This window comes from Ictalurus furcatus, chromosome 7 (genome assembly GCF_023375685.1).
Source record: "Ictalurus furcatus strain D&B chromosome 7, Billie_1.0, whole genome shotgun sequence".
In the NCBI taxonomy this organism is placed as follows: Eukaryota; Metazoa; Chordata; class Actinopteri; order Siluriformes; family Ictaluridae; genus Ictalurus; species Ictalurus furcatus.
Window position 1 is genome coordinate 12,152,815 of NC_071261.1, and position 67,960 is coordinate 12,220,774.

The 67,960-nt window shown below is 40.1% G+C and overlaps 9 protein-coding genes across 19 annotated transcripts in view; 6 read left to right on the plus strand and 3 right to left on the minus strand.

The window, feature by feature from the left end:
- The window catches only part of ipo13a (importin 13a), an 11,528-nt gene extending 3,066 nt beyond the window's left edge, over positions 1-8,462 (plus strand). The window contains exons 6-21 of one of the 5 annotated variants that reach the window (XM_053628472.1): positions 486-655; positions 3,010-3,136; positions 3,272-3,419; positions 3,573-3,754; positions 4,084-4,110; positions 4,224-4,358; positions 4,719-4,856; positions 4,956-5,036; positions 5,160-5,297; positions 5,396-5,492; positions 6,226-6,278; positions 6,434-6,500; positions 6,624-6,682; positions 6,818-6,907; positions 7,269-7,453; positions 7,912-8,462. In XM_053628472.1, coding sequence (XP_053484447.1) covers positions 486-655; positions 3,010-3,136; positions 3,272-3,419; positions 3,573-3,754; positions 4,084-4,110; positions 4,224-4,358; positions 4,719-4,856; positions 4,956-5,036; positions 5,160-5,297; positions 5,396-5,492; positions 6,226-6,278; positions 6,434-6,500; positions 6,624-6,682; positions 6,818-6,907; positions 7,269-7,453; positions 7,912-8,008 — 1,794 coding nt within the window. In that variant the 3' untranslated portion in view covers positions 8,009-8,462. Of the gene's footprint in view, positions 1-485; positions 656-3,009; positions 3,137-3,271; positions 3,420-3,572; positions 3,755-4,083; positions 4,111-4,223; positions 4,359-4,718; positions 4,857-4,955; positions 5,037-5,159; positions 5,298-5,395; positions 5,493-6,225; positions 6,279-6,433; positions 6,908-7,268; positions 7,454-7,911 lie in introns of all 5 variants that reach the window. The other 4 variants (XM_053628471.1, XM_053628470.1, XM_053628468.1 and 1 more) reach the window with 4 other exon arrangements.
- Positions 8,446-13,875, minus strand: fzr1b (fizzy/cell division cycle 20 related 1b). The gene is made up of 15 exons (XM_053628473.1): positions 13,665-13,875; positions 12,393-12,523; positions 12,051-12,152; positions 11,910-11,973; positions 11,610-11,737; positions 11,433-11,515; positions 11,236-11,341; positions 10,511-10,588; positions 10,360-10,425; positions 10,047-10,149; positions 9,741-9,922; positions 9,436-9,669; positions 9,246-9,350; positions 9,052-9,144; positions 8,446-8,836 (listed from the first exon to the last, which is right to left on the minus strand). Exons 2-15 carry the CDS (start codon positions 12,465-12,467, stop codon positions 8,795-8,797), a joined length of 1,461 nt encoding a protein of 486 aa, XP_053484448.1. The 5' UTR covers positions 12,468-12,523; positions 13,665-13,875; the 3' UTR covers positions 8,446-8,794.
- Positions 13,876-18,066: 4,191 nt separating this feature from the next.
- prdx1 (peroxiredoxin 1) lies at positions 18,067-20,791 on the plus strand. The gene is made up of 6 exons (XM_053628486.1): positions 18,067-18,157; positions 19,027-19,143; positions 19,220-19,373; positions 19,508-19,630; positions 19,927-20,057; positions 20,480-20,791. The coding sequence occupies exons 2-6, from the start codon at positions 19,038-19,040 to the stop codon at positions 20,563-20,565; spliced, it is 600 nt and encodes a 199-aa protein (XP_053484461.1). The 5' UTR covers positions 18,067-18,157; positions 19,027-19,037; the 3' UTR covers positions 20,566-20,791.
- Positions 20,792-21,397: 606 nt separating this feature from the next.
- On the plus strand, positions 21,398-25,751 carry zte38 (zebrafish testis-expressed 38). 2 transcript variants are annotated; one of them, XM_053628480.1, is made up of 12 exons: positions 21,398-21,522; positions 22,457-22,601; positions 23,020-23,083; positions 23,473-23,509; positions 23,593-23,613; positions 23,697-23,723; positions 23,848-23,915; positions 24,485-24,633; positions 24,775-24,983; positions 25,129-25,171; positions 25,259-25,302; positions 25,384-25,751. In XM_053628480.1, exons 2-12 carry the CDS (start codon positions 22,520-22,522, stop codon positions 25,426-25,428), a joined length of 789 nt encoding a protein of 262 aa, XP_053484455.1. In that variant the 5' UTR covers positions 21,398-21,522; positions 22,457-22,519; the 3' UTR covers positions 25,429-25,751. The 2 variants fall into 2 exon arrangements, with proteins under 2 accessions (XP_053484455.1, XP_053484453.1); XM_053628478.1 differs by lacking the exon at positions 21,398-21,522 and adding an exon at positions 21,535-21,702.
- A 79-nt stretch (positions 25,752-25,830) lies between these two features.
- On the minus strand, positions 25,831-32,456 carry aldh9a1b (aldehyde dehydrogenase 9 family, member A1b). Of its 2 annotated transcripts, none has more exons than XM_053628476.1 (12): positions 32,028-32,456; positions 31,755-31,892; positions 30,539-30,684; positions 30,014-30,143; positions 29,709-29,843; positions 29,318-29,514; positions 28,896-29,036; positions 28,406-28,594; positions 27,853-27,940; positions 27,483-27,624; positions 27,063-27,175; positions 25,831-26,753 (listed from the first exon to the last, which is right to left on the minus strand). In XM_053628476.1, the coding sequence occupies exons 2-12, from the start codon at positions 31,888-31,890 to the stop codon at positions 26,659-26,661; spliced, it is 1,512 nt and encodes a 503-aa protein (XP_053484451.1). In that variant the 5' UTR covers positions 31,891-31,892; positions 32,028-32,456; the 3' UTR covers positions 25,831-26,658. The 2 variants fall into 2 exon arrangements, with proteins under 2 accessions (XP_053484451.1, XP_053484450.1); XM_053628475.1 differs by having other exon boundaries at positions 31,716-31,892.
- A 537-nt stretch (positions 32,457-32,993) lies between these two features.
- On the plus strand, positions 32,994-36,850 carry uck2b (uridine-cytidine kinase 2b). The gene is made up of 7 exons (XM_053628477.1): positions 32,994-33,483; positions 34,706-34,865; positions 34,993-35,089; positions 35,334-35,476; positions 35,632-35,729; positions 35,867-35,915; positions 36,136-36,850. Exons 1-7 carry the CDS (start codon positions 33,253-33,255, stop codon positions 36,267-36,269), a joined length of 912 nt encoding a protein of 303 aa, XP_053484452.1. The 5' UTR covers positions 32,994-33,252; the 3' UTR covers positions 36,270-36,850.
- Positions 36,851-37,422: 572 nt separating this feature from the next.
- On the plus strand, positions 37,423-39,590 carry czib (CXXC motif containing zinc binding protein). Of its 5 annotated transcripts, none has more exons than XM_053628481.1 (8): positions 37,423-37,536; positions 37,638-37,721; positions 38,088-38,144; positions 38,273-38,354; positions 38,769-38,800; positions 38,944-39,068; positions 39,143-39,208; positions 39,286-39,590. In XM_053628481.1, the coding sequence occupies exons 1-8, from the start codon at positions 37,531-37,533 to the stop codon at positions 39,527-39,529; spliced, it is 696 nt and encodes a 231-aa protein (XP_053484456.1). In that variant the 5' UTR covers positions 37,423-37,530; the 3' UTR covers positions 39,530-39,590. The 5 variants fall into 5 exon arrangements, with proteins under 5 accessions (XP_053484456.1, XP_053484460.1, XP_053484458.1 ...); XM_053628485.1 differs by having other exon boundaries at positions 37,426-37,536; positions 38,991-39,068; XM_053628483.1 differs by lacking the exon at positions 37,423-37,536 and having other exon boundaries at positions 37,548-37,721; positions 38,278-38,354.
- A 1,127-nt stretch (positions 39,591-40,717) lies between these two features.
- On the plus strand, positions 40,718-49,028 carry scp2a (sterol carrier protein 2a). Its single transcript, XM_053628474.1, has 16 exons — positions 40,718-40,851; positions 41,969-42,023; positions 42,103-42,174; positions 42,289-42,420; positions 42,670-42,734; positions 42,921-43,047; positions 43,140-43,203; positions 43,360-43,446; positions 43,531-43,681; positions 44,247-44,394; positions 44,693-44,800; positions 46,476-46,629; positions 47,150-47,246; positions 47,328-47,457; positions 47,878-47,957; positions 48,332-49,028. Exons 1-16 carry the CDS (start codon positions 40,801-40,803, stop codon positions 48,425-48,427), a joined length of 1,617 nt encoding a protein of 538 aa, XP_053484449.1. The 5' UTR covers positions 40,718-40,800; the 3' UTR covers positions 48,428-49,028.
- Positions 49,029-50,033: 1,005 nt separating this feature from the next.
- Positions 50,034-59,819, minus strand: slc1a7a (solute carrier family 1 member 7a). The gene is given in 11 exon segments (XM_053628487.1): positions 50,034-50,655; positions 50,933-51,032; positions 51,199-51,333; positions 51,478-51,672; positions 52,225-52,458; positions 52,604-52,703; positions 53,646-53,880; positions 53,883-54,027; positions 55,675-55,890; positions 57,962-58,041; positions 59,509-59,819. Coding segments are annotated over 11 exon segments (1,848 nt in total). The 5' UTR covers positions 59,644-59,819; the 3' UTR covers positions 50,034-50,382.
- Positions 59,820-67,960: the final 8,141 nt, after the last annotated feature.

A 67,960-nucleotide genomic window follows, 5' to 3' on the forward strand; every position in this document is an offset into this window, starting at 1 on the left:
AAATCCGTGTTTAAAAATATAATCGTGCTGAGGTATTCATTTCTTTCATTAGAAAAACAATTTACAAAAAAATAATTTTTTTTAAACGGACGACTCAGAGCGAAATATTCCGAAAAGCAACCAAGTGTCCAGTGTAGGTGGGAACTCCTTTAAGGAGTTGCTTTTTACTGTTTAAAAAGCATCTCAGGGAGATTCCTCAAGAAATCAGTCGAGAAAACGCCAAGAATACATTTCTGGAAATTCTAGGCAAAAAGAGTGTCTATTTTGAAGATGCTGAAATACTAAATTATTTAGATTTTTTTTTTTATCACAGCATAATTCCCATAGTAACATTTGTTTTATTCCAGAGTTTTGATGACTTTATTATTATTCTAAACTGTGGGGGGAAAATAAATAAAGAAAGAAATTAGTGTGTTTAAACTTTTGATCGGTAGTGTCTATATCTCTGTAGTAGTTTATAGCGATCGCCGCAACTTTTCTTACAGGACGACATCATGTCACTGGAAACTGAGAAGCAGACATTTTACCTGCAGCTCTACAGACCTGTGTACTTCCAGCTGGTCGATGTTCTACTGCACAAAGCGCGCTTTCCCAACCAGCACGACTACGCCGCCTCATGGTCTTCTGACGACAAGGAGCAATTCAGAACCTACAGGTAACCAAAACGATCAAACAAACCGGAGGAAGTTTTCTTAAACGATTTAATCTTCTTTTTTTTTCTAGTTTCATTTTTATTGAACATTTCTGCTGTACATTTCTGCTGTACATTTCTGCCGAACTAAACATTTCTGCTGAACATTTCTGCTGAACATTTCTGCTGAACTAAACATTTCTGCTGAACATTTCTGCTGAACATTTCTGCTGGACATTTCTGTTGAACATTTCTGCTGAACTAAACATTTCTGCTGAACATTTCTGCTAAACATTTCTGTTGAACATTTCTGCTGAACTAAACATTTCTGCTGAACATTTCTGCTGAACATTTCTGCTGGACATTTCTGCTGAACTAAACATTTCTGCTGAACATTTCTGCTAAACATTTCTGTTGAACATTTCTGCTGAACTAAACATTTCTGCTGGACATTTCTGCTGAACTAAACATTTCTGCTGGACACGTCTACCAAACATGTCTGCTGAACATCACCTTTTCTCTTCTCTCCTCCCCTCCCTTTCCCAAATATTCCATTGAGAAGGAAAAAAAACAAATTGAGCAACACACAGCAGTAAACATTCACAGGTTTTTTTTCTTTTTATACTAACAAAGGAAAACAAAATACCCGCCCCCCGCCCCCCCGGCTACCCAATAACTATCGCTGGTTATATAGATATTGTAAGACCCAACAACAGGCACAAAAATTTAAGTGGGAAGTGTCTGTAACTCCATAAAGTATACGATAAAGGGATGCCATTTATAAAAAAAAACTTGTCCGTACAACCCTTCATCGTATACCTTATTTTCTCGAGTTTTAGAAAAAACATCACGTCCTTTAGCCACTGGGAGATAGATGGGTATTTAGCAGACTTCCAATGCAACAGTAGGGAATGTCTTGCTATAAGGGATGTGAAAGCAATAACATCCTTTTGTATCGAGCTCAATGGAACTGAGTCATCAGGAATCCCAAATACAGCAATCAATGGGCAAGGTTTTAAATCTACCCTGAGAATTGTGGACATGATGGTAAAAAAAACAGACCAAAAACCATGGAGATCAGGGCAGAAGAAAAACATATGGCCAAGATGGCAGGGAGAGCCATGGCATTTATCACACTTGTCCTCTACGTCCGGATACATCACAGAAAGTCTCGACTTGGACAGATGGACTCTGTTTAAAACTTTGAACTGTATAAGTCCAAGATGAGCACAAGAAGTGGTAGACTATACCCTCCCTATAGCATGTTCCCAACACTCCTCACTTATCTGTACTCCTAACTCCGTTTCCCACGCATTCCTAATTTTGTTACTCGACTCACTACCTAGTGCCAGAATAAAATCATAAATCCTAGAAATCGTTCCTCTCTGATGTGGATTGTTTGAAAACAAGCTTTCCCAAGCCTGTTCAGGAGGCGCAGAGGGGAAATCAGGAAAACATCTAGAAACGAAATTCCGAATTTGAAAATACCGAAAAAAATGTGTCACAGGGAGGTCATAAGTGGATGCCAGATTGGCAAAGCTATCAAACACACCATCGGCATACAAATCTCTAACTTGTTTAATACCCTTGTCATACCATACTGAAAATGTGGAGTCCAAACACGATGGAGGAAATAGATGGTTGTTGACTAAAGGACCCAAAGAGGATGCACCTACAAATTTAAAGCGCCGTCTAAATTGATACCAAGTCATAAGTGTGTTGAGGACAACTAGATTATCAGTGTATAGGGAGAGTTTTGTAGGTAAAGAGGAGTAAAGCAAAGCAGGTAAAGAGGATTCCCTACAAGAAGATAGTTCCAATTTAGACCAAGAAGATCCAGGAGATTTAACCCAGTAGCAAAGTTTATGAATGTGCACAGCCCAGTAATAGAATTGAAAATTGGGTAATGCAAGTCCTCCACTAAGTCTACATTTCTGCAATAAAGATTTACTAACCCTTGGTGGCTTCCCTCCCCAAATAAATGTACTAATTATCTTATCCAATGAATCGAAGAATGATTTTGGCAGAGAAAGAGGCAGTTGCTGGAACAAGAAAAGAAACTTCGGTAATATATTCATTTTGACGACATTGATCCTGCCAATTAGAGAAAGGGGTAAGTTACCCCAACTCTGAATGTTAGATTTAACCTTTGAGATAAGGGGAGTGAAGTTAGCTGATAAAAGATTAGATAAAGAACGTGTCACGTTGATACCTAGGTATTTAAAACCTGACTGACTAAAACGATCTAATCTAATATGTAGAGTTGTGTCACCAACATCTACAGTTAAACATGTTTGAACAACTAGCGTTGTTTAGAAAAGGTGTAAACGCTTAAAGGTGTGTTGGAGTAGCAGCTAACGGTGTTTGCCGTGTTGCAGAGTCGATATCTCGGACACTCTGATGTGCTTGTATGAGTTGCTGGGCCCTGAGCTGTTGCGAAAACTGTATGACAAACTCGGTGTGCTGCTGACCGACGCGACACGCTCGCACTCCTCCTCGTGGCAGGTCAGCATCTCGATGATAAACGTTTAATATCTGTAGAAATTGATACCATGATTTATATATTGTCGTATATATCATATATCTAGTGATCACTTCCTTGTTCTATCCGTCTTTACCAACTTTATTCTCTATACGGAGGATATAGAGGCGCTGCTGTTTGGTTTCCAGTCCATAGCCGACACGGTGGACGTCGGTTACTCGGACGTGATTCCAGGTCTGATCGGCCTCATTCCGCTCATCTCGGTGACCAGCGTTCAGCTCGCAGAGACCGTCATGCTCACGCTAGGTACAGTACAGCAGACACGCGAACCAGGATGTGTGAAAATATCCACGTTAGGCATGTGTCGAAAAATGTCTTATCGTATCATATCCTTACAGTTTCGTATGTATTTTGTACACACAGTACAGTATACGCAGAGCTTTCGTCTGTGTTTGTTAGGCTCTCTGGCCGAATGGTTGGCCGATCACCCAGTCATGGTGCCGTCCGTCCTGTGCATCGTCCTGCCTGCCCTGTCAGACGCTGACCTCTCCGTACCAGCTGTCTCAGCGCTGAAGAGAATCTGCCGCGAATGCAAGCATCACCTTTACCCACATGCCAACGACATCCTGGCATCCTCACAGGTACACGAAAAAAAAAAATCCTTCACTGTCTTTCTTCCCTACTAGTAGAACCCCGTTTAAGCTTTAAGACATTGAGAACTATATATCCGTTGAGAGCCACCGCTTTTATTTTTTAAATTGTTTTCTAATAACATAAAGATTAAAGAAGATGCGAACAAGAATGAAAGGAATCTCAAAAAAAGAGTAATGAAGCAAAATGAATAATGAATGAAAGACACTGAACCGCTTGGTACCAGGTGACGTATGATGAAAACTTAGAATGATCTTATCTTTTTTTTGGAATTACAGCTCTGAAAACGTGTTTGTCTTTTTCTTCTTTTTTTTTCCAGGATGCACTCGTTAAGAAAATCCACAAGGTCAGAATTCCTCTCACCCACACAAGATCACACCCAGTGCTCTTTACATCCATGTTAGGGATTGATCATTGAGCATTATTTAAAAAAAATAATAATAATTTCCCCCCTTACAGAGCCCTCAAAGCATGTGGCTCATGCAGGCTCTGGGATTTTTACTCTCAGCCATGCCGGACGAGGAGATCCCGGAAAAACTGCTCTCGCTGCTCTCGCCTCATATCCGGGAACTGGAGAGGCTGGCTGATCAGGTGGTACGGACCAAACCGACAAAAATCACGTAAAACTCAGCGGAGAATGCAGCTTGGTCCTGTAACAGTAATATTATTACTTACGAAAGGCATCTGATTCTAGATAACGTGTTCTAATGAGAAAATCTGCTGCATGTTAGCTGCCTGAATCATTTCGTTTCATTTATGGGAAAATAATCAACTTTTGAGGTAGGAGGAGTAACTCTGCTTATTTTTCTATAACAGCTCGGCTTTATTCCTTACAAATCACTGTCGTACGGCACGTTGTTTTAAATGTCTCGACATTAACTCGAGTGATTATCTTAGGGGTCACTCGTAATTAACACTTGTTGTGTTTTCTTGTCTTGTGCTATAATCTCGCAGCCCAGCCCTGCCACTAAATGCTTCACACTTCATGTTCTGGGCCTGATCTCCAGCCTGTTCTCCACTCTTGACTTGAGCGCGCACGGCGAAGGACCAGACGGGGTTAAAGGTTGCAGATTTGCTGCTCACAGCAATCCGGTAAAAGAAGCCTGGGAATGTTATAAAGCATAATTATAAAGTTTATTGATATCTGATTAGCGGTTAGGAAATGAATCATTCTGGATTTTTTTTTTTCAGGTAGTAGTCGTGCTACAGCAAGTGTTTCCTCTCATCCAGACACTCCTGAGCAAGTGGCTGAAAGACACCGAAGTGGTGGAGGTGAGTCGAGTGTGAACGACCGTACCTGCCTATAGTTTTTTGTAAAAGAAAAAAGTACCCCGAAACTGTAAGCATAATCTGTATTCGTTCTTCCATCTCTTTCTCGTTTCGCTTCTTCCACAGGCCTCGTGTGCCGTTTTCGAGAAATCGCTGAAGACCCTCGGCGGCGATTTCGCTCCTCTCGTACCTCAGCTTTGTGAGCTGATTAGTCAGATGTTCAGCGCCTTTCCGCAAGCCTCTGCTTTGGATCTCGTACGACAGGTGGAACAGTGTGGGGAGGAACGCGCATTTCAACAGCTCTGGCTGTGCTTTGCTCGAACACGTCACACTAACCACACTTTCTCTTCGCTGTTTTGTAGTTGCTTCAGATATTTGACTGCGACAAGGAACACGTCTCGTCGATTGCTGCGGTTCTGGAACTTGTCACGAACGTCACCGTGTCTGTTTTTCAGCATGGTAAGGGATCCTCTTCATCGTGCGTCGTGCGCCAACGTTAACGAAAAGTGCTGTTCCTCCTTTTATTTCGATCGGGGTTTTTTTGCCATCTTCGGGGCTGATTCTAATACAACCCAATTCCAAAAAAGTTGGAACACTGTATAAAATGTAAATAAATGTCAATAAAAACAATGCAATAAACCCATATGTTATTCACAATAAAACATAGAAAAATATTTTTAAATTGCTGAAAGGTATATGCAGGTTTAAAGCAACATATGTTTCCATCCAGATTCCATCCCATCTTTAATTCTGAAAGACTCTACCTCTCTAAGATATTCTTAAAAAAAAATTTTTTATACCCAATCATCTTACTGACCTGTTGCCAATGAACCTAATTAGTTGCAAAATGTTCCTCCAGCTGTTTCTTTTTAGTTAACACTTACTTTTCCAGCCTTTTGTTGCCCCGTCCCAACTTTTTTGAGACGTGTTGTGGCCATCGAATTCAAAATTACCTTCTTTTTTTTTCTTAAAACGGTACATTTCCTCAATTTAAACATTTGATATGTTTTCTATGTTCTATTGTGAATAACATATGGGTTTATCAGATCTGCAAATCATCGCATTCTGTTTTTATTGACATTTTACACAGCATCCCAACTTTTTTGGAATTGGGGTTGTATATAATCATCTCACGCGAAGTATGCCGAGCGTCAATACTCGCTACTACAGTCATCACTGTGTGATGTTGCAGGTGCAAGAGACCATCCTGACGTGGTCGAGTCGTTTATGAAGCTTCATGCACAGGTCGGTGATTTTTTTTTTCTCTCTTTACTCTGGTCTTTGCTTCACGTTTGCATTAAAAAAAAATTTTAAAAAACCCAGAACCTTTGCCACTGACATATGATGTACAACGATGTTTGATGTAGTTCTTTTTCAAATGTTTCCTGCTGGTTTTACAGGTTTTGAAAAGGAAAGCAGATCTGTATTGCTCCGAGGGTCTTGATATCAGAGCGGTCTTCTACTGTGGTGAGAGCCTCAAGTGGCGCATTTATACCCAAACACCCGCTGTTTCAGATAAACGAAATCCCTCACAGCTCACAGGTGAGTTGTTTGTTTTGTTTATTTCCTTTCCCCTGCTTCCTCCTGCAGGGATTTTAGCTCTCAGATTTCCCGAGACGCCCACTCTGAAGTCCACTTGCGTGCTGTTTGTAAGTTGTGCTGCTTTTTTTTTCCTCGATTGCACCGAAACACCGATCTGTTCCCGGGAGAAGCCCGTTGCCTCAATCTGGTACCTGTTATCATCTTCTATGTTATTTTTTTTAATCATATCAAATTGCGTTCAGACAGAGCTGATGTCTCGCTGCGAGGACGTCCCTGACGTCCGAGGTGTGCTGCAGGAGGAAGGCCTGCTGCTTCTTCAGACCCTGCTGGAGGTCAGGCACGTCGCTCGCTTTAATATATAAAGAATAAAACACTTGGGTGAGTGCCGTTCCAGGAAAATAATCAGTGATAACCTGGAGTTACTGTTACCACCAATAAACCGAGTCGAGTTATTTTTCGAGCACACCCTGAAGTGTTTTATTCCTCATGTACAGCAGCGAATTACTGAGGAGTACAATTATTTATTTATTTATTAACAAATGTGTAAAACATGTTCACCTTTTAAGTGTTTATAGCTATATTTAGTTATGTTTTAGTGTTGCAGAACATCTGAAAACAGGTTCATTCCTGTTCTCACTTACATTATAGTAGTAGTGTGAGTGTTCGTGTGTGTGTGTGTGTGTGCGCGCGTAGGCTATTGGTATCCAGGCTCCCCGGGGCCTGCAGGAGCACCTGGCCGAGGTTCTGTTCTCCATCAGTCTCCACTGTCCCAGCTTGCTGGCGACTCGGTTGAGAGACGCCCTGCAGCCTGACGTCTTCACCTTCTTCCCCTTACTCACTCCGGAGCGCAAAGAGTGTTTCTGCCAGCAGATCCTCAGGTGAAATAGGCAACAGCTCACATACTCTGGCCTCGTCTTATATCTGGGATTTGAACTAATGACCTTTCAGTCACTATTACAGAACCTTAACAACTCAACTAAAGGATGAAGAAGCTTTAGCAATGACACTGGCCCTTGTCGGTGATAGAAGAAGGTTTCGAGTTCACATCCCGCTTAACAGCTAAGATTCATGGTCAGGTTGGATTGAAAGTCTTTTCAGACGTACAAAAGTTTGTGCACCCCAGTACAAGGTAGAAATAGTGTCTCTCAGGGGGTGGGGATAGCTGCTACTGTCGAGTCCTTGGTGTGAGATACTCAATCCCCAAAAAAACCTTTGGATTAAAAAAAAAGTGCCATGCAAATGAGGATGACAAAGAAATGAAATTTATAGCAACAAGAAATATGGCATTTAGGGACTGGTATCAAAGCTCACAGCTGTTTTTCCTCCTCCTCCTCAGGGAACAAGTGAGTAAGCGAAAGATGAGGGACATCGTGAAGGAGTTTTCCCTGTCGTGTCGGGGTCTACAGGGAACGGAGGACACTGCGGATTACTGAACATCCAAGTATTTACGGACACTTCACGATCAAACCTGAAGAGATCACGGTTGTGGAAAAAAACCCAACGCACAGAGGTCTCTGTGTTTGCCTTTTTTCCAGACTTTTAAAATCACAAGGTCGTGGTTTTCGGACTATTTTCATATTATACTGTATAGGGTTTTTTTTTTTAAATGTGTGTTCAATCTAAGCAAGAACTGTGCACTACTTTATCATCAGCTGCCTTCACAAAGCCATCGACATGGTCCCAGGTTCTTCTCCCTGGTGTCGCTGATTACAGAGTTTGCACTCAGGTGTTACACTTTGTTACTATTTTATATCGGAATTCTCCATTCCGATGGGTCAGAAGGTGTTGCTTCAGTGTTTATATTTAAAGTGCTCGTTCTAATTCATCTCGACGCTGAATAATGGGGGGAAAAAAACCAAAACAAACAAAGTTTTCATAAACCACTAACAGAGATCCTGCAGTAGTGTGTTTATTTCTGTACGGTTCTATCTGTAGCATAATGGGCCGGCGGCCATTACGACAGCCGTGTAGATAAACCGTTTTCTCTCTGCTTTACATTACACCATGTCCTTTTGCACTTTCACTTTCACGTGATACAAGTAATAAGAAAGTCATCGGGACGATAACAAAACAAGACTCATTCGTCCGTGGGTGGTGGTGTGGGGGGTTTGGGGGGGGGGTGGTTTAACGAAGATAAGACACTGGGAGGAGTGTGGAGAGGAGGAAGAGACATTGGGTTTCCGTGTGAAAAGTTGCAGGTCCTCCTCCAGCCTCGGACGCTACCGTATCCTGGTGAACAGATTCAGCACCGACTTGGATTCCTAAAACAGCAGGACAAGAACGTCAGTCATTTGAGTTTTACCCATAATGCAGTGCAGCGTGAGAAACGTCAGGAAATCAGTTGTGCGAACGTGGAAAACGTAGGTGCGTGTAAATTGTAAAGGCATTCTGAAACTATTTTTAAGCAGAGGGATCTAGATTTTGTATTGATGGCAATATATAGTTTTTCTACTTTGTGTGGATGTGTGTGTCTAACCTTGGTGCAGCGTGTTTTGCTGAAGACGTTCCAGAACCTGAGCGTCTCGTCTCCTGCACCTGTCACTATAGCCTCGCCGTCTGGAGACACAGCCTGGTGAAGACACACACACACACACACACACACACACACACAGTTAGAATTCTGTAAAGGAATTTAATTCAATCACGTGATCAAACACAGTTCCCGCTCACCAAGTAGAGCACACGGTACGAGTGTCCGGTCAGTTTGGCCACCTGCGTGAGTGACGGATATTTCCACACCAGGATCTGGTTTTGCGAGTAGCCGTGCGTGCTGACCTGAAAGACACCGGCAGGGTGTGTGTAAGTCCTCTCGCTATGTCCTAAACCACTCGCTACTCTCTACGTGTGCGTGTTCTCTCACCAGCTCATTGGCATGTTTGGACCAGGCCAGGTTGCAGACCTGTGAGCCGGTGTCTGTGCTCTGTAGCGCCTGTCCAGTGAGTGTGTTCCAGAAGCGCAGGCAGCGGTCGGCTGTGCCTCCTCCGGACGCCAGCAGGCCGTGCTGATGGGGCGACCAGGCAATGGCCTTCACCGCTGCTAAATGCTCACTGTACTGCTGCACGGGCACCAGGCTCGAGCTGTTCCACACCAGCAGCTACACAAAGCAATCTGTTAGAACGTCATCAGCATGACTTATCCTCCTCCTCGTTTGCACCGCGTCCTCACCTTGTTGTCGTTGCCTCCAGAGGCGAGATGCTGGTGGTCAGGGGACCACTTGAGGCCGCAGACTTCCTGTCTGTGGCCCTGCAGTCTCCTCTCGGCAGCAGGCGGCGCGCGGACATCCCTCTGCAGGATCACCCTGTCCCTGCTGCCCGACGACAGCTGCTCGCCGTTCCACGCTAACGCTCCTGAGACGCAAACCTGTTATTACGTTACGTTCCAAATTGATAGATAAAATTTGCACGGATACTTTTTTTTTTTTTTTAAGCCTAACCCTAACTCATCCGATCAAAGGGAAGCATTAATACGAACCGACACGAGCCGAATGTCCTTCCAGGCTGGTTAACTTCCTCCCTCCGGCTGCGTCCCATATCTGCACAAAGCCTTTGTGGGTTCCTACAGCAACCAAGCTTCCCTATGATGCAACATAAGCAGTAACGGTTGTAAAATATGACACAGCTACATCATATTTTAGGATGTTTGGATTATAACATGCCAAATGCTACTTCTTTCCAAGTTATATTCTTTTAAAGGATTCATTAAGTAGTAATGTTTAATGTCAAAACTTTTGGAGTCATAAGGAGATTCCCCCTAATAAAAAAAAAATAAAGAACTCTGAACTCACCCTCTCGTTCCAGCAGACTGAAGTCACAGAGTCTCCATCTACTGACAAATCACATAACCTTGTCACCTGTGAACAAAAACTACACATAATAACCACTACGCTGATGAATCAGCAGACCAAAAATGATTTGCTACAACATTCCTTTACGCACCTGACTGGTACAAGCACTCCACAAGTACACGCAAGCACCAAGACCGACACTGAGCAGGTTTCCAGCTGACCAGTCTACCTGTTAACACCACAGAAGGCGTTAGAGTTATAGGTGGAAACGCTGTTGGGGAACATTCAGTATTGCAGATGTCACATAAAACGGCTGTGAGGGTGTGGCCTCTGAAACTGTCAGTCTTAGTGACTGAGGTGTGGTCTCTATACCTGTCAGGCCCAGTAAAGGAGGCGTGGCCATTAAATCTGTCAGTCCCAGTAAAGGAGGCATGACCTTTATGTTTATAAGTCTAATTGAAGGAGGTGTGGCTTCTAAACCTGTCAGTCTCTATTCAGTAAAGGAGGGGTTGTCTTTATGTTTGCTGGTCTCAGTGAAGGCTGTGTGGCTTCTAAATCTGTCTGTCTCAGTGAAGTAGGCGTGGCCTCTAAACCTGTCTGTCTCAGTGAAGTAGGCGTGGCCTCTAAACCTGTCAGTCTCAGTGGAGTAGGTGTCGCCTCTAAACCTGTCAGTCTCAGTGGAGTAGGCGTGGCCTCTATACCTGTCACAATGATCCTCCGTTTTTTTCTCTTAAAACTGTTTGTGTAATTCTGAATCACACTGCAAGTATATTGCAGTGTACTGCCTGTTTTTAAGTTACTGTATTATTCTACTTCCTTAAAAATAAGAATTGTAACAGAATATAATCGTTAATAATATAAAATACATGTGTGTACCAGGTTAAGGTAGAAGTCATCCTGCAGCTCCGGTGCATCCAGAACTTTGAAGGGGATTTTGGAGATCTTTCGTGCTGGCTTTCGTGGTGACCGCAACAGCTTGTGACTAAAGAGACACACACACACTCAACACTGGGCCCCATATGGACACGTAAAGCAAATATGTGAGAGGAAATGAGGAACATGCCTCTGGCTACCTTTTGTTGCTGAGGGGTGAGAGGGAATACGGAGAGATTTCATTGCCACTGTCAAAAGGCACTCTCTTTGTGTGAGTTGTGTACTAGAAGAGACGCAAAAAAAAAAGGAAATCATGCTACCTTTGCCTACAGCATGAGCAGAGTGATAAATGCATGTTTGCTCTGGGAGAGACTCACCCTGAAGAGGCTGTGTATGTCCTGGGAGAGGATGGCGTGCCGTCGGTCGTCTGTGTGAGGGTCAGGTACGGTCTCGATGCCCGCTCCCAGGAGCTCGTTCCGCAGCAGAGCAGCATAAGCCACTGCGTCTGTACAGATATACGGATTAGAGACCGCGATACCTGCATATAATGCACATCTATACTCGTTTTAACAAATGCTTAATTGCGCTACAGGTTTTACCGAGCAACATATCACATTCGAAGCACAGTAAAGGTCCAAAGGAGGACGTATACTCAAACACAAAAAGACAAACTTTACCCTTTCCAGAGTCTGCACTGGCGTCCTTCGAGCGCTGATTCTGGTTAGGAGACCAACAGTTTTCCTGCAAAATCAATAAATAACTAAGCGAGGTGACATTTTGAGGGGAAAATGAAGGCTCAAATAATGAACGTGACTTGCATTGGCGTAATGGAAGTTGATGCTCCAGTTGCTTCCTGCGCGTGTGGGGATGAATCTGTCGCCTGAATTAACACTGACTGGACTGCATGCGGCAAAGCCGGACTGCAAGGGGAAAGAAATATGTGTGTGTGTGTGTACATTTTATATATATATATATATATATATATATATATATATATATATATATATATATATATATATATACACACACACACACACATATATACATATACACACACATCATATATATACACACACATACATATAAAAAAAAAAAAACATCTGCAGAGACATGATTTCCTTCATAGTATGAAGCTGACTCAAGAAAATTATACTCCTTACCTTGGACATGTGACCATCGGGCAGGTTCTGATGGTTGATCTGCCTGAGTAGGCGTCTCTCATAGTCCTGGTCCATTTCCGCTTTGTCTCTGCCTCAGTCTCCACATGCAGCCCCTCCCACGTCATCCATCCCTGGACAAAAAAAAAACAACAAAAATCTTATCACAATATTTCAAAAATAGACGTTTCCACACCATGCATCACAATTGCAATTTTGTGTATTCTTCTGAACCTATGTGAACTGTATGTCTTCATCCAACACCACAGGTGTTCATTTAACCCCGCAGGCATTTATTCAACACTGTAGGTGTTCGTCCGACTCTAAAGATGCCCAGTGGCTCTAAACGTGTTCGTCTGTCTCTAAAGGCTTTTCATCCGATACTGCTGCCATTAATCAGAGTCTAAAAGGTTCTTGTAGAACTCGAGAAATGTGTTCGTCTTAACCTGCAGGTGTTGATCTGCCCCTAAAGTTGTTCAGCTGCCTCTGACGGTGTTCATCCAATTCCAAAAGATGTCATCTGACTCTAAATGAGTTCGTCCAACAAGGCAGATGTTCATTCACTCTAAAAGCTGCACATCTAGCACTGCAGGTGTTTATTCAACTCTAAAGATGTTTATCTGGCACTGCAGGTGTTTATCTGAATCTAAAGGTGTTCATCTGGCACTGCAGGTGTTTATCTGAATCTAAAGGTGTTCATCTGGCACTACAGGTGTTTGATATGACTCCAGTCTCTAAAGGTGTTTGTCCAACTACAAAGGTGTCGATCTGACCCTGCAGGTGTTCGCCTTTCTCAAAAGTAGTTAATCTGTCTCCAGTGGTATTCATCCAGCTCTAAAAGCTGCTCAATCTCTTCTAAGGGGGTTCAGTCGTCTCTAAACTGTAGATGTTCAACCCTGTTTGTTTACATTCCACAGCGCAGGTGTTTATCCAACACTACGGATGCTCATGTACCAAACAGAGAAAACACATACCAAAGTCTTAAGCACTTTAGTATTAAATCGTTGTTCTGTAAAAACCAGTGCTACATTCTAGCTGCACATGGAGTGCACACAGTTGCCATGGGAGCTCCCTGACAATCATAAACACAACTAGCATTAGCAACTAACAAACAGTTTGCTTGGGAGAAAAAAACACCTGAATGCAGCAATATTGCTCTCCATAACACCTCCAATTAACTGTTTGATCAGTGTTAGGTGTAAAATAAAAGCTGACATTATCGTGACTCGATCAGCTAGCATCCTACTCCAGCTAGCTAGGTGTAGACAACCTTACCTGTTTTGCTGCTCATGAAACGCAGTTATGGGGCAGTTTCAGTATCCGACCTCTCATTTTTCAAGATGTATGTGCTGACCAAAGTTCAGGAAACACGGGTTTTCTGTCTTATTGAGCTGTGGATAGATCCGCAGTTAGTTTCCTGAGAAGACCGAGTGAAGCTGAATGTTTACGTTTCTGTCAAGATGGCGGAACAATCAGCTGCGACGCTTTATTTTTTTACACACCTGTATTACAAAAGACATGCCTCCCGCGCCCGGTAAAAACGGCAGTTTTATCGGAATGCGGGTGGGGAAAGAAGCTGGGTGCTCTACGAGAATTTAACAGAACGTGCCTGTAGGGGGCGCTCTAATACTAATATTAATAACAATTATTCTTTAAAAAAAATATTTAAAACAAATACTTTTTATCCTACATTTTTAGTAATTCATTCTGATATATTTAACTGTGTTTATTTTATGTATTTAAATGTTCATGGTTTTCGTAGTAAAATTTCCAATGTAGGCCTCCATCATCATCATCATTCCTGTTTCTACTGATTCAAACAATAATTCATAACAAAATATATAAATACAGTAGAAAATATGCACAGCAGTAGATATCTCACATATCACACAAATTATTTCACTTTTTTTATTTATTTCAGGAATAACATCAATAAGAAAAGATGAAATAAGGTTACTTTAGTTCTTAAATAAATCAAACAAACTGAATCTACAATAATCGACAGTAGTAATCGTAGCATATTCTTTTCATGGTCGAAAAAATTATCTGCTTTCTTTAACACAATGCATAGAGAAAATATTATAGATATTTGTAGTGTATTTTTGTAGCGTGTTTCAGTAGCGATATTCAGGTTGGCTTTGAACAATTAAGATGTAATAAAGCTACAATAATACTCTACAATAATATTTCTGAAGGTCACAATCTGAAGCTTCCAATGTTGGTATTTCAAAAAGCGTAAACTATATATTTATTTGTTCGTCCATTTTTCAGTAGCTACACAGGCGTTATATCGACTTATCAGACATTTTCAATCAGAATAAACAAATTAATTACTTTATCGCCACAAGTCTGTTATAAGATGAGTCAGGACACTGTTGGGTTTCTGTGTGTAGAGTATCATGACTGTGCATTTAGCTGCTGGTAAGCAGGGTGATGGGAAAGGGAGGGGCATCAGCCTGCTGCTGGTCAAACAATTCACACCTCTCCACAATAACATTGGTCTAACGTAGATAAAAGGGACAGCAAAACTAATGAATTTTTGATTGTAAAAAAAAATTCTTCCATACGAAATACGTATGAAAAACTGCAAATTTGTAAAGCTCTAATTGTTTTCATTCATATGAAACATTAACCACTACTGTGGTTAAAAGACTTCAGTAAAACGAGTTAAGCTGCCGTATAGGTTGTAAAAACGCAAAATCTGAAGTGATGCGTTATCTAGCTATTAATTGCTTGAGGTTTAATCAGCCATATGGGATTGTGACTAATCAGTTTCATGTCTCTGTGTGTGAGAAACGCATGGATGAGTCCAGGCCTGTCTGTGCTGAGATGCAAGAGAGAGCTGGGAGAACCACAAGGAGGCCAGAGTGGGTTTTAAACAGAAGCACCACAGCAGGTGAAAATGGTGGCCTGGAAGGAATAGATAATGATGATGCGTGTTAGGATCGCTGTTCCATCACAGCATCTCAGTTATACCTACTACATCCTAATGACAAACCCGTAAACTGTTTTTCACTGATGTCAATTAAACAATCAATAATAAAGCGAACTGTAATCTGATTAGGCAGGATTTAAAATGTATCCCTCTCTGATTACAAGTAGGCATTTTAGTAACTAGATTACATGTAGTCCATAAACACACACACACACACAGCCAGTTCAGTGCTGCTGTGCAAGTAGGATAAGTCTTAAAATTGTACATCTGTCAGATAAGTAGGACAAGTCTTCAGTCATACATCTGAAGCTGTATAGTGTAATCCCTTGAATGAGATTTTTCCCTTTGTCATCATTACATTAAATCTGACTTGGTCCCAGAAAGTACCAAAGTCCTGCGGGTGCTATTCTTGGTGTGTGGTGGTCGTGTGATTTCTTATTGCCCAGATGAGGATGTGGTCAGGAGCTGAAAGTGAAAGCGTCTGCCTTGTGATTAGACATGAGGGTTGTGTTGATATTTCAATATGATGCAGAATACTAGTTATATTGTGAAACATCTATGAAACAAGTTAGTCTGTTATGACTTGTTATAACAGCCATAATCATCACCAGCCTCTATAGAAACAATAAGTATTAATATAAACCTGTAATTTGTAGTTGAAATAGTTGCTGTTTACTGTCAGAGCAAATTAATCAATACCTTCTGACCAATGAGAATACCTTTTCTGTTGTATAATAAATGATTATAGAGAGATGTAAAGGAACCCTTGGTAATCTGTATATGGTAACTTGTGCGTAAGAACGACAGTTGCTTTTTGTTCATATTATGCCTTCTTTTACCATTTCTTTCCACTCTAAACCCAATTTCAAGCAATCCAACTGAATGCTTTGTGTTTGTTATAAAGCCATTGAAACTCTGAAAACACCACACAGGCCTTGTCTCTAACATTATAGATTGCAATTTACTCACGAATAATTTGTGTGTTCCTGTGTTTGAAGCAGTTAACCCTTGAACTTGGTTTATTTGAATGAAAGCAGGCAGCTGTGTTTTAATATACACTCTTTGTTTCCAGACCCCTCTTATCAGTGCCCTCAATGCCGTGCCCATGGCAACAAGATGGACAGACAAAGCAATGCAAGACAGAGGATGAGAAAGGAGGGACGAAATGTGCAAATGACAGCTTCTCTTACTTCATGTGTGGTCAGAGAATCACCGAAATTCAGCGACAGTGCCCAAAATGTGGTCTAAACTCCTGCTGAAATGAGGTTACGCGTAGACAGATGAAGGAATGCTCACTAAATAAACACACAGGACTTCCTGCAAGAGGCCGAGTGACCAAATCTTAAGAGAGCACCTCTTCGAGCATGTAAAATCACCAAGCAAGAGGAAGTAAGAGCCACAAAGATCCTAAAGGTGTGGCTATGTACTGTATAAAGAGTCATAACTAACTTGGATGACAAATGAGCTAACACTGGTTTCCTCTCATTCTATCACTGTGACACAGCACAAAGGGATGAGTGTGTAGACAAAATCACTACTGCTTTCCTTTAACTTTATCTGTAGTAGATTGTAGATACAACTGTACTATTCATAGTTGATTGATAATTGATAACTGAATTCTAAGCCAATATTTTAGGGGGTTCAATCAGCCGGAATCGGACACTACATGAATTCCATAGGACAACTTTAACATCTGAAACAAGTCAGACCCATCAAAATTGCTCAGACACTCCTCACCTTTGTAACTGGATATCTTGGTAGTTACTCCGAAATGATTAGTGGTATAGTTTAGAGTAATATGCTTTCAAATGATTACCAGAATAATAAACTGGGAGTTTAAGGGGTTTAAAATCTTTTCTGAAAACCATCAAACGCATCTAGAATTGGTCATGGGTCAACAAATACCGAAATATAATATTTTTCAATATGAAACCACCAGGAACCTGCAGAAACCCCTGAGGGTCTCTGTGATTTTTAAAGCACCGTGATAGTTTGGGCTTGCATGAGTTTACATTAAAAAAAAACCAACAACTTCATCCCAGAACTGATAACCAATTTTATAGCGTTATGCTTCAATTTGTTTGACCTATTTTCCATTCCATGGAAAAGCAAGGATTTGACAAGAAACATTACCAAGTTAACATTGAAGTGTGGCCTAACAAAGCTCCTAATATCGCACTCATTAGGAGGCTACTTGACACAGGCCACAAATATGACATATGACAAAGGTCTGTCATGGTTAATTTTATTACGAAATCAGATTCAAGTGTTATGAAGAGGGCCAAGAGCTATGATGAGCCTCCAACCCCCCACAGAAATGCATTTGTCACCCTATATCTCAATCATAAAGATTTCTGTGCATACCACATTCGGGCTGCATCTTTAAGAGATTTTGTTCCCTAACTCAAATCCCTGATAATCAAGTCACCTTGCAAAAAAGTCAGCTAAATCACAAAAAGTAGTAATTAGGAGTAGGTAAGTATTACAGTCAAACGTGAGACAGGCCTCTTTTTTTTCCAACTCTTTTCAAGAGTGTAATGTTAGTTTACTCAGAAACTGGGGCTAATCTCAAGGCACTGGATCATATCACACAATCCTTGTTTTACTTTATCGTTTCCTTGGCATTATGACAAATATGCTAGATGACAGAAAATGTGCAGAGTCATGCTAGCCGAGGCAGAACGCAGAACAGTCAACTCCAGGCTTTTTTCTACCGCTATGTATCCTGCGGTGGGTCAATGAAGTCTCGCGAGATTTCAGCGTGAGTATATAAGCGCGAGCGACGGTGGATCAATGGGTTTTCCGAACTTCCCACAGAGAAACTGAACCGGAGGTATGCTTTTTAATATGCTTAAAAAGACAAAAACTTTTGTAGTTATATACTTGTGTATCTATATATGGTTTAAATACTCGTTTTGTGTTGAAACGTATTACTTCTGTGTAAAATGCACGTGCAGCTATTTTAACAACGTTTTCGCTGCTAATATGAGTAAAAATAAATAGTAACGCGATATATATATATATAAACCCAAAGCGCATTCAAAAATTATATGCTTATTAACCTTTTATATTTTTATATGGCGTGCTTGTTTTGAGGCAGAACCTGTTGAATGGGAGGGCCCTAGTTTGGGTTGAATCCGAACAAGCTCCCGAACTGATTATATAGTGCAATAAGTACGGTGTAGAATGCATTATTTAATACTCGGTATAGTGCGCCGGCGTAGGGATTAGGGACCCATTTGGAACGCAGCCACACACAAAAAAAAAGTTAATCTGCGTTTATTCTGTTCTAAAATGGCTGTTTTAATATTTTGTGCAACCTACAGCGGGAATAGATGATTAAATTATGTTTAATTTGTTATGAATGAGATTATTTAAATGGATGAATGGCTGTAGTAAGTATTGGTTGTGCTGGACTTTGCCTGGAACAAATGTTGCGAAATTGAGGAAGTGATAAACCTGCATTTAGGTTTCATTCAAACTGAGCTGCAATGTTTATTGCATGATAATCGAATGGAGGTTACTGGTTTTCAGTAATCACTTTCATTCATTTAATGCATTTGTTCTTGTTTTTGTCATCTAGTATTACATGATCTTGACGTTGACTAATATGCACTTTTGAGAACAGATACCTGCAACCCTTCAATCATTTCATTGTGGGTTTTTTTGTTTTGTTTTTTGTTACTTTGTTCCTCTTTGCAGTCCAACAGAAGATGTCAGCTGGCAAAGCACAAATCGGCAAACCTGCCCCCGACTTCACAGCCAAGGCAGTGATGCCTGATGGCCAGTTTAAGGATCTGAAGCTGTCAGATTATCGAGGTACGACCTATTATTTTTGCGTGATATCAAATACAGGAAGTCGCAAGACCGCTAATTAAGAGTGACTTTTCTGCAGGGAAGTACGTAGTTTTCTTCTTCTACCCTCTGGACTTCACCTTCGTGTGTCCCACCGAGATAATCGCCTTCAGTGATGCGGCAGAGGAATTCAAAAAGATCAACTGCGAGGTCATCGGTGCGTCTGTGGACTCTCACTTCTGCCATCTGGCCTGGTGAGTGTACAGTGTGTGTTTTTTTTTTTTTTTTTTTTTTTTTTTTCCTGATGGAAGAATTCAATATGCAAGATCAAATGTTTGCTTAGATGATTCATCACAACATTAAGATTTCTTCTCCGTCTGTGTGTCAGGATAAATACCCCCAGGAAGCAAGGTGGCCTGGGACACATGAAGGTCCCTCTGGTGGCTGACACCAAACGATCCATCTCTCAAGACTATGGTGTACTGAAGGAGGACGAAGGCATTGCTTATAGGTGTGTTTTTAAGTTTCTGAAGTGTTTCCTGGGAGCAGAGATGATTGTGATCTGTGCAGTCATTGGAAAGCTACCAATCAAAACAAAAGATCAGCCAGGGGTTGGGATTTGGGACACATCTGTAGGTACAAGTTGTGGTTCTGAATGATCAGTTGAAATCCATTCATACTGGAATTGAAATCTCATTTACAGTTTCTGTGGCAGGTTGGAGGATGTCACCAGTACAGAACCATGGGTATCTTGGTGGGCTGTATGTGTGCATCCCCTAAAGTTCTGTTTTGATCGTTTCTTCACAGAGGCCTCTTCATCATTGATGATAAAGGTATCCTGAGGCAGATAACCATTAACGACCTTCCAGTTGGTCGCTCGATCGATGAAACTCTGCGTCTGGTGCAGGCTTTTCAGTTCACCGACAAACACGGAGAAGGTGAGTGATGGTGAATTGAATGATTGATTTTTTTTTTAATAAATGATTAATACAAATCGGTATTAATAGGCTTTAGTACAAACAAATGAATTATAATCCTTTTTTATTTGCCTGAGATGGTTCATCTCTTAAACACTGGAACATGACTCTGGCTATAAACATTAATAAAACTAATGTGACATTAAAATGCCTACTTGCACAAAAACATGTGAAGGTAACCATTGTCTTGAGTTTCATCTAAATGATATCCGAGACCTATAATATCGAAATATCCAATTTCTTGAGTGTGAGCATTTTCTTAGTCATTACACAAAACGTACCTTGATGAATAAATTCCCACGATGCCTTCTGTTATGTAGCCAGATTATTAATAATTTGGTCATTAATAAGGCATCGACACTTATTCTGCTATTGTTTTCTAGTTTGCCCGGCTGGATGGAAGCCTGGAAAGGACACGATCAAGCCCGATGTCCAGAAGAGCAAAGATTTCTTCTCCAAGCAAAACTAAACACGCAAGACTCTACACAGTAGTCTAACAAGCCCCACACTGGCACTTGTATCAAACCTCAGTAACAATTATGACTCTGTTAAGCTTAAAATTAGTGTGTAGGATTGTAATTGATGTTTGTTGTGTGACTTTGTGAGAAATGATACTCATGTAGAAGACTACTATTTTGTATGTTTGCACCGTCTCATGTTTCCTTTGTGTGAGAGATAAAAAAAGAAGAAAATGACAGACCTTTTTTTTTATTCTGGTTTCAGTAAGAACAGATTTTGTAACGCAAGTTGAGGGCATGACCGGAACTTGGGCAAGCTAGCTTGCCCGCATTTCAACCAGAGAAACAGATTTTGTAACCGATTTAAGTTAACTTTTGTAGCCTGATAAATTCTATTATTTAGGATGTTTATACAATAAATCTTAAAACTCAATTTGTGAAATGTCATTTTCCAAGCCTGCAGCAGAAAAGTTAAAATTAAAATTCATTAAAGTAAAAAATATACTCTTATCCCCAGAGGAAGTTGATCAACCGAGACTTGGCCGAAAGTTAAGTTTGAGACATTTACAGGTACCACTGAGGAGGTTTCACTCCTAAATCGCCACATATTTGCCACAAAGCTGAAATAAACTTGTTTGTATTATGATATAGATGCTGTTGCATTTAGATATCCAAAGTTTAAAGAATAAGTTGTGTAACGCGCGATTTGGTAATATTAAATTTAAAAACAAATATAAATTTGATAATATCGTTCCAATTGAAGTGCACTTCAGACAGCAATATGAATGACATGAATGAGCAAGACGCATCAGGAAAAGCGCATACATGGCAACGCTGATCACAGAATCGATTCCTTTGATAAGGCAAATGATTCAGTTGATTCATTCGCGTGAGCGTTCTTCAGGGGCTCCTCCAAAGGACAACGGTGTTAGCTTCTTGGCTAACAGTTCTCCCCTCAGCAGACTGGGGTATCGTTTTTTACGAAATAAACGCCTTAAAAGTGTCATTTAAACATCTTAATTCTAGCAATTAGTTTTTTTAGTTTAGCTAGAAATAAAAGAATTTGTCATATTTAAATATTTAACGGTGAGGTTGACATGGCAACCGTAATGAAAAAGCGAGGGAAAGCAAAGCAGGAGACTGTTGAGGTAAAAGAAAAAAAAACAAAACAACAGCAAGCTAGTTAGCATTTAATTAAAAATAAATCTATAACTAGCTACTTGGCTTAACTACACCAGAATAGGGTGTAAAAAAACAAAATGGGGAAAAAAACACCCAACATAAAAATTAAACACCATAACTTGGGAGCTAATTATATCTTCAGGATTATTTGTAATATTACGAATAAAATAATTTATCAAGTGATATAGTAAATATTACTTATTACTATTAGTAATTAACAATTATTAAAATAACTAGGTATCTGTTCAGTCCTGTTCTATTCGACAACAGTTTGACATGTAATGAGTTAATAAATCCAAACAATTATCAAATGTTAAAAAAAAGAAAAGAAAGGAAACATTTAAAATTAGATAAACCTGTTAGACAAATTAAGTGTCAATTATTAATTTTATGTTTATGATGGTATTTTCTATGGGACTAGTAGAAGTAACAAACCTTAAACAAAAACAACTGACATAATAGATATTAAAGCAGTGGAAGGAAGGAAGACCTTGACCTTATTTGTTTGTTTGTTTCCTACCAATTAAAACACAGAAATCCTTCCATCCACACGGTGACGTTCTGACCAGTCCCGTCCTGTCTCATAGTTAGCAGATATCTTGTATCTTGTAAATATAAATATCTGGTTGATGTTTATAAACGTAAACATTCAAATACTGAGATGTTTATATAGCTGTGAATAATAGCTAGGTCATGATAATTAATGTTTTTTTTGTTTAGTGGGACAGCTTATTCCATCAAGAACTGAGAACCCAGGAGCAGTCGTTGGTGTTTGTTAAACGAATGCTGGTTTTGGCCGTGTCCTCTGTAACGTACCTGCGTGGGATCTTTCCAGAAGACGCGTATCGATCCCGCTACTTAGAAGGTGGTCTTTTTTCTTTAAAACATGAAATACTTTTGCTGTTTGTTGATTAACCTCATAATCATGCCATCTTGCGTACTTGAGGTACACTGACATTTTTCTGCAGAAAAGCAAAAAAATTCTATGGTTGTATGATCCATATTAGCTAATGCTGTTTAAATAAGTGATCAAGTATGATTCAGTATGAAAGATTTATTTAAATCCCTTGTAGACTTTAACTATTATAATTTATTATTCTAAGGGCAATATCGTAAAACTAGGTCGAGTTGTAAGAAAGGGAACGAGTTTTATGTGATTTTAACATTGTGTAAATAACTGCCATTGCTTTGTCTACCAATTTTTTGTAGTCGGGTAGGCAACGTGACGTTTTGGGTCTCAGCTCAAGGTATCTCACAAAGTTTATCATTTTTCAAAATTTTAGATTTATGCATCAAAGTTCTTAAAGAAGACTGCACCTCTCCAGGAGCCCGCAAAATTGTCAAGTGGTAAGTGATTCGTTAGTAATCGACTTACAGAAACAATCTCGATGACAAACGTTCTGACAGCTACTGTCTGGCATCTGACAGGATAAGATGAAATAACTGTTATAAGTGTTTCTTCCATTTTTGCACATCAAACGAGAATTAATTGCAGCTAGAAATGAAACGGGGGAATGAAGAAACGTCAGCCTACGTGTAGCGCCAGGATTGGTCCGAGGAATCGTTCAAACCAACCAGACATTCGGATTGGAACAAAAACTTTCTGTAAAACCTTAATATCGGCCGATATATATTGATGTATTAGTCAGGCCCTGCTTAAAACAATACAGTTCCTGAATCTGAAATAAAGATGAGCTGCTGTTGTATACACAATAATATTATGCCTTTCTTCCAAGGTTGATGGGGTGTTTCGATGCTTTGGAGAAGAGATACGTAAGTTCGGGTCATTTTTGAAGTTTTACATTGTCACGATTGTGGTGACTGAAGGTTTAACAGTGCTGTATTGTTTGTTACAGCTGCAAATTGTGCTTATTGGGGTAAGTGAACACATGTTAATTAACCCAGGGAATATCATGAATATCATGTCCTTTTAGTGCATCATTTATAATGTATTAAACAGGTGCACAGAGACCCAGATGACACAAATGTAAGTAACCATATGTATTACCTTGTATATATACAGTAAGTTGTATGTGGCATCTCTATATAGTGGAATAGAGCTAAACACACAAACAGAACAGCATAAATGTACCTTTTTGAATTCTTTACAGCATGTCATAGAGTCTTACCAGTTCAAGTTCAAATACACAGACCATGGGCCTCAGATGGACATCCTCAGGTAAGAAATGAGTCACTAAAACCAAAGGACTTCCCGAGCACCTCTTCAGTGCACGTCATCTGCTCCAAAATGTCAGTTAATCAACAGACCCCTCGTTATGTTTGATATGGGTGCAGGAAAAAACATATTTTTTGTGTGTTGCCACAAGGCACTCCATATCTCTCCTGCAGAAAATCTGACCATCCACCCGACTCACACAGTTGTTACTTTTGTTTGTACCATGATCATGATAAAGCATTTACAAAAAATTTATTTACAACCCCAATTCCAAAAAAAGTCAGGATGCTGTGTAAACAGAATGCAATGATTTGAAAATCTCATAAACCCATATGTTATTCACAATAGAACAGAAAACATCAAATGTTTAAACTGAGCAAATGTACCATTTTCAGGAAAAAAAAAAGGTAATTTTGAATTTGATGGCTGTAACGTCTCAAAAAATTTGGTACAGGGCGTCAAACGTGTCAATAAAAAAAACAGCTGGAGGAACATTTTGCAACTAATGACTTGATATTAAAAACCCAATGTAAGCATTTGCACTAATACATGTCGGACTTCTTCCGTTGAAGAAACGAGAACATTGAGATGAGGGTGACCATGGAGGACACAAAGAAGGCCTCGGTCCTGCTGATCCGGAAGCTTTTTCTCCTCATGCAGAATCTGGACACGCTGCCAGATGACGTCTACTTGACCATGAAGCTCTACTATTATGATGACGGTAAAAACAAACATCCGGAGCATCCATAAACACAGCCGTGGGAAGAGTCTAAAATATACCACAGTATATACAGCATTTCAGCCGATATTATTTAGTCCAGTACTGATAGTTGGTGTCCGTTTCCTGTTTGAAATGCGACAGTGACCCCGTCGGACTACGAGCCACCGGGCTTTAAGGAGGGGGTGTGCGACAGCCTGTGGTTCGAGGGCACGGCCGTGCACTTCAGAGTGGGAGACCTGCAAACTCCTTTCCACGTGCTGAAGGTCGGAGTGGCAGCCGAGCAGGGCCGCGTGAGTAAACTGCAGGAGGGCGACCACCTGAGAGAGAGCGTCCAGGACTCTGTGCAGGAAGTGAGACCCAATAAAGCACGATATTGTCAAATCTAAATATATATATATAATATATAACAGCAGAGACAAGCTTTTAACTTCCACGATACCACAAAGTCTCTCCAGACTGCTAAACGTTCACATATCATTCTATCATATCAAACAGGTGCCTGGACAATACAAAGAGGAGGATCTGCCATCTGAGGACGGTAAGTTTATTTTTAGTTTATCTTCTCTGGAAGTCCTCAGAGAGTTTTGTTCCTCGTCATCAGCTCTATAGAAATGTTTATCTTTAGAATCAGCCGCGCAGTTCAAGCAACCCACGAAAGCCCCAGTGAAGGTAGGAAAGATTCTAAGCCCATTTAAAAAAACTAATTGGATTTTACCAAAATGATTAACTGGAATTTTTTTTGATTGTCAGAGAGGAGGCAACAGACTGTCTAAGAGAAAGAAGAAAGAAATTTAGACACACTATATAGCGGTTTGTGTGGACGGAGGTTGTATGTTCGCACTGTGTGTATATCCATGTATTTATTATTATTTAGCTGTTGTTGTTTAGTTTTGTTGTTTGTTCAAATGTTATTAATCTACCTGGTGACGCCCCTTTCAGAGACTGTAATTCAGTAAAAGTGTAGATAAAAAATTAAATAAAAATAAAAAACACAGTGCACGACTGCAGAACGGAAATACTTTTATTATGTTCTGCTTCCTTGTACATGAAATTCTCAACTTAAATACAAATCTTATGATGTAATTATTATAAAACTTTTTTTTTTTTTTTTTACAAAATACATAGATTAGTGTTGTAATAAAACTTCAATGTCCATCTTATACACAGTATAAGATGGTTTTAAGGAAGTCCCGCTGCCTCTATTCAAGCAGCTTGCATTATTTTCCATTTGTTTCGTCATAATGTAGCTTATTTGAATTTATTATTATTATTTTTATTATTATTATTATCATCATTACTATTAGAAAGGCTGGACCTGCTGAGTAGAAGGAAAAGGTAACATCTGTATGTTTGGTATAATGATGTCATACATAAGGAAAATGCTGTATGTATGACGATACACTGGTATAACAGTATGAAAAGGGTAATCTTTAAAAAGAAATTCTTTATCATTAAATTTAGTTATTTGAGTAATAACAGAAAATTGTATTTCTACAAATGGGTCTTATAAATAGTTTATAGTAGTAATAAGCAGATATCGGAACAAAACCAGTAAATATTCGACTTTTTTCCTCCCTGTATCGTTCCATCCCTCCTCATAATAAGGCACTTTGTAGAATCGACAGCATTACATATCAAGAACAATAATCTGATTAATTGTTAATCTTCATTTAAAGATATCTGAACAGCGAACACCTTTGAGCCGGATGATCGTGCGAGTAGATCAACAATACTGACACCACTCATGGTTCGGTTCCAAACATGATCATAAATCGTCTTTTTAGCGCCAGAACATAATGTTGCGTGTCCAGCGATTGAAACGGCCTACAGGTCATACAGTATAATTAGCTATTACCTGATTATATGACCGTTCCTTATACAAGGTAGTGAATTACCAAGCAGCAATAATGCAAAGCTACGACGTTTCCATGTTCGCTGTCGTGAACCGTGGGTCCTTTAGGCTTTGATAAGTCACTTGTTAGTTCAGAATGCGACCTCATGTACATTCTCTGTTTGTCCTGTCCTTTAAAAGAGACTGTCCACGTCTCCCATTTCAACCACTACAGTCTTGAGCTGAGAGTAGTACTCAATGGTCACCTGGCCGTTCTCTCTTCCTATACCTGCAAAGACACATACGAGCGTGATGGTCAGGTGTCCGCAAACTTTTGTCTACATAGCGTACAATATGTGCAGCATGAAAACAAACCAAATAGCAAACGATAAATCTCACTTGAATTTTGGCCTCACTAAAAAGTATAAAAACAACTCAATTTTTTTCTTCTTTAAACCGTTTTCACTTTGTGCAGTGAGTTTTTATTGCCTTCCATTTCTGGACTCGGGACGCTCTGGGGATCAATATTTAATAAATCATCAGGCGGACTATCACGGTTATGCTCGTCTAAGTCAACCTTATTGTTCTTTACCATTACCTGAAGTTTTATAGCCTCCAAACGGCACCTCCACAGGCGTGATGTTGTAGTTGTTGATGAAACAAGAGCCAGCCTGCAGGTTCTCAATCGCTCGATGTGCTCTCTGAATGTCTCTGATGGACAGCGAGGTAATAGGGAAGCACATAACTAGAGTTAATAATCCTTCAGGCTTTTGCAGAGTTCTTATAATTAATCTTTTGAGGCAGTTGTTGAACCAATGATATATTCTTGAGGACAAGGGCTCATGTCTCTACTTGTAAAGGTTAGATCAGTGGTGCCCTCTTGTGGCACGCGTTATAAACAATAAATCTGGTTTGCGTCTAGTGCTGGTAAGTTAAATAAATGACTCGTCAGTGCCTCATGTTTAGAAGGCTGGACCTTTCTGGACAACTATGATAAATGTAAGAAAGCACTGATTACTTGGTGAAAACTCCAGCGGCCAGGCCCATGGCGGTGTCGTTCGCCCTGTGAAGAACTTCGTCCTCAGTGTCGAAGGTCAACACCGACATCACAGGCCCGAAGATTTCCTCTCGGACACACGTCATGTCATCTGTGCAGTCGTCTATGATGATGAACAAATGAACCAGGAGTTAAAATGTTTGTGCAAAACGCATTTTTGATACGTTTCGCCATACGGGGCGGTATTAGCAAAAATACCTTAAGCTTAAAATTGTTAAAAACATGGATTTGCACTTCTGCAATTTAATCTAATCTACTTGTGCTGCCGAGGTTGTAAAAGGCGATTGCTCGTGGTGAAGTGACATTATTTGCGATGACAAGTGAAACTCACCAAGTACACAGGGAGTCATGTAATACCCGTGTTTCAGTTTAGGGTCGGCCGGTGTGAACGGCTCTCCTCCACACAGCACTCGAGCTCCCTGACGAGGAAAACATTTCAAAAATAACATCCGACTTGTTATTACATCCTTTCCGGGGAATTAATTTCAGAGAAATGTGCAGTTCTTTTGTTGTATTTATAAAAAAAATCAATAAAAAAACAACAACAACAACAAATAATGATGAGCAAGTATAAATGCATCATAAAATGTAAGAACCAATCAGAATCCAATATGCAAATACAGGGCATGCAACTCTTGGGAAAGGGGGTGGAGCGTGTTGTCTCAGGTTGTTTCAATTTGCATATTCGTACAACGTGGATTTTTCCGAGAGTAAAAGTGCCAATTTGTCAACTTTTCCTTCACATTAAATCTTATTATGGTCTTTAAAAGTAATTTTGAGTGACATTTTTTAATGTCTAGAAGTGTTTATAACATTCAACGTGAACTGATTAAAAGTAAGCAGTAATGCTCGTCGAATGCGCCTCAGACAGTGAGCTCGTGTACCTCCGTCTTAGCTTGTTCCACATATCCCAGCACTTTGTGTAAGTGCTCCCGGCTGACCAGCGCCCCCATACGCGTGTCCTCCAGCAGGGGATCTCCAATCCGGATCGCTTCGGTTCTCCTCACCACCTCCTCCAAAAACTGGGCTAGGATTGGCCTGTGCACGAACACCCGCGTCCCGTTACTGCACACCTTGTGTACAGAGGAAACAGAGACGGGTGAAAGCGCAGTCAATAACGCATCATAGAAGAGCGGGTGCCAGTCGTTACAATGAAACACTGTGTGTGTTACCATCGGAATAAAACATATGACACCTGAAGACCCGTTTCAGTTATAAACATACATCGGTTTACTGGCAGAACAGGTTTTATCTTACATGATTGGTCCAAAGCTGTTAAGCCTATTTAATTGACTACTTTGACCCAAACATGAATCTTTATTTCAAGAGTATCACGCTATAACTAATCATCAGGATCCATTTTAAATGCAGTACCTGGCCCTGAGAAAGGAAGTTGGCCATAAGCGCTCCCCTGATTGCGTTCTCGAGGTTACAATCCTCAAAGATGATCAGTGGAGATTTGCCACCGAGCTCCAGGGTCACCGGCTTCACGCCTCTGGACGCCATTTCCATTATCTGCAAGGACGAAAACGCACCGTTCAGCATCGCAAACTCGCCCTTTTGGACCCCTTTTTTAATCTCGGTCATATTCGAGCATGTATACGGTCATGTTCAATACATTATGATCCACCATCTACAGACAAGTCTTAACCTCCTGGCAGAGGCAACCAGATTTTAAATATCCTAGTACTTAACCAGTGCTCGTGTTAGAGAGTTAGGTGCCATTTTTCCCTCAGCGCTGTATTTAAATACTTCACCAGCTACTGATTACTAGAGCAAGAAAATGGAGTTTGCACCTTCTTGCCGGTTTGCACACTCCCGGTGAAGGAGACCTTGGCCACGGCACGGTGTAAGCACAGCAGAGCACCCGTCTCCTGAGCGCCCTGCACTACACTAAACAGACCGTCAGGAACGCCAGCCTGCGCATAGATCTCCGCCAGCAGCACCGCACTCACCGGGGTCACCGGGGACGGCTTGAACACCATCGAGTTCCCTGCGAACGCAAATCACTACTAACATCAACATCCTGGCGAACGTAAATATACTGTACATATAAAAAGACGCAAACAGCTGACAGGACGTCCACCACAGACTTGTACTGAAATTCTTTAAGACTGATTTTCAGTATATTACTACAATTTTCGAAATGAAAATTGATGAATGAAATGAAATGAAACGAAACCGTACCGCAGGCGAGAGACGGCGCCGATTTCCACGCCGCGATCTGGAACGGGTAATTCCAAGCTCCGATTCCCACGCACACTCCCAACGGTTCCCGGCGTGTATAAGCAAACGATCCTCCTGCTAGCTGCACATGCTGCCCTATAAACGGATACGTTAACTGTGACAATCAATTTTCTCTCACCGAAATATGGCACATACAGTATTTCAATCTAGTTAGTGCTCTCCAAAATACTTTACAGTACGCACCGATTTCCATAATCTCTCTTTTACAGCGAACACTAATAGGACATTTTGACACGTTAACAAACCTGCCATAGTCGTGGCGAGACCCGCAAAGTACTCGATACAAAGCCGGGCAGAGTCCACGTCCAGCCGCGCCTCGGTGATCGACTTGCCGTTGTTGACCACCTCCACCTCAGCGATCTCTTCCCTTCTTTTCTGTCCACAGAAAGTTCAAATGGATGTTTTCTCTTTTTCTGAATGATGAAATTTTTAAGGGATTTAAAGGTAAAGAGGAAATATAAGAGCATCAAGCATTCTTGCTAATAGCAGTTTCAGAAAGGAGAAAACATTCTGTTGTGTTTTTCAGTAATTGTATTAGAAATGATTCTAATGTAACATGTCATAAGAAGACTTATAACAAAACCATATTAGATGTCAAAATGTGTGTACATGCACCTAAATGAAGTCAAGGGTGCCAAAATGACAGACGTTTGCGTGCAAACCTTACTTACTGCATCACATGACCTTAAATCCCTGCAGCACTGTTGTCCTGCATTACCCAAGTGTGACCCCTCTGACCTTTATCTACTTGACCTTTGACCACGGTGTACCTGGATGAGTCGTGCTGCCTCCAGCATGATCCTGGCTCGCTCCATCCCAGCCATCTTACTCCAGTGTGTGAAAGCGGAGCGGGCACTGTTTATGGCCTCGTCGACCTGCGCTGCTCGGCAAGGCTGCAGCTGGCATAACACGCGACCTACACACGCGCACACACACACACAATGCAGATTATGAATGCGTTTTCATTCTTCGTCATTTACATTTAATATGTATGGAGTTATTTTACTGTCAAAAGTACAGTTTTATGAATCACAAATACAAATTAAAAACACAAATCCTAAATTTAATTTCTGCATTGTTCGTAAAACGAGTAAATTTTCTCCTTACGACATTCCTGCCACACATCTGCTGGTTCTATGAGCTGTGAGAGCAGGTTTGCTCTGCACGACCTAGTGTGTCAAGCTTGTCTGAGGTGCCCAAGTCCTCCTTCAACAACTAATCACTGATTACCATTGGCCCCAATAAACAATCACCATTGTTTCCAAACTGACCAATTACTGATCACCATTCATCTAAAGGACCAATCACTGATCACCACTGTTGCCAACAACCAATCACCACTCTTTCCCAACTGACCAATCACTGGTCAGCATTGAACCGACCGACCTACCACTGATCCTCACTATGCCCAACAACCAATCACAGATCACCAATGTTTCCAAACTGACCAATCACTGATTGCCATTCATCCAAATGACCAAGCACTGATCATCATTGTGCCCAACAACCAATCACTGATCACCCTTGAATCAAACGTCCAATCACTGATCACCAATGATCCCAACAACCAATCACTGACCATCACTGTTCTCAACATCCATTCATTGAATCTTCTATAAAAATGTTATCTAAAATATATTTTCTATTGTGATAAAACTATTCTAAGCCATTTTAAGTGTCATCAGACAATCTTCCTCATGTAACACAGTTAAATATGCGCATAATCATGATGATTATATAAATATGCAAATTAATCAATTATGTCACTGACTTTTCGAGCATGCTTTAGCTACTTTCCCCTGCATGGAACTGGTTTGCCAGAGTGAGTTGTGAAACACGAGCATGTGACAGCTGGACAAAGTTTAACTTCCCAACACGACAGAGACAACTTTGCAGTGTAATGGACACTGGTTAAGTCTTCACAGGAGCTTTAACAGACTGAGGCACCTGTCGCAGGCTCGTAGACCGGCTCTGATCCGATCTCACCCTCGAGACTGACTCTGTTTCCGCCCCAGAAGTTTAGCGATTCTGTTATCTGCATGCTCCCTGATGAAGCCGTCCTGTTCAGGGCGAGGAGAGAGGCTCGGACCCGCGGGGGAAGCACGGAGCTCAGCACACGCATTTCTGCAGGAGGACAACATTACACAACATTTCATAAAACCTCAACAAACACTCTTGATATCTGATAAATGTTAATTAGTGAAGTAATCAAGCAAGCAAATGTGATTCAGACTAATGCACTGTATAAACATGACATACTCGCCACCCTCTGTACGACAGAAAGTTCCCTTCTTTAGCGGTTGGTTGTGTCCTAAACCGCACACTGCCACGGTAACTAGTACGCAGGAATGAATGTAGCAGCCGCCATGTTAGTTTGGAAAGGGGCGGGGCTTCTCCGAACGGTCGATTCCTATTGGTTATGACAGACTCCATTCAGCTTGTGCAAAATTGACTTCTTTACTTTTTATATTCTACATTCTTTTACGTTATGTTTTGTAACATAATGACAATTTACAATGTACTGAATATTTTATGTATTCATAATAAAATTTGTTTGATTTTGATGAAAACTTCGTTTTAATTATTTTTGTAAATCTTACCTGCGTTTATTGAAGATGGGGCAGGGCTTCTCAAATGGTTGATTCCCATTGGTGACGACAAACGTCAGTTAGCGTGTACAAAAATGTATCTTCTAGTCTTAATTTTTTGTTTGAAATTTATAGACAGTTATATTTTATAATATATGTCAACTTACCACATATACAATATTTTGTTTAGTGAATTAATTAATACATAAATTTGTTTTCAATTGGATAATGCCTTCACTTATTTATTCGTCAGTTTGCTTATTTATTTATTTATTTATTTATTTATTTATTTATTAATTATTGGGGAGAATTCTTTCTGATTTAAAATGTGCAAAATGTTATTTAAAATTATATGACTAATTTTTGGTTTGGATTTTTTTTTCGAAACAGCATATAAATATATAATCTGATACATTCAATATGTTAATTAATCATCATTAATAAACGTTTATAATTAAAATGCATACAATAAAACGAATAAATAACATTCTTTCCTGAAAACGTATTTATAACTTATAACTTAATAATTTATAACTTCAGAGAAGCTAAAGAAGAAATTATATTAAAATTAAACGTACATTTACATTTTTTTAATTTAAAAAAGTAGTGTCGTGTGAGTAATCTTTTACATTTGTATGTTTAAAATTTTTCTTTTTTTTCAAAACAAACCCATTTTGTATTGCTTAACCACCCCTTGATGGCAATGATGATGACTATTATTATTATTATTAATATCCCTTTAATACAAACTTTAGGTACATTAATAAAAAAAAGCCGTATGTCTGAATACCAAATTGCTCCTTGTTTCCTACGCAAGTGCATTAGGTAGGGGTTGAAACAGTCAGGGTTTATGCCCTACATAGTGCACTAGAGGTGTATTTGAGATTTGGGCTGCGATGGTAAAGAGGGAGGGCTTTGGCTTCAATCTGAAATGGGGTGTTGAGTTGGGTTCTTTTATCTCACACTTTAGTGCACGTACACAGGGAGCTGGGAGAGGTTTGGGATTGGACCTGCACTCGGAAATGGCTGGAGACAGTGAACGCCGACTTCAGGACCAGGAGGAAAACGGCAATGCTATCAGACAGCCATTTATTATTGGGGTTTCTGGAGGCACAGCCAGTGGAAAGGTTCCCATGTTCACCTTTTAGTACTCAATTATTTATTTATTTCTCTCTAAATTAACCAAATTCCTTTGTAGCCATTTAGGATGCGAATGGACGTGCGCTCCGGCCGCGTGGCTTTTATTTTAAGTTTATTACTAATTATATTATGACTGTGTTTGCATAAACGTACCTGTGCCGTTATAACGTATTAAGTAAACATATTTTACATCGGATTAAGGAACAAAAACAAGCAAACAATTCCGCTAATTATCGGAATTTCCAGTTAACTGGATGTTGGCGGCGCGTAGGTTTCCCCTCCCTTTGTCTACACACGTCATCGTTGCGCGACTTCTATTCGTGGGATGAGCGCATTTCCCAACACGTGGCCAAGTACAAGCAACTGCCTAATGTTTTTATTATTATTATTATTATTAAAAAAATTCTTCTAACTAGCTGCTTTTATATTATCAAAAATGTTGTTAAAAAAACTATTTACAACCAGTGTTACAACAATGTGGTCAGCTTGATTGGGTTTCACCAAATGTAATTACTCAAATTTAAGAAAAGTTCCAAGGTATCCACTTTGGCGCATTCACACGTATTTTTAATCTGTTCCGAGTTCTTTTGGAAGCATCTCAAACCAAGCATCTCAAACCCAGGAGGGGAAAAGCGCGTTGGAAGTTCCCGTCCTGCTCTTGTTTACATGAAGACGTCGGTAATGTGCGACGATGATCTCATTTAGCTGGAAAAATGACAGCAACTCCTCCACTCCCGTCGATGTTATGGTGGAGGTGTAATTATAATATAATTCAATATAAACGTTACCAAAACCTTTTTTTTGTTATGTTAACTTATATAACCATATATAAATATATTGTAAAATTACCATTACTATTTGTTTTCAAGTACCTGGATATGTTCAGAAATAAATTCCAAATTCTGTCAGCACATTGATTATTTATAAGTATTTAGGACTTTTGCAATAAATGTGAAATATGTCTTTTTGCTGTAAAGAAAGTATAATTTCGGTAACAAAATTGTACCAAACACTCGGATGCCGTAAGAGTAGCACACGGATTGCCCAAAGAAATGCTTATAAATGCCTGGTTTTTACCACTGGAGCACAGGGAAGTGTCTGAAATGTTTTAAGGTCAACATTGAACGTGTGTGTATTTTCTAAACCGGATTACTTTCTTGATAAAGAAAGATTGGTCACATGACCAGCTGGTCTCTTTTCTCTCTGCAGTCGTCGGTATGCGCCAAGATCATGGAGATGCTGGGGCAGAATAAGATCGATCATCGGCAGCGTCAGGTCGCCACCCTGAGCCAGGACAGTTTCTACAAGGCGCTCACTCCTGAACAGAAAGCCAAGGCAGTCAAAGGACAGTTCAACTTCGATCATCCGGGTAATAAACGATGTGTATCAGTCAGAGTGTATCGTGCATGCATGTCTGCCTGCTAGTTTGGATATGTTTGACACAACATTTATTTGTATTTATTTAAAAAAAAAATTTAAACACCTTCTTTGTCCAGACGCTTTTGACAACGAGCTGATCTTAAAGACGCTTCATGACATCATTCAGGGGAAGACGGTTCACATCCCGGTTTACGACTTTGTCACGCATTCCAGGTAGGTTGGATGAGTTGAGCTTAGCGTTCATGGTTAATTTGTTCATCCTTCACATTTTCACCATTTTTCTTGACTTCATGCGTCTTTCTTTATTTTGACTATTTCCATGGTCCTGGTGAGAATTCTTCCATACTCCTTTCATCAAAGCATGAATCCCTGAACGACTTTTTCTGGTGCACTGTATGCACGTACGAGATTCTGGACTTATTTACAGCCTGGCTCGCTTCTGCTGTGACTGTAACAGGAAGGACGAGTTTGTGACGCTATACCCGGCCGACGTGGTTCTGTTCGAGGGCATCCTCATGTTCTACTCGCAGGAGATCCGCGACCTGTTCCAGATGAAGCTGTTCGTGGACACGGATCCAGACACGCGGCTCTCGCGCAGAGGTACACGTCTGAGACGCTTAGAAGAACTCTGGTTTGGATTTTCACAATGCAGTGTTTATGCAGAGGTTTCATCTAAAGCTCTCTCTCTCTCTCTCTGTGTGTGTGTGTGTGTGTGTGTGTGTGTGTGTGTGTGTGTGTGTGTGTTTTTGTGTTAGTACTGCGAGACATCAACGAGAGAGGACGCGAGCTGGAGCAGGTCCTGTCCCAGTACATCACTTTTGTAAAGCCGGCTTTCGAGGAATTCTGTCTTCCAGTGAGTACCAGCTTTCTTTTCCGTCTCCGCTCGCGTATTTCTGTCTACGCTTGCCTGTTTTAAGATATCGTGTTTTTTTTTGTTGTTCTCGTTTTTCTTTTATTTTTTTTTCTTTTATTTTTTCCTTCCTTCCCCAGACAAAGAAGTATGCGGACGTCATCATCCCACGTGGAGCCGACAACTTCGGTGAGTCTGTTTAGGACAAAAGCGAGAATATGAGAATATTTTTGTCGTAAACCTACTCGTTTACGACTAAAATAGCTGTTGATGCCTTTTGGATATATTTGTTTTGGATTAGTTCTTTCAGCAAAAAAAACAACCTCAGAATACCGGAAAGAAAAGAGTCGGTGGGAATGTTCACATATCTTTTTAATGCTGCGTATGAAACAGTTCATTCGTTTTGCAGTTGCGATAAACCTGATCGTGCAGCACATTCAGGACATCCTCAATGGCGGCTTCAGCAAACGGCAGAACGGCCACGTGAACGGTCACGTGACTCCCCGACAGAGGCGTTCGTCCGAGTCCAGCAGACCGCACTGACCTCACGACGTCCCTCCTCCTGCGCAGGACAGGGTCGAAATTGTGGAATGACATTCAGCGCCCTTTCGTTGCACGGAAAGGCAGAGCCGCTTCAGCTGGCTGATACGAGATTTTTTTTTTTTTTTTTTTTGCTTTCACCTTTTCATATATTTGCGGTTTGGAGTGCTTTCTGTTCATCATCGTCATCATCATCATGGTTCTTGTCTGTAGAAATTAAACGGTGCTTATGTCCTGGCTCAGACTTAAACAAAAAACACTCCAGGTGTCGGAATGCTATGGTTGAAGAGCCAGGTGTGTGTGGGTGTGTGTGAGAGAGTGAGAGAGAGAGTGAGAGAGAGAGTGAGAGAGAGTGAGGGAGTGAGGCCTTTCAAAACTTGAAGTCAGAACTCAGGAAGAGGTTTATCCTAAATGCCAAAAGTGTTTACGTACATCCCCACCCTTTATAAGGCGTGTATGTGGGGTTAAGTTTTCTGACTCTAGTGTAGGTATTTGGTTTACTGATGGATTTATACTGAACTTTTTGTGAAGACCTTCTATATCGGAGAATTACAAGATGGAGTGTTTATAAAACATGGCTGCTCCTACTAGCAAAGACTTTAAAGGTAGAATGCAACACGTACTCTCGGCTCAACAGTTAAATAAAATGCCGTGTTCTATACGACATGTGCTTTAAAACTCAGTGTGATGGTCAGGGAGTTCAATTGGTCTGCATCTTCATGCATCCTCTCAAGTACTTGAATTAGCAGCTAGTTAGACCACTAGAAAGTTAGACAACTCGTTTTTGTTTTTTACTTTTGATATTAGTTTATGTGTGAGGATTTTCGCCAGATAACTTTTTATGTGCCAATTTCTCTGACAACTGTAATGAAACAAACAGAAATAAAAAAAAAATCTAATGATTTGACAACTATATTGTATTGTGCGTTTTTTTCCTTCTTCCAGCGCCATTATCAATGGCCGCATACCAAACGGTGACGTGTTGGACGTTTAGTGCACTACGTAGGGTGAAATAGCTTATGTTTTATACCGTATACAGTGCACATGGGGCGTATTAGTATTGCGCCAGCGGTGGGTGTTGTTCCTGTCATGGCCGCTATAGGGCGCTCACTGCACGCAATACCGACGTGTATGAAATGGCTGAATTGATGAGTAGCACGTATACGCAAAAGCACACAAAACAAACAATACCGTTTACGTAGATTGCTTGAGGACGCTAACGCTATTTACGCAGGTTGACTAGCATGACGCTCTGAACGTCAACATGGGGGTAGGTCCGCTCGTTTTCGCCCCTTTTGATTTTTTTTTAACGCGTGTGGCTAGTTTTTATTAAATATTCTTATTAAACTGATATATTTACTTTTTCTTTAGAAATTCGGTTTGCAGTTTAAAGCGACGCTGGAGAACGTTACAAATGTTAGACCAGACGGAGACGACTTCCGCTGGTATTTAAAGGTAACGTTAGCTAGCTAAAAATAAATATAATTAGCTTTAAGGCTAAATACAAATTTAGCTAAAGATATCCAAGTATAGCACACCGTCTTTGTCGTTGTTTTAATTCACCTCGGCATTCGTAATTCCTAGCGAGGCATGCTGCTAGCTAGCTGTAGTGCTGGTGTGGATGAATAGCAAATGCCTTAATATAAATAGTGCACTAGGTAGGCGCTAGAACGCCGTTCATTCTTACGGTAAGAAGTGAACATATACAGGGAGTGTGAATTGGTTTAGGATTCAACCCGCATGTCAGCAGCGTTAAAGAAAAGTTAGTTGTTCAGTACGAAATTATTATATTGATTTGTTTTGTTTTGTCTTTTTTTGTAGCTGAAGTGTGGGAATTGTGGTGAGATCTCAGACAAATGGCAGTATATCACATTGCTGGTAATTATAAATGATGTATTATTAAATTATTTATTTATTAATTGTTATTATTATTATTATTATTAGCAGTCTGTGTGTAGCAGGAATTGTATGTATTTATTAATTACTGATACAAAGATTTTCCTCAGGACAGTATGCCGCTGAAAGGAGGCCGAGGCAGTGCCAGTATGGTTCAGAAGTGTAAACTGTGCTCCCGGGAAAACTCAATAGGTAAACACACACACACCTTGACTTTATAAATAAAAGGAGAAAAAAAGAAGAAATATTCAAATGAACTTGGAACTGCATTGTTATCTGAGGCCATGCCTCTAGTCCATGTAAAAGAAAGGGGTCAGGGCCAACATTGTCGCCATATACAAGTCACCTTACAGGTGAGAATTCTATTGGAGGCAACGGCAAATCTTTCACACGTTAACAAAATTAAAATAATCATAAAAAGATCCTGTGTGTTTGGATTTTGTTTGGGGAATCAATCTAGCGATCTGACATCAGGTGTTCAGCGAAACTATGATGTTTACTCAAAAATCACCTCTGACCAGGAGCACTGAAAAGAAAACAGGTGGTGAAATACAGGTGTAAATAAACGCCACGCGGTGACGTGTACACGATGGATTTCTCCCACAGATATCCTGAAGGACACCATCACGCCGTACAACGTAAGTTAAAACACACCTGTTTTTCACCCAGAAATCAAGAGAGATGCAAAAAGATGCACTCAACTGTACAATCTATTCCTTTTAGTATTGCTGTAGCTATTGACTAATTGATAGTGGTTCATAAATACTTCATGAATGATAAGTCAAGAGTTGAAGGGTGGTTCGAGTCTATCCCAGTTGCTTCATTAAGGTGGAGGACAGTGAGCGGTTCAAGACGATGGTGCAGTTTGAGTGTCGAGGCCTCGAGCCGGTCGACTTCCAACCTCAGGTGAGAACGAACCCCCCCCCCCCCCAATATCCAAGTCCAGACCAAGATTTATCTCCACGCTGATTTCTTCTCAGGCTGGATTTGCGGCTAAGGGCGCAGAGACGACCACCCAGTTCCCTGAAATCAACCTTCAGGAGAAAGTAAGTCAGAGTTTGTACTTTGCACTTGTTAAGAACATCCAGTAGACCGTGCAGAATAACCAACCGTTCTGTTTTAGGACTGGACAGACTATGACGAGAAAGCTGGCGAGTCAGTGGGCATCTATGAAGTCACACATCAGTTTATCAAGTGTTGAGAGCATTGGAGATGGAGCACAAATGTTGTGGCTGGAGATCCAACAAAGAAAAAGAGACTTTATACAAGGAACATTCATAAAATTCAACAAAAATACTTTAATTGTTGTTGTTGAAATTGTAAATGGATGTGTTTGGGGGGAACAGGCAAGAACATTCACTGCATAAAAGATGACCAGTTCCTTGGAGATGCAGGTCTGCACTTAAATAAAGTTATGATTTGTAAGAATTGCTCTTTGGTTCATTTGGTAGCATAAACTCAGTCTCTGTTCTGTGTAAAGGACAATATTTTACTTGAGTCTTGATGTAGAGTCCAAAAGAGTCTTCATCATGTTAGATTTTTTGTTTTCACTATTACACTAATTTGGATATTTAGGTAATGTCAGGGCAAGAGTTCCAAAACTAGATACAATGCAACAATATGCTTGGTTTCTTCCAACAACCTGGAACCAGAAAAAATGTCACATGTCAAACATGCAAAATGACCACTTAAATCCCACCATCTGCTGTAGGTCGTCACGTTCATGTTAGCAACCGCCATTACTGTTTGTTACCAACACACCCCCGTCTCGGAAAGTCAGCGCCCTGGAAAAGTTTCCAATTTGTAATTGTAACATTGTAGTGATATTCAAGTGGGCTTACATTGTAATTATAACAGTTGTAACAGGAGTTCAAGGTAGCATTTTCCCCTGCTTCATCTCTACCTAAAGAGAATGATGCAGCGGCGCTTTAGTCCTTTACCGTGTCCCGGTTTCTCACGTCCTCATCTGTACGCTCAATACCACTGTCAACACCATTGGGTTCGCCATCTTGTAAATCGCTGACTATCTAAGTGGCGTGTCGTACAGTATAGCCGCATTGCATTCTGGGACTCTAAGTTCAGCATTTGTACAAGTGTTGGTCTGTGCTGGATTTCTCATGAATACGACGCACTGGAAAATGCAGGAAGTGAGAAAAGAAGCTCTTGCCTGTTTGTTTTTAGGAGCTAACAGTAAATCCTGACTTATATATTATTTTATTTTTGAGGTTACAATTTTTTTCTCTCCTATTCAAGCGCCATTTTAAGTTTGCTAGCAGTAAACGGTGTGACGTCATCCCTACACACACTGCTAACTTCTCACAGGAATAACAGAAATAAAGCACCAACCATCAAATCAGCACCAGAATCACTACAAACACCACAAACATTTCAATATAAGCATGTTTAATGTTACTCAGGGTGGAGTTTTTCCTTTAACTAAATGTATTAGGCTGGTACATGGACGTAAAAACAAAATCAACATCAAAATCACCGTGTGGAATGGATTTATCCGAGTCGACTCCCGCTGTCTAGATTAGAGAGAGAATCGATTCTTCGGAATCGACTCCCAGCTCTGTGCCACTACAGTTGTAGAGTCGGCTTGTTGCTGTCAGGTTTAGTCAAGTGCACTTTCAGGAAAATGGCTCCCGTAAAGAACAGAGTGTTTGTTGTTGGGGTGGGGATGACAAAGGTAAAACAAATGGTGCTGAATTGTTTATTTTTAAATAAGCTAACTAATCTAACAAACGTCTGTTTAGTTACCCGTATGCGACATGCTAGCTTGCTAGGGTTTTAGCTTGGTTTGGTTTGACTGTCACAATTTGACTTGTTTGAAAGATTTATAAATGTAATTTAAACTATGTAACTACACGACATATTTTCTAGCCAGTCTTAGGAAGCTTATCAGTGAGCTGTCAAGCAATTACATATCTTTTTAAAAGTATTATTTGCCTAGATAACACTGATAATTTGACAGTTGTTGGATTCTACAAAAAAAAAAAAAAAATCTGCATAATGTTTTTGACTTATTTCCACCCCCTCATAGCCTATACACATTAAATATTCTAGCTACATTTTATAAGATCTCATATTTGATTTGCAATAACTTTAATCTGCGTAGAGTTCAAGCTTGCTCTTACACAATCAATGCTATAGTAGGTGAGAGTTCATAGAGTTCATAGTTCATTGGCACATCAGTGTTTCCCAGTTACTATGATATCATTCATTCCTTCATCTTCATTATCCTGGTCAGGAGGAGGAGGAGGAGGAGGATGATGATGATGATGGTGGTGGTGGTGGTGGTGGACAGGGTTGTCAGGTCTCACCCCAAACCCAAAGTCATTGTTTTATTCACCTGACTTGAAAGCAGAACCGCAGACTAATTTTAAAACTCGCCCAACAACAGTCAAACGTAGACTTTCCTTCTCTTTCATAACATTTTTTTCAGCCCAAAACGACCCATTTTGGTGTAAAAAAAAATGGCCGTGGAGAATCGTGGATTTTGACCGGGACACACCCAGGACGGGTCGCCAGTCCACCATTTGCACACTTTAACGCGCCCTAGGTGCAGTTTAGATTCACCAATACGGATCCTAGCAATGTTTCTAAGACATGGGAGGAAACCGGAGAACCTGGAGGAAACCCACACTTACACAGAAATAAAGAGAGAACATAGAATGTGTAACATACTTATGCAGAATGACTGTTACTTTAAAAAAAAAAAAATTCTTGTTTCTATTACCTTGTTTCTTTTCCTTCCGTCAGTACAGTAAATCAAGTCTCATCCTCTCTCTCTCTTATATTTGCAGTTTGATAAGCCAGGTGCGAGAGATGGAGATTATCCAGAAATGGCCAAAGAAGCAGGTATGATTTTAGTTCCCCACCCAATGATTTAACCTGTATAAATCAACATCTTTATTGACTTCACTTTATCTGTTTTTAGGAGAGAAAGCATTGGCTGACGCAGGAGTGCCATATTCTGCAGTTGAGCAGGCCTGCGTGGGTTATGTCTATGGTACACTCTTTTCATTTCTTTATAGCGGCGTCATTGCCTGTTGGGATTAGTCAAATACTCCAATTATGATATTAAACCTAACGTTTTGCTTGGTACTGTGTTTCTTCCCGACAGGCGACTCTACCTGCGGACAGCGTGCTATATACCACGGGCTGGGACTGTCGGGAATCCCTATCATCAACGTCAATAACAACTGTTCCACGGGTTCCACAGCGCTCTTCGTGGCCCGACAGCTCGTCCAGGGAGGTATGAGACATGGCATGTTATCTCGGTATTAATAATACGTTTGATCTGACTAGAACTTATTTTACAAACGTCCTAAACTCTGGAAATTGTAGAATCCGTTCTATCTCAGCGTTTCAATTATTCAATTTCTGAGTGTTCTCAAAAGGATTGTGGGGCTGTATGTATTACCCATATTACCTAATATGTATATATGTACATGATCCAGAATATTCTTGATTGCGTTCTATAAAACCCTGCATGTCTTTACAGGTTTGGCTGATTGTGTGCTCGCTTTGGGTTTTGAGAAGATGGAAAGAGGCTCCTTGTCCTCTAAGGTGAAAGAACAGAAGCTGTAGCTACACATTCATGAGACGACATGGAGGGTTAAACAAACAAGGAAACCAATCTTTCTGCCCTGAAAGGGTGGCCATTTATGATTTCTTGGTCTAGGAATGTATTGTCATTATAATGGTATGTTGAATAAAAGTGAAGTAGAACTGTGTTTTGTTTTTTTTAAACAGTACATGGACAGAACCAACCCTATGGACAAACACATGGAGGTGATGATCAACCGATATGGCATGGCTGCAGCTCCGGCAGCACCTCAGATGTTTGGCAACGCCGGGAGAGAGCACATGGAGAAGTATGGTAAGACGTGAAATCAGGAAATCTTTTCGCAATTGGAAAAGGCAAAAAGCTTTAGACTCGTGACATGGGTGCGTGTTGTCCGTATGTTGTAGGAACCAAGCCGGAACACTTTGCCAAAATTGCCTGGAAGAATCACAAGCACTCGACCAACAACCCGTATGTTAGACAAACCCCTCCCATGCAATTAGAGATAAAGGCATCCATTACAGATAGTGTTTACCATGCTGAGTTATTTTGCCTTTGGTTAAAAAAAAAAAAGGGGGCATTTCTTTCATTATATATGTTATAATCTCTCTCCACACGTCCTCCCAGGTATTCTCAGTTCCAGGACGAGTACAGTCTGGAGCAGGTGATTAAATCCCGTAAGGTTTTTGAGTTCCTCACACTTCTTCAGTGCTGGTAAGTAGCTTTCTTAGGGCTCATACAGCTTAGGACTTAATCTGTTCCAGGTAAGAACATCTTGTAATGTGTGCGTGTGTTAAGCCCTACGTCCGACGGAGCAGGAGCAGCAGTGCTAGCCAGCGAGGGCTTTGTGAGGAAGCACGGTCTGGAGGCCAAAGCCGTGGAGATCATCGCTCAGGAGATGGTCACTGATCTCTCAACAACATTCGAGGAGAACAGCTGCATCAAGATGGTTTGTGGAGGACAAGGGAGCTAAATTTAGGAGCAAAAAAAAAAAAAAAAAGTTTTTTCATAATAAATAAAGCAGCTCCACACAGAGTGAACACCTACACCTTATTTACATATCATACAGCACGCCCAATTTCCCTTCATCTGCATATCATTTGCATGAAACACGATTCCTCTGCCCTCGATAGTTAACTGAATGTTTTCCTTTTACGGTTCACTTTATAAATCAGGACGTGCTTCATGGTAATTAGATGTGTAGAATGATTAAATGGGGGGAGGCATGGTATATGCATATGATATGCAAATAAGCTACATGTGGGCAGAGCTTGCATTAATACAGCTGAAGCAGATTCCTTGTTTGCACTCGTATGTTTATTTTTTAAAGTTTGTTTTAAATCGGACGCGGGTTTTTTTTTGCTCTGATGGTGTCATTGTTTCAAGCTACAGTCTTTTTTTTATTCTTTTTTTTTTTTTTAAATTAAGCGATCACACACTTCTTCTAACAGTTTAAAAATGATTATTTATTTCATTATTTCTTTATTTTAAATTTATACTACTCCACTCTTCAGGTCGGCTATGACATGACGCGCCTTGCTACTAAAAAGTGCCTCATGTCGGCAGGCCTGAATCCGGCGGACGTTGACGTCATCGAGCTGCATGACTGTTTCTCAGCCAACGAGCTCATCACGTACGAAGCGCTCGGTCTTTGTCCTGAAGGTATTTCTTCTTCTTTTTTCTTTTTTTTTCTTTTTTCTTTTTTTTTTAGTTCTCATAAAAACATCAGGTTTGTGATTTACAAATTTTATCATTTATTGACAATGTAGTCTTGGTTGCTTAAACGGCACATATCTAGCATTTATTATATTTTCCGCGAAATGGCAGAGTTATATAATTTCCTCACCAGAATTTATATATTAGCGATTTGTTTAACTGGTTTTAGTTCATTACTGCTGGAAAATAAATATATTAATTAAAGATTAAGTCTTTTGCATGTCGCTTTCTTGTCCACTCACAGGTAAAGCCGGAGAGCTGATAGACAGAGGAGACAACACGTACGGAGGCAAGTGGGTGGTTAACCCGAGCGGAGGGCTCATTTCGAAGGGACACCCGCTCGGCGCTACAGGTGTGGCTGCAGAGAGTTCCTCAGGGGCAGGGGCTCAAATGTAAAAAAAAAAAGAAAGAACTATAATCACATCACCAAAAAACTAACTTTAATTTAACTGCATATTCTTATCACCCTGGCAGAAGCTGTAAACAGACTGTGTGTGGTCACAGTAATGAATATGAGAATGACACTACTAACATAACCTAACGATATTTTATTTTTACATTCATAGAAATAATTACAACAAAACGCCAACTTTTAAAAATCTTTAAAAGAAAATTGAATTTGTAGAAAATTGAAATAAAAAGAAACGACAGTATTACTGTCCACAAATGTAGTGACACACGGCATGTATGTCACTTACTGTAAAAGTCAGTAAAACTATTTATTTCAAAATTAAATGTATATTTGGCAGCAGCACTCTTGATTTCCATAAAACCGCAGCAGTGCTTGCTTGTCTTTTTAGTCTCAAAGCTTGTAATTTTTGCCTTCTAAATTTCATTTTAAAAAGATAAATTGAGATTTTAATGATCTTAGGGTAATTAGCATATGTATTGTGTAACACCGACGCTCACTCTTTGTAAACATATGAAGCTTTTTTATTTTTGCAACTATCTGTATTAACATATTAACTCACCCTTTCACTTCCTCCTTCTTCAGTTTATCTTTAATTTTCTGCTGTCTCTGTCTGTTTGGCACCGTGCCTTTACTGACTATATAACATGCATACGATATAACAAGGTCACTTGCATGTCTGGAGGTTTAACAAGCTTGAGTAGCTAGTGCTTACCGACACATTCCCTCTCAATCGATTTGAAAACTAGCGATAAGAATATAAAACACTGCCAATATTATGAAAAGGGTTTGAATTCAAATGGCTTTTACATAATATAATTGTTTATTATTTAATGTTGAGAGGGGAACTGGTATGTCCCTGGTACAGAAGGAGAAGCTTACTATGAGGGAATTAAGTGATGCAACGTAACGTGTTAAGAATCGAGCAAAGTGGGTGTTAATAGGCTCAAGCGAAACACCTGCTGCGGGGGAAACATACGCCTGGATATAGAACATAATCCTTTACTTTTATTCCTTTATAATATATAAAACGCCTAATTTTCTCTCTAATTACACGCCAAGTTTCTACAATGTGTTGGATTTTTTGCTTTCTGGTTATTGTTTTTTTTTTTATTCATTCTCATAAATATTTTTTATTTAGGAGAAAACTAATTATTAGAGCATTTTAGAGACTTTAGTGATGGATCTACTGTATTTAGGTTCTAAATACAGATCTGGCAACCCGGACATATGTCAGGAGTAACACAAAATTCAACACGTTAAACAGAACATCCGTGATAGTTATTTCCCCCAAATGGTATAGAATGTGCCTTTCAATCTAAACTGCTCGTAATGTAATACGTTACTACGTATAATTTGTATTTGATAAATATCTCCAGATTCCTCCGTTTGTGTGTTTAAGTGTGTAAAGTGCATTTGTTTGAATGCACCCATCGTGTTACAGAGTACATAGGGTACTTTGGTCTTGCTGGGGTGATCTCGTCCGTCCGTTTAACGACTTTGGCACTTTGATTCTCTGACCTGATTTTTTTTTTTTAACATGGGCTGCAAGATTTGATTGCTGAGGTCTGTCTCAGGTTGTTGAGGCTTTAACCGTGCGCTGTGTTCGATTGCTCAGGTCTGGCACAGTGTGCAGAGCTGTGCTGGCAGTTAAGAGGTGAGGCGGGGAAAAGGCAGGTCCCAGGAGCGAAGGTCGCCCTGCAGCACAACATCGGCCTTGGCGGAGCTGTAGTGGTCACGCTATACAGGATGGGATTCACTCAAGAAGCAAGGTGAGAGATCACACGCTCGCTACTATTAATCTTTGTTTTAGAAGGATTACTTGCAGCTAAACTGGTTTATCTACTCGTACAGTAGTAACACACAATCCCTGGACTTTTCCACAACCTGGAACTGAAATAGATTTAACTGCAATGTTATAACCATAGCCAAAATAACCATGATATTGAAATGCAAGGAAAAATCTTTTGCAAAGTTATTTACAAATAACCCCCTCCCCGCTGCACACACATTTAAAACCCTAAAGACGTTCTGGTGCAACCAGATGCTATGAGAAATCGTATAATTAACTGAATAATAATTAGCAGATGAAAGATCTATCTATTTATCTATTTATTTATTTATTTTTATAAATACATACATTCTGACATTCACGTTGCTGAATTAATAATCTGTCAGGACTTATTACAGTCATATTGCACCTCTAGGACCTTGGACTTTATTCGTAACCCCCGGTTTACAATCTGGAACGTTATTTTGTGCATTAATACTCCCCAACCCACACCCCCTCAGGTCTCAGATCGCTGCAGTTCCCACCAGCGCTGTCAGTGGACTGGAGGGCTTCAAATCTCATGCGGTTTTTAAAGAAATCGAGAAGGTTCTGCAGGAGGTAGGTAACGAGACACGTTCGCGTTTTTTCAGGGTTGGGTTTTACGTTTTCTGTTATATTGTGCGTGTGGTTTCCACGCAGGAAGGAGAAGCATACGTTAAAAAAATCGGTGGCGTTTTCACTTTTAAAGTGAAGGACGGCCCGGATGGAAAAGAAGCTCTGTGGGTGGTGGATGTGAAAAACGGGAAAGGCTTGGTGAACAATGACGCAGGTCTGTCAGTGGTTTCTTTTGTTTTGTTTTGTTTTGTTTGGTTTTTCGTTTTGTTTTTCTTAATTACAGGGATTTGCATCTGATCTGAGCGGAAAGCAGATGGTTACGAGAAAACAAATGTGTGTTGGCTCATTTTGGGGGCATCGTGATACCCGAGCTCAGAGGATCTTGCAGAGGATCTTGCTTGATTTTATTTTTCCACCTTTCTTTAAGAATGATTTTAATTAGGATATAACATACTGAGAGAAATTATGTCACAAGACACTTGTGATATTGCAATTTTCAATTTTTAAATATTTTGAAGGTAGTCTTTTTAAAACGTCCTGATCTATTTTTGTCATGTCACCCACTCCATGTTTTCCCTGTATTTATTTTTATTTGAATTTTATCAACTTGAACTGTGTCGCCCGTTTCCCCCAGGGAAAAAATCAGACTGCACGATCATGATGTCCGACGCTGACCTCATCGAACTGATGACCGGGAAACTGAATCCACAAACTGTGAGTTACGACAAAATAATTACGTAGTAGAACAAAAGTAAATATAGTTTGACCAATCAATAAATAAATAAATGTACACAATTTTTCCCTTGGACATATTGACTCAATGTTCAGCTTATTAGGAACACCCGCTTGTTCAGTCAGCCAATCAAGTGGCTGCAGCACAGATAAAAAAAATAAATAAATAAAGTCAAGCCAATATTTAATTAAGTACGCCTGGCGTGACAAGAGGTAAATTGTGTGCATTTTTTTATTTGATCTGCCTTAAACTACAAGATTACACTGTACACTTAAACTACACTGTTGTTGTGAGAGTGTGATATGATACAGAGATGACCTCCAACTCTTTCTCCCACTTCATTCTCATTCCAAAGGCCTTCTTCCAAGGCAAGCTGAAGATTACTGGGAATATGGGAATGGCGATGAAGCTCCAGAGCCTCCAGCTGACACCAGGCAAAGCCAAACTGTGAAGAATTCGGTCTAAAATTCCCAGACCTAAGTGTGGAATTCGTGGCCGCGACACTGAGCATTCGATATATACGATTACAAAATTCAACATGTATTATAGTGGGCACTTCAGATTAACATTACTACCTCTTGCAGCATTATAAGAGGAACTCTAAATAAGCTTTCGGGAACTATGTTAAACGATGAACGATTAACTCAAATGGCTCCGATGATGGTCTCACATTTCTTTACTGGTTTATTACATTACAGACTTACACTACACCACATAACGTGCCTCAAATGCGGAGAATAATCATTACATTCAATCTCTCAATTTTAGAGAAGCTCGATCATGCTGAACCATATAAGATCTTCCTAGTGTGGAAAGATGAATCGGGGATTGTGAAATAGTTCTAAATGGTCAAGATCACCCGGAAATTGTTAGTTAAATGGCTAGAATATTATCTGCCCATTTCATATGGGTGTGAGAGCTCGTCATTGCACTGTTAATTGTATATGCAGATTATGAAAAAGCTCATTTTTAATAAAGATTTCTTCTAACAAAATGGTCCTTTTCATGTGAAAGACACATGTGTAAATATTAATTAAAGGCCAAAAATCAAACGTATGGTTGGTTGTCTGCTTACCCAAGGAGTCGTCACTCCAGTGTTTGCGTCTTTATTTCGTAAACGTAGTATATAGAATCTCGTGAGCGTAGAATAACTGATTACATTTCTATTGGAAAAATAAATAATGTTAAAACATATAAATCCATGATAGTAACAAATATTGTCATGATTCACCAAGGAGATGAAAAGTTAGCTAGCTAGCTACCGAACTAACTTGGGTGAACTTTGCCAGCCAAAGTAGATTCAAGGACTTTTCATGGTTTTTTTGTTTTGTTTTATTTTTGTTTTGTTTTAGGAAATGTACAATACCTAGCTCTTATTTGGGTGGTAATTTATTTGCATACCTCTCGCTCACTCTCAGTTGGCGTTAAGTGGATGCATTTCCCCTCGTAACTCCCTCACCATCTGTTGTTGTCTTTCCATGGTCTGTTTCTTGACTGAATTATGTTTAATCTCATGTGATTATGATTCAAAGTGAGAGATTTAGTATTTTAGTATTTGTACAGCTGTTTATTCTTTTCAGCTTCTTCCATTTTTAAGAAGATATATATATTTTAAAAAAGCGAATGATTGTGGTGTTACCTATAATTAAGACAGAAGCATTGACACTGGAGACTCCTTCCATAAATAATAAACAAAACCATCTACTCACAGAAAATCAAAAAACTTCACACCGTGTATGTTGTGTCTACCATACACGTCTCCGTGTAATCAACACCTTCTGACCAATTCACTGAACAAAATAACCTGCAAGGTATAAAACCGCTTTATTATCAACGCATCCATCCTCCCAATTGAACAGTATTCCACAAAACTGGACTTACAATAAATAAAATCCCTTCAAATTATTGAACTATTATATGTGGCATGCATTTTGTTCAGGATGTAGTATTTTTAAGGTCCTTCGTAACGTTCTACGTTTTAAAAATTGAAATCGTAACCCTAATGGCAATTACAAAACATGAGAGCAAATGACTTGCCCAGGATAGAACAGTACAAAGTAGCGTGTTCTAACAGTCTGTTTATCATTAATATTATATCCATGTTGACTGTCGTAGATCACTTTATTCTTTTACCCAGCGTGGGTTGCTGTAACAAGCTGAATGAACCCGTGACACATTCTGGGTGTTGGTAAGGAGCAACTATAGAAAGTTCCAGAGGTAGGACCAGATCATTTCGTTTTCCTTTCAAACCTGTCCACATATGGTCCACATTTGTACACGCGTACAAACCTTCACTAGCCATCGGCGGCCAGTCAGTAGAAGGATTTTGAACGGCGAGTGACAGAACACCACGTACAGCACTTGTTCCTTGCTCGTTCCTCTTAGGCCAACGAGATCTGAATGAGTCTAGACTTTGGTTTCGAGGCCGTTCATGTCGATAGTACAGTGGTCTCGATCTCGGTCTTGGTCCTGGTTTTTCCTCTTGAAATGGTGTGTGGACTTCTTATGCTTCCTCTCTGGCTTGATGCCTTCTTCCAGCTGTACAAGGCGAGCCACATCTGGGGAGAGATGTTCAGGCTTTCCGGGGCGTGCCGGAGGAGGTCGGAAGCAGCCGTTGCTCTGGTAGGATGTCATCTGTTGGATGCTTATCATGGGCTTGGTTTCACAGATCAGAGGAATCTGAGATACATACATGTCATACATGTCAACAAGGACAAGTTCTTTGTAGGAATTTGCATATTCATTGAATCTGGATTGTTTAGAATTCTGTTTGTGTCACATTTCTATTTTTAATCCAATCTTCGCCAAATGTTCAAATTACCACCTTTCCATCATATCATACAAAGATTATCATATTTCCCACTGGGACTTTAAATGAGATTCATGGTGGTCATAGTGGCACTACACAGTTTGAAGACCTGAATGATCGCTAAGCTTCATAAACTGAGACATTTACCTCTTCGCCCTCCTTCATAAAGTCTTTCCTGCATATGTGTGCCATGATTCCCGTGGCCAGTGCGTCTCCCATCACGTTCACCATCGTCCTGAAACGGTCCCTGAAATACACACAAGTATATTTTCCAGTCAGAATCTTTGACCCAGACTTTTAGGTTATACGTGAAATACATTGGCTGATGATGACAAATATCGCAAGTTCAGAAGTGTTTTCTTTTCTTTTTGGATGTTCTGCAAGTACATACGGAGACGAGTATGGGGACTTACAGGGCCCAATCCACGGCGATGATTAATGTGATGTCGTCAGTAGGAAGCCCCACTGAGGTTAATACAATCACCATGGTTACCAAGCCAGCTTGAGGAATTCCCGCTGCGCCGATACTCGCTGCGGTAGCTGTGATGCTGGAAGACAAATCAAAGTCTATGTTCGAGAGATTCGTTAGGTTCAACTCCGTGTTCATACGCATGTGATTGTGTGGTGTCCTCAAAAAACCTACACAAAAGAAATAATGTTTGCTTCATAAGATTTTTTACTTTGTTGCATACCTGATGGTGATGATCTGACCAAAGTCCAGCTCATAGTTGTTGACCTGAGCGATGAAGATGGCTGCCACGGCCTCGTAGAGTGCTGTACCGTCCATGTTGATGGTGGCTCCAACAGGTAAGACAAAGCGGATGATGCGTCGGTCGATATGGTTGTTCTCCAGGAGGCACTTAAAGGTGATGGGCAGCGTGGCAGAGCTGAAGTGAAGGAGGAGCATTAAATTATTCACCTCAATTCAGTTAAATTTTATTCATATATCGCTTTTAACGATGGGACATTGTCACAAAGCAGCTTTACAGAAATCAAGATATAGATTTATATTTGTTCTTAATGAGCAAGCCCGACGCGACGGTGGGAAGGAAACATTTCTTTTGAGAGAGGTTGGGAGTGGGCAGGAATAGGATCTAATTAACACTCCCACGCCCTAAAATGGCCACAAACACATCCAAATCTGTTTGTGACTTGTTCAATGTGTCCAAGGGAACACTGTCTAGCAAAATCGCTGGACCACAATCCTGTAGAAATGTGGAATTGTTCGGAACAGCAGGTAACACAGAAATTGAACATCACCTGAATCGAACCCAGTCATTGGAAGAGTGGATTAAAACTGACAGGAACTCTTTAAGACACTGGTGGAAGTCTGGCAGGATTGGTTCTGAGGGTGATTAGTTTCAGTTCTTAGCAATATTTACAATATGTATGGAAATAAACCCCTGAAAGCCCTTCCTTGGTGGAGATCGGGTTTTCACCTGGATGAAGTGGCCAGTGAGATGAGCAGAGCCTGCAGGATGCCTCGGATGTAAACAATTGGACTCTTCTTGGTGATAAAGAAGTACATGGCGGGCAGGATGAAGAGACCATGGACGATCAGCCCGATAACCACGGTGATTGCATAGAAACCCAATTTCTTCCCCATTGCAGAGGGGTCGTCCATCTCCAAGATCTTGCCAGCCACCAGGAAGACGATCCCAAATGGAAAATACCTACGAGATAATAACACATATACATAGATAATGTACAGCTAGAGAAGAAAAATCACTTGTTGCCTGAACAATATGATATAGAAAATGTGGCATGAGGTGGTATTATTTATGGAGTTCCCATCAAAGGTGCTGGAGAATGATGTACCAGATAACGATGGCTACAATTTTCAGCACTGCTTCATTTAAACTCTGGCAGAAGTTGACCAGCGCACTGCCGTTGGGTCCCATTCTTCCCAGCATAATTCCTGGAAAAATAAATCCGCATGAATGCTATCAACATGGTGCCTTTATATTCCATTTATATGAACAGTTTCTCAATTCTGTTGTATTAAAATGTATTAACTCATGATATTACCTGAGCTGTGCTTGTTTAAAGGACAGTATGATTACATGTTGGAAGGAACACATTTTAACATCCATTGTCCAAGGAATGTTGATGATGCAGATTCTACTTGCATGCTCACAGACATCATTTCAAACTTCTTAAGAACACAGCAAGGCCCCAACAATGTATTTCAGTGAAATGATAACATGGCTTGTAAATGCCACTGTACTATATTCTGATATTTGATATCCAGTGCTTATGGGACAAGCTACAGATCTACCACAACCATGTTCAGGAAAAAACACTTTCAGAAGATAAATGGTTTAGTACATGCAGCATGTAAATTTACATAAGAATTAATCCATTTGGATTGGCCAGTGGTGGCTCAACAGTTAAGGCTCTGGGCTACTGATTGGAAGGTTGAGAGTTCAAATCCCAGCCAAGCTGCCACTGTTGGGGTCCTTTTGAGCAAGGACCTTAACCTTAATCTGCTCAGCTCAGTTGAATAAATGTAAGATGTAAATTTCATGTTTCCACTGCTGTATACCTGAGTTGGATTATCCGTCTTACTAGCTTTGGCTAAAATCATTTTCTGTACGAGTGTGTGAAAGAAGAGATGTTTTTTTTAACATCAGGCACTATAATTCATGCTTCACAAATGTCAGTTACTAAGGTCACCTGAGTGCTCTTATTCTGCACACTTGTCCAGGGTAATCACTTCTTTAAGCTCTTAAAGGCCACTCTTGTCAATCTAGAATGCGCAGATCCATCAGACCACAGGAAAAAAAAAGACAATGAATGATGACTAGGGATGATTCCTTGGACTCAAGAGTCCCAAGAGAAGCCAAAGACATGAACTCACCCATGGTAGCTGAAAAGATGACGATCCCCAGGACGTTCATGCCGTCGCTGGTACCGGGCAGCGTCCTTAACACCACGTCTGGAGGCGGCGTTAAGTCCAGAGAGAAGCTCTGGATGTCAGTGCCGTTGTCGTCCTGGATGTCGTAGATAAAATTGCGCCTGGTGTTGGACTCCATCAGGTCTTGGCTCACGGTGGGCTTTGGCTTAAAGATGGGGATACTCCTGCTGCGGTACTGTCAAGACCAAGGAGAGAGATAACAGTTAGGTATCTGAAACCTATTAAAGAACGACTCAGGGATGCATTGCATTGTGCTCCAAAGCTGCAAAGGTCACATCTCACCTGTTGAAAAGTAGCTTGGACCAGGTTTGCAGGAAACATGTTGCTAGTGGAGAGAAAGACAATATGCTAAATTACAGATGTTTAGGAATAACATAAGCAGTATTTTACCTGCGATTTGCCTCACAGATTGCACTAATGGCACTACCGTCAAAATTTGATTGTGCAACAGTGTTTTCCTAAACGATGGCCATCAAAAGTGCCTTTTTCTGTACATTCCAAAATGCCTTCATTCCATCCTTTGTCACAATTTTCCAAATAGCCGTCCTGTGAAAGTCGACATTTCTTCAAGGCCAAATGGCTCCGGTGAACAGAAATTAGGTCCTGTCACAGCTCTTGGTCTAATATCTTGTCCTGCTGACAGACTGCACTAGTGACCTACTGACCCTGTGGCAGATACAGGTTAAAGACAGACTTGTCCCCTTGCTACCTTCTTTCTCCAGCTAATTAGCTCAGTGTTAGCAAACAGATTCACTAGAGACAGTGTTTGCATGGTTATGGATTAATATGTAGATTTCACTGGGTGTAACAGCTAACAATTTAAAGAGAGCAGAATGTGTTCTGAACATTACGTTTACTGGGGGAACCTTCGGTCCTAAAAAACATTCGCTTTGTAGGACTTTCTGGGTGTTCTGCAGACGTTTTTTTACATAGCATTTTCTAAACCTTCTAGGAACATTGTGAAGCAAACCACAATCCTAGCAGATCCAGTCGATTGTAAAATTCACACTTAGCTAAAAGGAAATCAGACTAAAACTGATACACTTGGTTCATTTCCTATTTGATCCAAATTGGTTTCACGCTGCTTATATTCGAACGAACTGGAATTGGTGGACGTGAAGGGGAGGTATGGAAACATTTGTTGATGGCTTCTGAAAAAAAAAAAAGTCAGAAGTATTATTAACCTCATCAAACCACACTGACTCCTAGTGGCCACTACGCAACTTTCAAAACCTAGAAATCACTGTACTGCTCATGCTGTATGATTTTTATAATTTCCGTTTTTTTGTTTTGTGGACGTAGTGGTGTCCATTTAAAGTGGTTTTGGTGGCTCAACACTTTATCAACACACTTGATCGTTTTTGCTTTGAAGTATAGTACATCTAGTTCAGCTCCACAAAAGGGTAATTCAATCAGCTGCAACGACTGAATCGATGAATCTGTGGAATCTATGAATCTGCAGTCAACGTTGTTTGGAATGAAAATCCTTGATCTTTTAAAAGTAGAGCAGTTACCATTGGGACATATTGGAGCTTGGCAAGTAATCAATTGGAATTACATTGCATTTAGTTATTTGGCAGAATAAAGAGTTTCGCTCAAGAGCCCAACACTGGCGGTCAGTCAGTCTGGGGATCTGACCTGTCCAATGGCAATTACTCTGGAAATCGATTGAGGCACTACATCAACATCACAATATGGAAGATTCTTTCTAACCGTTTAACTGCCAGTGGTGGTTCCAGACTTGTTCATCTCTGCCGCATATACATAAGTACGTACTAGATGCTTCAATATTAAGATTACTCAATAATAACCTAGAACTTTAAAAGGGTTACTTGTCATTTTTGATCGCCGCGTGCAAATTCTCTGAAACCGTAAATGCATCGTGTTACCAAAATTTTAATTGGTGGGGAGTGTGTTGCAGAGGTTTGGTCACGGGTAAGCTCAAAAGACACAAAAAGTGCTGTGTTCTTACCGGATGAGGTCAAGCAGAGCGTCCGCAGAGCTCATGATTGGCTTGCCGCTGTCCTCCGAGTCCTCCTTCTGCGCTGCGCCACCTGGGTGGATGATGATCACCAGGACGATTCCCACCACGACAGCCACGAAGGTGGTCCACAGGTAGTACGAGATGGTCATTATGCCCAGGCGGCTCGAGCATTTAGCATCCAACGCTGCCAGACCGGACATCAAACTAAGAGCAAGGAGTCAGAAATTTGACTGTCACTCGTGGTGAGGTTTTAAGGGTCAGGTTTCATTTCTTGTAAAAACGAGAAACTAAGACTGCTAAAACTAAAATTGAAACTAACAACAGCTGTGATATTAACGCAGCTGTAAATCACAGGTTTATATTAATGCGCTTGTTCTAATACGTTATAATTGCTGTAGTAACAGCTGATTTATCAATATATGGTGAGGTTTTCTGTGAGGACATTTTCATTTAACACTTATGGAAGGAGTCTCCAGTGTCAATGCTTTGTAGCAGTCATAAGTTTTCCAAAATGGGAAAGTCTTCAGGACAAAGGAGTTTCTGTAAAAAAAAAAAAATTATTTAATACAAAAAAAACAAAAAAAAACCAAACAAAAAATCTGTTGTGAGATTGGCCAAATTTCAAAATGATAACAGCATGATATCAGTGGGTGGATTCAGACTAGATGTGGCATTGATCTTTAGTTTTCGAGAAGCCAACCCCCCCCCCCCCCAAAGAATATCTGTAACATCGGGAACAGAGATCAGCTTGAAAATGCCTCATTTCTCAAGATGCCTGGCGTATCACTGTTCTGATTTTATGCAATCGCTTACAAATATAGTCTATACATATGAGACCTAAATGTGAGTGCACTTCAAAATCAGTCAGAGAACGGGGAGAACAGACCTCACTGTAGTGGTTTTAATATTTATGATACGGCGTATCATCTGTGCCTTTCAGTCCTAGTGAGTTCAGCAGGCATACAGTACAAATAGTGCGACTGTGTATGTGTATGTGATTGTGTCTTGGTGAGATGGGATTAAGTCCAAGAGCGTCTGATTCTGATGGAGTTTTGGACCATCTGGAGCTTTACTCCCGTGTACGTCTCCTCCACAGGAGCATTACACTAATCCTGAAAAATTCCTGCTCGAGTCTCCTCGAGAAACCAACAAGCGTTAGATTTGATTAAAAAGAAAACACTATTGGAAAAGCTGTACTCAAAATGGGTAAAAATGACGACATATTTATCCAGTTTTCCATTTATCTAAAAATTAATAATAATAAAATATATATAAAATCGTGAGACTAACCAGACTCGACGAATAACTTTTTATGAGTGACGTGAGGAGAGAACGTCACAGCTCATACTTGAAACAACATCGCTAACATCTCCCTGAGATTGTGCTGACCGAACGTGCTCCATTAGGAACTTTGTCAGAAGAGAATACTAATCATGATACACGTTCGTGTCCCTTAGTGTTTCCTTAGTTATTACATTTACGTTAGCTAACACTTTTTAACCTGTTCAGTTAGGTTTTCCAGCCGAAACATGGGACTGTTTCGTCCACCATTGACTTTTTTCCCCCCTCCCCATTTTTAAAAGAACAGTGTCAGAAACCAAACTATTGCTTTAACTGTTGAGTTTCCACCGCCACAGCCGAGCTCATCCTGGACCCTGTTTTATGTGTATACTTTGCCACTGTATAAAGAGTCATTCTTTTTTTATATATATATATAAATAGTAATACAAGAAAACCCCACCAAAAATAGGAAGTGTTCAATTTACTTTAGATGGAATGTGCTGTATATCTAAGGCACAATTGGTCACTAGTCTCCACATGCCACTTGATCAATCTCACTTCCTTTACCTCTGTGAATGCCGCTGATCTTTAGAAAAGCTACATTCTTCACTGCTCTTTAACAGAAACTGCTTGAAAGCCAGAAAATAGCCACTTGATCAGTATGTCCTTCCCCCAAATTCCATTTCAAACAGAAAAAAATTGATGCTTTTCAGCATCCCTCTAGTTGGAGCACTGTGTCTTCTTTGTTCTAAAACCTCTTGATGCACTTTTTCTTTTAGCTCTTCCTACATCATAATACTGTCTCTTGAAACAGACCTTGCTGCACTCTTGGTGTTTGGGCCCACCAATTACTGTTTGCAGCTATATTGTTCTGTTGTTGTTGTTGTTGTTGTTGTTTCTGGTATGGTGGACATTATTCATTATTCCAATAGATAGTCCTCTAAACAAGCAACAAAACCTTCTGGCAGAAAAAAAAAAATCAATGTGCTCATACCTGGAGACAACAAGAGGCAGGATGAGCATCTTCAGCATCCTCATGAGCAGCTCTCCGGGGAACTGGAAGTACTTCACCTCCTACCGAAACAGAACATGGAAGATATGTAGAAATTGTAATAAGAGAAAAGTATTTTATATAAACAAAGCTCCTTTTCTTAAAGACAGCCATGTTGGATCTGCTGTCCAATAGGACAGTGGTTCAGGTGGTAGAACGGGTTGTCCTCTAATGGTAGGGTTGGCCATTCAATTCCCGGCCCATATGACTCCACATACCGAAGTATCCTTGGGCAACACACTGAACCCCAAGTTGCTCCCAATGGCAAGTTAATGCCTTGCATGGCAGCTCTGCTACCATTGGTGTGTGAGTGTGAATGGGTGAATGAGACACAGTGTAAAGCGCTTTGGAGAAAAGCGCTATATAAGTGCACCATTTACCAAAATCAGGCATGGTATTATATTTAAAGTGCCCCTGAAATGAAAATGGGTGTTTCAGATGTGTTTTTTTTTTTTTGTACTTTAGTGTTATGGACACCAATTTAAAAACAATTTATGGTTTTAATTTTATATATTTACATTTTTTCATCTAGGGGGAAAATGCTTACTTTTTTGATGACTCATTCTGGCCTAGTCTTGCATTTGTCCAATTAAATCTCTCTAGAACTCTCTAGAATGTTTTTGCCCCACCCCTAGGGGCATGTCTTGCTCTGCAGTAGCTGCCCATTAGTAGCAAACACGGGTCGTCTTTGTGTTCTTTAGCAGTGCGTCCTCCTACACTATTCCCTTTTCCAAAAAGGGCGGCAGTGAGAAATCCTCCACAGCTGAAAACAGACCCTTCGCTAAATCTCTCATTTGTTCAGATGTAGGTGGTATGGTGGAGGTGTGGTATGGTGTATCTCGAACGCTACTGTCGATTGCGTAAATCAATCCAGCACTTCAATCCAACACGCCGCCTCTCTGACTCCCAGTTCCTGACTTCAGAAATGGATGAGATTCCATCACTTCATTGCACAGAAAGTGTAGGAATGACAAGAGTGCCAGGATAAAACATCACTGCAAATGTTGATTTATTCAGAGCCTGATATAATACTTTAAAGGTGAAGAAGAAACGTATGCCTGCTAGTAATAAAGTGCTCTGAAGTCACACTGTTAAGGCGTTAAACCATGTTTTTTTTGTTGTTGTTGTTGTTTTTTTTTTATATCAGTTTGTGATCAGTTTTTGGCTGTAGAGTAGGAACAAATGCCAAAGTCCTGCATTTAAAGATGGAGATAGACAACCGTCCCTGTCTCATCTGTTGGCTGTTGAAGGAATGTCTGTATATTTGACAGTTTCTGCTTGGTATCAAAATTTAAAAGCACTAACCAAACAGGAAGACTCGGAGCAGTCCAGTTGGAAAATACATGAGATGATGCTTTCAACTGGATTTTCCATCACGAATGCCTTTTTATTATTTCCTTACTGGTGCGAGTTATTTCTAGACAAATTTACTCAACCTTACCAAGGGTTTACAGATAGGAAGAAAGAGAACTCTTGAAGAGAAGACCAACCTGTTCAGAGAGGTGTTTGGAACGCAGGAAGAATCCCAGCAGGCAGCCGACCACCACGGCCAGCACAGACAGGATGAGGAGGCCATTCTGCTGGCATACATTCTTCACCCGGCTCCACATGGCACCCAGGGGCATGGTGTCAACTCCTTGTTCCAGTTACACACACACACACACACACAGGTCAAATCAAGAGTCCGAACCTGCCATACATACATGCAGAGAGAGTGAAAGACCGCCAACTGGAGTCCCTTTCTCGCAGGATAAAAGACTGTGTGAAGGTCCAAGTCCACTCCTCGTGACTGTTTCTAAGAGTAAATCCCATCACACTGCCTAGAACCATTCAGTGTCTCGCTTTCTTTATTTCCTTCTCGGCCACTAGGGGGGCTCCTCGACAGCTGGCATTACTGTCCTGGCGTTAATACCAGCGATCCTATTAGGGATCTGGAGCTGGATTAAGGGTCTCTGGACAATTGGAAAAGGGATTGTTCTAGGAGATATGGATGGGGCGGAAAAGGCAAGCAAACAACAATCTATACAGCTTTACGTGACCCATATAACCTTAACTGAAACAAACATCGGTTGGGAGATCTGTGTGTAGTGTGTGATGATGTGTGTATGGCTGTGTTCATGTTCATAGTAGTAGACTCGGGGCAACAGTAGGACATCTGCTTTAACACACACGCAGGCACGTACGCGCGCGCACACACACACACACACGCAGCGGCTCCACCCCTCAATCAGAGCAGCATATATTACTTATAAACTGGATTTACATACCAAATTATACATTTTAACTAACGGTGTAAGTATCATGGGTTATGTTATGTGGTTGTAGTGTGTTTTATTGTTCAAACAACAGTAAAATAGTTCCTGATATCGCTCTGTGAACTATTCCAATCTGGTCTGTTTTTATCGCAAAAAACACTGGGATTTACCGAGCCAATCACATCGCAGCAGGCAGTTTTACTCAGCCAATCACAACAAAGGCATCCTGGCTTTGTTAACTATACTGTTTATCATATAAAGGTATTATATTGCAGATGCTTATCAGCTATATATGCATATACACTGATGTGAATTAATTCTTCTGAACTGATTGATGAATATGGAAATCTAAAAATAAAAAAGAAAGAAAAACCCAGCCAACCTATTTGCATATAATGTACTTTCTCCACATTAGCGCATTTGTTTATAGGAAAAGTTATAGCAAGGGCAGTCAAAGCGTCCTTTCTAAACGCTACAGTCAGTGGTGATGTGTATGTCATTGGTGTCCCAAGTAAATCTCCATGTGGTGTCTCTCTGGGTAATTTTCCCCAAACACTGATTCATCTTCATTACGGCGCATGTGTCATAAGCCGCCACTTGAGCAGAGTCGTGTTTCTCCAACAGCGAAGAAAATAGTCAAGTCGCAGAGCCACCAGATAAATGTAAATAAACGCGGACATGAACCTGTAACTAGAATCATCTTTTAACATCATACGTCGAGGACAAAGCCACCCAAAGACTTTCAAATCTCCAATTTTTGTTTATTTATTAATTTATTTTTAAATAATAACATGAAATAGCACACGGTTCTTTCTTCAGCTTGATATCCGTTTGGAAAAATCGCGTCTATCTCAGGCTTAACGAAGCTGATGCCACATGTAACCTTTTATTAAAACCTGAAATGTTTTAATAAAAGAATTCAAAAGGCGAAGGCAAGAAACAAATGTTAGCTACATTTAATGTTATCTAATGTCTGAAATAAGTTTCAATCGCTTTCATTAAAGACATAAATTGCAGTCAAACCAGGAAATCCTGAAGAAGTTTCTTATCTTAGCGCTGACACTGGAGACTTCTTCCATGCAGAAGACTTCACCAGTCCATTATTTGCACATTTTCTTTGTTAAAGTCCCTCTGAACAAGCTGTGTTTAAAACAGCTCTTAATTGGCTTTCAGTTTAATACGTGGCATTTCTCAGTGTAGTACCAGGTACTTGAGAGAGCATTTAAGGAGCAACTAAACATAAAATGGTCCAGGAAATTGTGTCTCGTGAAAAGAGCACTGGAAAAGGTTGTAGTTCGCGTTCTCTAAACAAACTGCATTCATGTGAATGTAATTTCCTCACAATTTCCCAATGGCCTATATTGTAAATGGCGGTGTTTTTTAGTTTGTACGCTTGCAAGGTTGTTTACCAAAAGCAGCATGTTTTTTCTGCCAGTAAAAATCGTTCAATGTGTACATTGTAACGTCATTGAACAGTCAACTGCAGTCTTTACTCTGAGAGGAAAGGAGGAATAATAACCCAAGGCCGTTCCAAGCAAGTTCCTTTATGAGCCCATAACTGTTGAGCGTGTTTGTGCGTAATATGCTTTAAAAAGATTTTTTTAAATGAATGCACATGCTTTTCTAATGGATATTCAGAGCTTCTACAATAACACAAATCACCTAGCAACAGCTAGTGCTAGTCGTGTTAATAAATTTAAGTAATAATACAAGCTCCTAGCATGGTTTTAATTTTTCCTATGAAAGTTTGCCAGCGTTCCAGGAATGAAATGACCTTGAGGGTTTGCTGATTCATTTTAAAGAGCTTAAATGCAGAGTATGGACAGCTTGGGTGTAATTAAGATTCTAAAGTCTTTACTCAAGCCCGTGAGTTAATGAACGGCATGTTGGCTTGCTTCAGAATGGCTATGCTGGCTGAATCCATAATCACAATTCAAAATTGTCCAGTTACTCAGTTACATTTTGACGTGGAGAGCGTTAGAGAGCGTAACAGCAGCTTTGCTGTAAATATATCTGATGGTGGTGGTTGTTGTTTTTTTCTAGCATCTCTAAAGAATGATCATCAAACTAGATTCTGTGTTTTTTGTGCGTAAGTAAACTTTGAGTTAAATTAGAGTAACATTTCCAAGGCTGGAGAATGCCAATCCCTCTGTGAAACATGGTGGTGGTAGCACTATGTCGTGGGCATGCGTTTCATCAGCAGGAACTACTCCAGTCTGGTCTGGGTTTGGAGACCCTATCTCTCGCTGTAAAGAAGAACCCTGAAGATAATGGCAGGTAACTCTCTTCTTCTTGTTTCTTATCCTCTCCATCACCCTCATCATCATCAAACATCAGCTCATCTAAGGTCTTTTCTCTTTATGGTTTTCACCATAGTACTCGGTGATTGTCCTGATTGCAATAGCAGTCACCAAAAAAAAAAACCCAACATGGAAGTTACCTCCTCTTATAGCAGCTGTAAACAGTAGTTCTCTCATCAGTCTCTCTTGAAGGGAAAAAGGCAGAAAAAAAAACAAAAATACAAAAACGTACTATAGCTTGTGATGTGTATGGAAAAATCGGAATAAACTTACCAACTGTTACAAAGCGGTGACACTGGAGACTCCTTCCATTAATGTTAAAAAAAAATCTGAAAAAAAACTGATAACCTTAGAGAAAAATCAGTGTGAAGGTTAATTATTAGCCTTAGATTATGTGAAGGATCCATCATACAAGTTGATGACATATTAATATAAACATGTGAATGCATGCATGTGAATTACTGGTGTCTTCTGTACACCTCCTGACCAATCAGGAGCCAGAATTCAACAGCGCTGCGGTATAAAGCGTTTTCCTACACAATAGCCAAGATTAGTGCTGGGATATGATGGTGTAGTGCACCACAGTGCCAGGAAAGTCGTTTGAAACACAGACAGAAGAAGAAGGACACTGAAGGAGCGTTTTGGTAAGGGTTTAGGATCAAGGTACAACACTGGGATGATTTATTATTTTTTTTAAATAGGTGCAAAGTGGAGAAAGAGAGTACGAGAGAGAGAGAGTGCGAGAGAGAGAGAACTGTGCGCTGTTTGATTGAGATGTGAGGATGAGTGCAGTGTGCTCGAGTTACTACACCGCGGAGAAGGAGCTGGTGAGAGCGTTCACCTGTCCGAAAGCCGACGGCGACGAGCGCGCGCAGTTCTGCTGCGGCTTCAACGATATTAAATACTGCTGTGATGATCCCAACAGCTTCTTTCCCTACGAGTACGGATACATGTGGTGGCTCAGGTAAGGAGCTGCTCATGTACAACTACACTGCAAAAAAAAAAAACCCAAAAAAAACCACTGCCTATAAATAATTACTTCAATCTAATAACTTTTTTTTCTTTTCAGAAATCAAGAAAATTAAGATAAAATCCTCTGGCTCCAATACATACTAGTGACAGAATAGTGCTGTACATATTGAAATAACCTGTCAAATCTTTTAAAATGATTCTGTAGTGGTATATATATATTAGTTAAAGGTGTAACGTGAAAAGGTTTGAGGATTTTTTTTGTTGTTGTTGTAATTATGTGCCATAATTAGTTTGCAGATTGATGCTTTAAAAGTACACAGCGTGCAGTAAAGAAGAACCGTAGCCTTGATGGTACATTTTAGTACCCTTTTCTTCTAAGCTATAACACAAGACTAACACTCAATGTGAAAACAGTAAGACCTACAATGACATACAATGTGTTTATTTGTTTGTTTATTTATTGCAAAATCATCATAGCTATAAATCCAGGGTATCAAAATGATGCTTGCTTGAAAGATGAACAGCGTCTAGAATTAAATATACTTGAGATCTTATAATAATAATAATAATAATAATAATAATAATGCTATAAATGGGCACAATTGTAATTTCTGTATTTGCTTTTTTTTCTTTCTTTCTTTTTTTTTTAAATAAACCTTAGCATTAATTTTCATTAAAGTTCAATATTTTGCTGCTTGCCCACTCAGAGACCTGCAATTTCTCTGTCCAACCTTGGACAAGCTGGATTTACACTGTAAGAGCTTGGTGTCAAAGGCAAAATTTGCACATGTTTAAAGAGTTGTTTGGTCGTGACACATAACATGTCTCGTTCGATCTTGTACAGCGTGACATTGTAATCTCAAATGACGACTGGAATCACACAGTATAAAACCGGCTTTAAGAAAACAAGAACATGAAATTTAAATAAAACACCAAACCTGCAAAATACTTGATCCTGAAGAAAACGGTAAATACTTTACAATCTAAACCTGCGATGTAATTAACGTTAGCTATAACGATGTTCAGTAACAGTGATTCCAGTGATACTGCCCTCTGTTGGTTTGTTGTAGGATTGTCAGTAGTCCTGGTGACTATTCGTGTAGTTTTGTGTCCTGCTTCGTTGAGAAAGCGACTTAAACATTTATTGGCAGTTCAGCTGTCCGACTTCTTCTTCATCATCTAATGAATGAACCTTCAATTCTCTGTCCATTTATTTGCCCTTTTTTCCGCCTCCGCAGTATTGGTGCTCTCATAGGTCTGTCCGTGGCTGCGGTTGTACTATTGGCGTTCCTCGTCACTGTGTGTGTTCTCTGCATCCTCTTCATCAACACGAAACCCAGTTGGCTGGACAGCGGCCTTCCTCTCAACGAGCCGGGTCAGTGAGCAATGCGCCGAAACCCATATCATGTGTAAAATGCTATACGATAACGTGAAATCCCAGTACAGAATGATTCTAATGTACATACATCATATTCTTTTATTTAAAATTATATATATATATATATATATATATATATTGAAATATTGAACTATATATGTGTGTGTGTGTGTGTGTGTGTGTGTGTGTGTGTGTGTGTGTGTGTGTGTGTGTGTGTGTGTGTGTGTGTGTGTGTGTGTGTGTGTGTGTGTGTGTGTGTGTGTGTGTGTGTGTGTGTGTGTGTGTGTGTGTGTGTGTGTGTGTAGGGCGCACGGTGGCTTAGTGGTTAGCTCGTTCGCCTGTTCGCCTCACGCCGGCAGGGTCGGGGTTCGATTCCTGCGGCTTTGTGTGTGCGGAGTTTGCATGTTCTCCCCGTGCTGCGGGGGTTTCCTCCGGATACTCCGATTTCCTCCCCCAGTCCAAAGACATGCATGGTAGGCTGATTGGCGTGTCTAAAGTGTCCGTAGTGTATGAATGGGTATGTGAATGTGTGTGTGAATGTGTGCCATGCGATGGACTGGCACCCTGTCCAGGGTGTACCCCGCCTTGTGCCCGAAGCTCCCTGGGATAGGCTCCAGGTTCCCCCGCGACCCTGAAAAGTAAGTGGTTGAAGATGGATGGATGGATGGATATATATGTGTGTGTGTGTGTGTATAAGATCTCTGAGAAAGTTAAGAAAATGGCTTGAGTGATGTAATACATCATGTTGGTTGCTAGCTCGAGTCAGAGCTGATGTAAGCAGTTCACTGACTTCCCCTTGAGCCTGTATCTGACGTATTATTTGTGTTACTTCTCTCATGTGACGCAGGCCGTGAGTTGAGTCCTGCTCCCAGCCATTCCACTGGACCTCAGGGTTTCTGCAAACATTTCCCAAATAGCAAACTGCACTGTGCCAAGCAGCGGGCAGAGCCTGAGTGTCTGTTTCAGCCCTGCTTCAGGGTCACCATGGCCAGAGTGAATGCTGAAGGGCCTTCGTAGGAGCGTAGAGTCCACTGGCAGGTGCTTTTACTCAGTCAGAGTCAGAATCCATGTCAAGCCTCAAGCTGATCAGTCAACGGTTAAGGGCTCAGTAGTGGCTCTCTGGCGCTCCTGGGATTTTCACTCGATGCCTTCTGGTTATTAGCTTCCGGTATCCAGGTATTGAAACATCGCCCCTGGTGGTTAGGAAGGTGAAACAGAAATCTGGGTTTTATTATGAAATGAATGTTGTGAGAAAAGAGCTCGGAATTATGAATCAGCTAAAGTCTCACGTCAAATATCTGTTTTACTTGTTCAATTCTTTCCTTGTGTATCAGATGATACCCGACGGTGAGCAGACTCTGAAGTCCTGACTGACCTCACCTGTCTGATCAGATCTTCTGAACTATTGTGGTCTAACATCATTATTCTTGTTTTCTTCTGAATTAATGGCTCATGCCGTGTCTCTTGGTTTCAGTTGCACCATAATTAATCTGATTCTCACCTAATTAGGCAAATATTATCTAGAGGCCATGAAGGAGAAAAGATATTTAACAAATTCTGTGATAGGCCAAACTAGACAGCTACTACACTACAATAAATATTTAAGCCATTAAATCATACCTTGTGAACAAATGGAATAACAAAATTAGGACAAATCAATATAATCTAATTTAACAACTGGGGTTGGGGGGGGGGTTGGGGAGGGTCACTGTGACCTATAAATAACTATTTCTTCACACATTCTTGTCTTGTACTTTTGATTGAACAGTTAGACTAGTTTCTCGGCGGATTTTTAAGGATGACATCTTCAAATATTGTGAAAGTTGTGCTTTCAGTAGTTTTATTTTCATGGGTTTTATCATTCTTTATTTTATTATTTTATATTTATGTATTGAACTATATGCTATATTAGAAGTAGTAGAAGTATGTTTGATTTTCGAAATGCAGTTATTATAGTTATTATAGTTAGGCTACATTGTAATATCATATTTTTAAGCATATCATTTCTTTTTTTTGTTGGTGTATTTCACGTATTTAACTACATTTAAAAGACACAAGGGTATTAACGCATGACTGTCAAATCAAAAGACATTTATATAGTTATTGATTATACTTGACTTTGTGTTGTGTTAATGTCATAGGATTAAATTATTTTTAAATACTTTTTTTTAATGTTGTTCTTTTTACTTTACCATTCAAATAATTGGTTAAAATAATAATAATAATTTCATTAAAAAAATTATTGTAATATTTATTGTAATCTTTCTGGAACAAACTGATTTAATAAACATAAACAAAATCTCCATATTGTTGTCTATTCAGTATATGAATTCTTCATGTCAGTTTTGTTTTTCCATGTTAGAAACTTGAAAAGATCCTATCCATTACTATTCTCTGTGTGTTCTTATGGCAGTATTTATTCTTTAAAACCCAGTAGATGTCTTTAATCCCATTGGATTATGTTGTTTCTGGTGGATATATTTTTATTTAATTGTACGCCAAAATGTAAGCTTGTCCTTGTTGTTCAGGAAGTGTGTTATGGTGGATCTGGAGCTTATCCAGATCCTATCCTTTTTTTCACGGAGGAGTTTTACGTGAGGTGAAGGAACGGAGCTGGATTGTGGTGCAGCCCATTGCTTATTGTTCTCTGTATAACTGTTGTTCCTGCTGCTTTCAGGTCGTCCTGCAACTCTTTTCCAGAGACTTATCATTCTTCTCATTAGTCTGAGATCACATTGCTACTTGTTGCATGAAATCTTCCCAAACAATGGCAACATGTTTTATAATGATCTTTTATCATTTGGACTTCATTATACCATGGTAGACAGTTAAAACCACACAAGCAACTCCAAAGCATCTACGACCCACCACCATATTTGAAATGTGCTCAGTTCCTGGAAACTTTCCAACAGTTCCAAGCTTTTGAAAACTTTTGGTTGAGGCTGTGATTGTGTGTAATGATATCTGTAACTGCTTTTCGTTTCCTTTTTAACTTTATCATCTATCTCTTGTATTATCAGCTGTTTGATTTTCCTCG

Coding starts and splice junctions, on each gene's coding strand:
- fzr1b (XM_053628473.1), bottom strand. CDS start 12,467: ATGGACCAGGACTATGAGAGACGCCTACTCAGGCAGATCAACCATCAG. Junction 12,153..12,392: donor CCGATGGTCACATGTCCAAG/GTAAGGAGTATA, acceptor TTCCCCTTGCAG/TCCGGCTTTGCCGCATGCAG. Junction 10,150..10,359: donor CAGTCTGCTGGAACGAGAGG/GTGAGTTCAGAG, acceptor GTTGCATCATAG/GGAAGCTTGGTTGCTGTAGG.
- prdx1 (XM_053628486.1), top strand. CDS start 19,038: ATGTCAGCTGGCAAAGCACAAATCGGCAAACCTGCCCCCGACTTCACA. Junction 19,374..19,507: donor CACTTCTGCCATCTGGCCTG/GTGAGTGTACAG, acceptor TCTGTGTGTCAG/GATAAATACCCCCAGGAAGC. Junction 20,058..20,479: donor CACCGACAAACACGGAGAAG/GTGAGTGATGGT, acceptor ATTGTTTTCTAG/TTTGCCCGGCTGGATGGAAG.
- zte38 (XM_053628478.1), top strand. CDS start 21,652: ATGGCAACCGTAATGAAAAAGCGAGGGAAAGCAAAGCAGGAGACTGTT. Junction 23,084..23,472: donor GCCCGCAAAATTGTCAAGTG/GTAAGTGATTCG, acceptor CTTTCTTCCAAG/GTTGATGGGGTGTTTCGATG. Junction 25,303..25,383: donor CCACGAAAGCCCCAGTGAAG/GTAGGAAAGATT, acceptor TTTGATTGTCAG/AGAGGAGGCAACAGACTGTC.
- aldh9a1b (XM_053628475.1), bottom strand. CDS start 31,890: ATGCGTGTGCTGAGCTCCGTGCTTCCCCCGCGGGTCCGAGCCTCTCTC. Junction 30,685..31,715: donor GGTCTACGAGCCTGCGACAG/GTGCCTCAGTCT, acceptor GCGCGTGTGTAG/GTCGCGTGTTATGCCAGCTG. Junction 27,176..27,482: donor GCCGCTGGAGTTTTCACCAA/GTAATCAGTGCT, acceptor GCTGTCCATCAG/AGACATTCAGAGAGCACATC.
- uck2b (XM_053628477.1), top strand. CDS start 33,253: ATGGTAAAGAGGGAGGGCTTTGGCTTCAATCTGAAATGGGGTGTTGAG. Junction 35,477..35,631: donor CACGCGGCTCTCGCGCAGAG/GTACACGTCTGA, acceptor TTTTTGTGTTAG/TACTGCGAGACATCAACGAG. Junction 35,916..36,135: donor ACGTGGAGCCGACAACTTCG/GTGAGTCTGTTT, acceptor TTCGTTTTGCAG/TTGCGATAAACCTGATCGTG.
- czib (XM_053628481.1), top strand. Junction 37,722..38,087: donor ACTTCCGCTGGTATTTAAAG/GTAACGTTAGCT, acceptor CTTTTTTTGTAG/CTGAAGTGTGGGAATTGTGG. Junction 39,209..39,285: donor AAATCAACCTTCAGGAGAAA/GTAAGTCAGAGT, acceptor GTTCTGTTTTAG/GACTGGACAGACTATGACGA.
- scp2a (XM_053628474.1), top strand. CDS start 40,801: ATGGCTCCCGTAAAGAACAGAGTGTTTGTTGTTGGGGTGGGGATGACA. Junction 42,175..42,288: donor CTGCGTGGGTTATGTCTATG/GTACACTCTTTT, acceptor TCTTCCCGACAG/GCGACTCTACCTGCGGACAG. Junction 43,682..44,246: donor AGAACAGCTGCATCAAGATG/GTTTGTGGAGGA, acceptor TCCACTCTTCAG/GTCGGCTATGACATGACGCG.